The 72089-nt window shown below is 39.3% G+C and overlaps 1 protein-coding gene, 2 long non-coding RNA genes and 6 other non-coding genes across 14 annotated transcripts in view; 6 read left to right on the top strand and 3 right to left on the bottom strand.

The window, feature by feature from the left end:
- Positions 1-31454: 31454 nt before the first annotated feature.
- trnal-uag (transfer RNA leucine (anticodon UAG)) lies at positions 31455-31536 on the top strand. The gene has a single exon. It is a non-coding gene; the product is annotated as a tRNA-Leu (tRNA).
- A 506-nt stretch (positions 31537-32042) lies between these two features.
- Positions 32043-32124, top strand: trnas-gcu (transfer RNA serine (anticodon GCU)). Its single transcript has one exon. It is a non-coding gene; the product is annotated as a tRNA-Ser (tRNA).
- A 2175-nt stretch (positions 32125-34299) lies between these two features.
- Positions 34300-34381, top strand: trnal-uag (transfer RNA leucine (anticodon UAG)). The gene has a single exon. It is a non-coding gene; the product is annotated as a tRNA-Leu (tRNA).
- Positions 34382-34887: 506 nt separating this feature from the next.
- On the top strand, positions 34888-34969 carry trnas-gcu (transfer RNA serine (anticodon GCU)). Its single transcript has one exon. It is a non-coding gene; the product is annotated as a tRNA-Ser (tRNA).
- A 2175-nt stretch (positions 34970-37144) lies between these two features.
- On the top strand, positions 37145-37226 carry trnal-uag (transfer RNA leucine (anticodon UAG)). Its single transcript has one exon. It is a non-coding gene; the product is annotated as a tRNA-Leu (tRNA).
- Positions 37227-37732: 506 nt separating this feature from the next.
- Positions 37733-37814, top strand: trnas-gcu (transfer RNA serine (anticodon GCU)). Its single transcript has one exon. It is a non-coding gene; the product is annotated as a tRNA-Ser (tRNA).
- Positions 37815-40999: 3185 nt separating this feature from the next.
- On the bottom strand, positions 41000-45821 carry LOC128630474 (uncharacterized). 2 transcript variants are annotated; one of them, XR_008394859.1, is made up of 4 exons: positions 44805-45821; positions 44359-44492; positions 42714-42839; positions 41000-41263 (listed from the first exon to the last, which is right to left on the bottom strand). It is a non-coding gene; the product is annotated as an uncharacterized LOC128630474 (long non-coding RNA). The 2 variants fall into 2 exon arrangements; XR_008394858.1 differs by lacking the exon at positions 41000-41263 and having other exon boundaries at positions 42205-42839.
- An 11209-nt stretch (positions 45822-57030) lies between these two features.
- Positions 57031-69680, bottom strand: LOC128630473 (serine/arginine repetitive matrix protein 1-like). Of its 3 annotated transcripts, XM_053678977.1 has the most exons (12): positions 69627-69680; positions 68899-69107; positions 68654-68742; positions 68468-68520; positions 66089-66245; positions 63037-63334; positions 62794-62896; positions 61778-61858; positions 60884-61673; positions 60698-60791; positions 59681-59725; positions 57031-58621 (listed from the first exon to the last, which is right to left on the bottom strand). In XM_053678977.1, the coding sequence occupies exons 11-12, from the start codon at positions 59709-59711 to the stop codon at positions 57807-57809; spliced, it is 846 nt and encodes a 281-aa protein (XP_053534952.1). In that variant the 5' UTR covers positions 59712-59725; positions 60698-60791; positions 60884-61673; positions 61778-61858; positions 62794-62896; positions 63037-63334; positions 66089-66245; positions 68468-68520; positions 68654-68742; positions 68899-69107; positions 69627-69680; the 3' UTR covers positions 57031-57806. The 3 variants fall into 3 exon arrangements, with proteins under 3 accessions (XP_053534952.1, XP_053534953.1, XP_053534954.1); XM_053678978.1 differs by lacking the exons at positions 68468-68520; positions 68654-68742; positions 68899-69107; positions 69627-69680 and adding an exon at positions 66521-67365; XM_053678979.1 differs by lacking the exons at positions 59681-59725; positions 60698-60791; positions 60884-61673; ... (6 more) ...; positions 68899-69107; positions 69627-69680 and adding an exon at positions 59275-59648.
- Positions 69681-69751: 71 nt separating this feature from the next.
- LOC128630472 (uncharacterized) overlaps positions 69752-72089 on the bottom strand; it is a 2965-nt gene continuing 627 nt past the window's right edge. For all 3 annotated transcript variants that reach the window (XR_008394857.1, XR_008394855.1, XR_008394856.1), the window contains 2 exons: positions 71407-71460; positions 69752-71315 (listed from right to left, as the gene is read on the bottom strand). This is a non-coding gene — a long non-coding RNA (uncharacterized LOC128630472). The remainder of the gene's footprint in view (positions 71316-71406; positions 71461-72089) is intronic.

Here is a 72089-nt window from a genome sequence, read left to right as displayed (position 1 = left end):
AGTGGTTTTTCTAACAAACTCATATAATCAGTTGCCCGACCTACTCCAATTTGATTTTTTTCATATAGTTAGACATAGTATAGTACTAAGAGATGTTTCTGACCCAAAATATTACGAAATATGATTGTTTACATTAAAATGCAAAAGTTGTTGAAAAAGTATGATAAGGTGAAAAAAGTGACATTTTATGTCTAGAAAGTCAGTTTTCATCAAAAGTACAATAACAAAAGTAGTTCGCATTCATCCTGTGTCTCCTTACACACTTGTGCTCTTTATCCGCTCAAAACGCTATAGAGCGAACGAGAAGGCGCTAGGAGCAAAGGAAAGTGGTTTTTCTAACAAACTCATATAATCAGTTGCCCGACCTACTCCAATTTGATTTTTTTCACATAGTTAGACATAGTATAGTACTAAGAGATGTTTCTGACCCAAAATATTACGAAATATGACTGTTTACATTAAAATGCAAAAGTTGTTGAAAAAGTATGATAAGTGTGAAAAAAGTGACATTTTATGTCTAGAAAGTCAGTTTTCATCAAAAGTACAATAACAAAAGTAGTTCGCATTCATCCTGTGTCTCCTTACACACTTGTGCTCTTTATCCGCTCAAAACGCTATAGAGCGAACGAGAAGGCGCTAGGAGCAAAGGAAAGTGGTTTTTCTAACAAACTCATATAATCAGTTGCCCGACCTACTCCAATTTGATTTTTTTCACATAGTTAGACATAATATAGTACTAAGAGATGTTTCTGACCCAAAATATTACGAAATATGATTGTTTACATTAAAATGCAAAAGTTGATTGAAAAAGTATGATAAGGTGAAAAAAGTGACATTTTATGTCTAGAAAGTCAGTTTTCATCAAAAGTACAATAACAAAAGTAGTTCGCATTCATCCTGTGTCTCCTTACACACTTGTGCTCTTTATCCGCTCAAAACGCTATAGAGCGAACGAGAAGGCGCTAGGAGCAAAGGAAAGTGGTTTTTCTAACAAACTCATATAATCAGTTGCCCGACCTACTCCAATTTGATTTTTTTCACATAGTTAGACATAATATAGTACTAAGAGATGTTTCTGACCCAAAATATTACGAAATATGATTGTTTACATTAAAATGCAAAAGTTGATTGAAAAAGTATGATAAGGTGAAAAAAGTGACATTTTATGTCTAGAAAGTCAGTTTTCATCAAAAGTACAATAACAAAAGTAGTTCGCATTCATCCTGTGTCTCCTTACACACTTATGCTCTTTATCCGCTCAAAACGCTATAGAGCGAACGAGAAGGCGCTAGGAGCAAAGGAAAGTGGTTTTTCTAACAAACTCATATAATCAGGTGCCCGACCTACTCCAATTTGATTTTTTTCACATAGTTAGACATAATATAGTACTAAGAGATGTTTCTGACCCAAAATATTACGAAATATGATTGTTTACATTACAAAGGCAAAAAGTTGATTGAAAAAGTATGATAAGGTGAAAAAAGTGACATTTTATGTCTAGAAAGTCACTTTTCATCAAAAGTACAATAACAAAAGTAGTTCGCATTCATCCTGTGTCTCCTTACACACTTGTGCTCTTTATCCGCTCAAAACGCTATAGAGCGAACGAGAAGGCGCTAGGAGCAAAGGAAAGTGGTTTTTCTAACAAACTCATATAATCAGGTGCCCGACCTACTCCAATTTGATTTTTTTCACATAGTTAGACATAATATAGTACTAAGAGATGTTTCTGACCCAAAATATTACGAAATATGATTGTTTACATTAAAATGCAAAAGTTGATGAAAAAGTATGATAAGGTGAAAAAAGTGACATTTTATGTCTAGAAAGTCACTTTTCATCAAAAGTACAATAACAAAAGTAGTTCGCATTCATCCTGTGTCTCCTTACACACTTGTGCTCTTTATCCGCTCAAAACGCTATAGAGCGAACGAGAAGGCGCTAGGAGCAAAGGAAAGTGGTTTTTCTAACAAACTCATATAATCAGTTGCCCGACCTACTCCAATTTGATTTTTTTCACATAGTTAGACATAATATAGTACTAAGAGATTTTTCTGACCCAAAATATTACGAAATATGATTGTTTACATTAAAATGCAAAAGTTGATGAAAAAGTATGATAAGGTGAAAAAAGTGACATTTTATGTCTAGAAAGTCAGTTTTCATCAAAAGTACAATAACAAAAGTAGTTCGCATTCATCCTGTGTCTCCTTACACACTTGTGCTCTTTATCCGCTCAAAACGCTATAGAGCGAACGAGAAGGCGCTAGGAGCAAAGGAAAGTGGTTTTTCTAACAAACTCATATAATCAGTTGCCCGACCTACTCCAATTTGATTTTTTTCACATAGTTAGACATAATATAGTACTAAGAAATGTTTCTGACCCAAAATATTACGAAATATGATTGTTTACATTAAAATGCAAAAGTTGATGAAAAAGTATGAAAAAGTGACATTTTATGTCTAGAAAGTCAGTTTTCATCAAAAGTACAATAACAAAAGTAGTTCGCATTCATCCTGTGTCTCCTTACACACTTGTGCTCTTTATCCGCTCAAAACGCTATAGAGCGAACGAGAAGGCGCTAGGAGCAAAGGAAAGTGGTTTTTCTAACAAACTCATATAATCAGTTGCCCGACCTACTCCAATTTGATTTTTTTCACATAGTTAGACATAGTATAGTACTAAGAGATGTTTCTGACCCAAAATATTACGAAATATGTTTGTTTACATTAAAATGCAAAAGTTGTTGAAAAAGTATGATAAGGTGAAAAAAGTGACATTTTATGTCTAGAAAGTCAGTTTTCATCAAAAGTACAATAACTAAAGTAGTTCGCATTCATCCTGTGTCTCCTTACACACTTGTGCTCTTTATCCGCTCAAAACGCTATAGAGCGAACGAGAAGGCGCTAGGAGCAAAGGAAAGTGGTTTTTCTAACAAACTCATATAATCAGTTGCCCGACCTACTCCAATTTGATTTTTTTCACATAGTTAGACATAGTATAGTACTAAGAGATGTTTCTGACCCAAAATATTACGAAATATGATTGTTTACATTAAAATGCAAAAGTTGTTGAAAAAGTATGATAAGGTGAAAAAAGTGACATTTTATGTCTAGAAAGTCAGTTTTCATCAAAAGTACAATAACAAAAGTAGTTCGCATTCATCCTGTGTCTCCTTACACACTTGTGCTCGTTATCCGCTCAAAACGCTATAGAGCGAACGAGAAGGCGCTAGGAGCAAAGGAAAGTGGTTTTTCTAACAAACTCATATAATCAGTTGCCCGACCTACTCCAATTTGATTTTTTTCACATAGTTAGACATAATATAGTACTAAGAGATGTTTCTGACCCAAAATATTACGAAATATGATTGTTTACATTAAAATGCAAAAGTTGTTGAAAAAGTATGATAAGGTGAAAAAAGTGACATATTATGTCTAGAAAGTCAGTTTTCATCAAAAGTACAATAACAAAAGTAGTTCGCATTCATCCTGTGTCTCCTTACACACTTGTGCTCTTTATCCGCTCAAAACGCTATAGAGCGAACGAGAAGGCGCTAGGAGCAAAGGAAAGTGGTTTTTCTAACAAACTCATATAATCAGTTGCCCGACCCACTCCAATTTGATTTTTTTCACATAGTTAGACATAGTATAGTACTAAGAGATGTTTCTGACCCAAAATATTACGAAATATGATTGTTTACATTAAAATGCAAAAGTTGTTGAAAAAGTATGATAAGGTGAAAAAAGTGACATTTTATGTCTAGAAAGTCAGTTTTCATCAAAAGTACAATAACAAAAGTAGTTCGCATTCATCCTGTGTCTCCTTACACACTTGTGCTCTTTATCCGCTCAAAACGCTATAGAGCGAACGAGAAGGCGCTAGGAGCAAAGGAAAGTGGTTTTTCGAACAAACTCATATAATCAGTTGCCCGACCTACTCCAATTTGATTTTTTTCACATAGTTAGACATAGTATAGTACTAAGAGATGTTTCTGACCCAAAATATTACGAAATATGATTGTTTACATTAAAATGCAAAAGTTGTTGAAAAAGTATGATAAGGTGAAAAAAGTGACATTTTATGTCTAGAAAGTCAGTTTTCATCAAAAGTACAATAACAAAAGTAGTTCGCATTCATCCTGTGTCTCCTTACACACTTGTGCTCTTTATCCGCTCAAAACGCTATAGAGCGAACGAGAAGGCGCTAGGAGCAAAGGAAAGTGGTTTTTCTAACAAACTCATATAATCAGTTGCCCGACCCACTCCAATTTGATTTTTTTCACATAGTTAGACATAGTATTGTACTAAGAGCTGTTTCTGACCCAAAATATTACGAAATATGATTGTTTACATTAAAATGCAAAAGTTGTTGAAAAAGTATGATAAGGTGAAAAAAGTGACATTTTATGTCTAGAAAGTCAGTTTTCATCAAAAGTAGAATAACAAAAGTAGTTCGCATTCATCCTGTGTCTCCTTACACACTTGTGCTCTTTATCCGCTCAAAACGCTATAGAGCGAACGAGAAGGCGCTAGGAGCAAAGGAAAGTGGTTTTTCTAACAAACTCATATAATCAGTTGCCCGACCTACTCCAATTTGATTTTTTTCACATAGTTAGACATAGTATAGTACTAAGAGATGTTTCTGACCCAAAATATTACGAAATATGATTGTTTACATTAAAATGCAAAAGTTGTTGAAAAAGTATGATAAGGTGAAAAAAGTGACATTTTATGTCTAGAAAGTCAGTTTTCATCAAAAGTACAATAACAAAAGTAGTTCGCATTCATCCTGTGTCTCCTTACACACTTGTGCTCTTTATCCGCTCAAAACGCTATAGAGCGAACGAGAAGGCGCTAGGAGCAAAGGAAAGTGGTTTTTCTAACAAACTCATATAATCAGTTGCCCGACCTACTCCAATTTGATTTTTTTCACATAGTTAGACATAGTATAGTACTAAGAGATGTTTCTGACCCAAAATATTACGAAATATGATTGTTTACATTAAAATGCAAAAGTTGTTGAAAAAGTATGATAAGGTGAAAAAAGTGACATTTTATGTCTAGAAAGTCAGTTTTCATCAAAAGTACAATAACAAAAGTAGTTCGCATTCATCCTGTGTCTCCTTACACACTTGTGCTCGTTATCCGCTCAAAACGCTATAGAGCGAACGAGAAGGCGCTAGGAGCAAAGGAAAGTGGTTTTTCTAACAAACTCATATAATCAGTTGCCCGACCTACTCCAATTTGATTTTTTTCACATAGTTAGACATAATATAGTACTAAGAGATGTTTCTGACCCAAAATATTACGAAATATGATTGTTTACATTAAAATGCAAAAGTTGTTGAAAAAGTATGATAAGGTGAAAAAAGTGACATTTTATGTCTAGAAAGTCAGTTTTCATCAAAAGTACAATAACAAAAGTAGTTCGCATTCATCCTGTGTCTCCTTACACACTTGTGCTCTTTATCCGCTCAAAACGCTATAGAGCGAACGAGAAGGCGCTAGGAGCAAAGGAAAGTGGTTTTTCTAACAAACTCATATAATCAGTTGCCCGACCTACTCCAATTTGATTTTTTTCACATAGTTAGACATAGTATAGTACTAAGAGATGTTTCTGACCCAAAATATTACGAAATATGATTGTTTACATTAAAATGCAAAAGTAGTTGAAAAAGTATGATAAGGTGAAAAAAGTGACATTTTATGTCTAGAAAGTCAGTTTTCATCAAAAGTACAATAACAAAAGTAGTTCGCATTCATCCTGTGTCTCCTTACACACTTGTGCTCTTTATCCGCTCAAAACGCTATAGAGCGAACGAGAAGGCGCTAGGAGCAAAGGAAAGTGGTTTTTCTAACAAACTCATATAATCAGTTGCCCGACCTACTCCAATTTGATTTTTTTCACATAGTTAGACATTACATAGTACTAAGAGATGTTTCTGACCCAAAATATTACGAAATATGATTGTTTAATCAAAATGCAAAAGTTGTTGAAAAAGTATGATAAGGTGAAAAAAGTGACATTTTATGTCTAGAAAGTCAGTTTTCATCAAAAGTACAATAACTAAAGTAGTTCGCATTCATCCTGTGTCTCCTTACACACTTGTGCTCTTTATCCGCTCAAAACGCTATAGAGCGAACGAGAAGGCGCTAGGAGCAAAGGAAAGTGGTTTTTCTAACAAACTCATATAATCAGTTGCCCGACCTACTCCAATTTGATTTTTTTCACATAGTTAGACATAGTGTAGTACTAAGAGATGTTTCTGACCCAAAATATTACGAAATATGATTGTTTACATTAAAATGCAAAAGTTGTTGAAAAAGTATGATAAGGTGAAAAAAGTGACATTTTATGTCTAGAAAGTCAGTTTTCATCAAAAGTACAATAACAAAAGTAGTTCGCATTCATCCTGTGTCTCCTTACACACTTGTGCTCTTTATCCGCTCAAAACGCTATAGAGCGAACGAGAAGGCGCTAGGAGCAAAGGAAAGTGGTTTTTCGAACAAACTCATATAATCAGTTGCCCGACCTACTCCAATTTGATTTTTTTCACATAGTTAGACATTATATAGTACTAAGAGATGTTTCTGACCCAAAATATTACGAAATATGATTGTTTACATCAAAATGCAAAAGTTGTTGAAAAAGTATGATAAGGTGAAAAAAGTGACATTTTATGTCTAGAAAGTCAGTTTTCATCAAAAGTACAATAACAAAAGTAGTTCGCATTCATCCTGTGTCTCCTTACACACTTGTGCTCTTTATCCGCTCAAAACGCTAAAGAGCGAACGAGAAGGCGCTAGGAGCAAAGGAAAGTGCTTTTTCTAACAAACTCATATAATCAGTTGCCCGACCTACTCCAATTTGATTTTTTTCACATAGTTAGACATTATATAGTACTAAGAGATGTTTCTGACCCAAAATATTACGAAATATGATTGTTTACATCAAAATGCAAAAGTTGTTGAAAAAGTATGATAAGGTGAAAAAAGTGACATTTTATGTCTAGAAAGTCAGTTTTCATCAAAAGTACAATAACAAAAGTAGTTCGCATTCATCCTGTGTCTCCTTACACACTTGTGCTCTTTATCCGCTCAAAACGCTATAGAGCGAACGAGAAGGCGCTAGGAGCAAAGGAAAGTGGTTTTTCTAACAAACTCATATAATCAGTTGCCCGACCTACTCCAATTTGATTTTTTTCACATAGTTAGACATAGTATAGTACTAAGAGATGTTTCTGACCCAAAATATTACGAAATATGATTGTTTACATTAAAATGCAAAAGTTGTTGAAAAAGTATGATAAGGTGAAAAAAGTGACATTTTATGTCTAGAAAGTCAGTTTTCATCAAAAGTACAATAACAAAAGTAGTTCGCATTCATCCTGTGTCTCCTTACACACTTGTGCTCTTTATCCGCTCAAAACGCTATAGAGCGAACGAGAAGGCGCTAGGAGCAAAGGAAAGTGGTTTTTCTAACAAACTCATATAATCAGTTGCCCGACCTACTCCAATTTGATTTTTTTCACATAGTTAGACATAGTATAGTACTAAGAGATGTTTCTGACCCAAAATATTACGAAATATGATTGTTTACATCAAAATGCAAAAGTTGTTGAAAAAGTATGATAAGGTGAAAAAAGTGACATTTTATGTCTAGAAAGTCAGTTTTCATCAAAAGTACAATAACAAAAGTAGTTCGCATTCATCCTGTGTCTCCTTACACACTTGTGCTCTTTATCCGCTCAAAACGCTATAGAGCGAACGAGAAGGCGCTAGGAGCAAAGGAAAGTGGTTTTTCGAACAAACTCATATAATCAGTTGCCCGACCTACTCCAATTTGATTTTTTTCACATAGTTAGACATTATATAGTACTAAGAGATGTTTCTGACCCAAAATATTACGAAATATGATTGTTTACATCAAAATGCAAAAGTTGTTGAAAAAGTATGATAAGGTGAAAAAAGTGACATTTTATGTCTAGAAAGTCAGTTTTCATCAAAAGTACAATAACAAAAGTAGTTCGCATTCATCCTGTGTCTCCTTACACACTTGTGCTCTTTATCCGCTCAAAACGCTATAGAGCGAACGAGAAGGCGCTAGGAGCAAAGGAAAGTGGTTTTTCTAACAAACTCATATAATCAGTTGCCCGACCTACTCCAATTTGATTTTTTTCACATAGTTAGACATAGTATAGTACTAAGAGATGTTTCTGACCCAAAATATTACGAAATATGATTGTTTACATCAAAATGCAAAAGTTGTTGAAAAAGTATGATAAGGTGAAAAAAGTGACATTTTATGTCTAGAAAGTCAGTTTTCATCAAAAGTACAATAACTAAAGTAGTTCGCATTCATCCTGTGTCTCCTTACACACTTGTGCTCTTTATCCGCTCAAAACGCTATAGAGCGAACGAGAAGGCGCTAGGAGCAAAGGAAAGTGGTTTTTCTAACAAACTCATATAATCAGTTGCCCGACCTACTCCAATTTGATTTTTTTCACATAGTTAGACATAATATAGTACTAAGAGATGTTTCTGACCCAAAATATTACGAAATATGATTGTTTACATTAAAATGCAAAAGTTGTTGAAAAAGTATGATAAGGTGAAAAAAGTGACATTTTATGTCTAGAAAGTCAGTTTTCATCAAAAGTACAATAACAAAAGTAGTTCGCATTCATCCTGTGTCTCCTTACACACTTGTGCTCGTTATCCGCTCAAAACGCTATAGAGCGAACGAGAAGGCGCTAGGAGCAAAGGAAAGTGGTTTTTCTAACAAACTCATATAATCAGTTGCCCGACCTACTCCAATTTGATTTTTTTCACATAGTTAGACATAGTATAGTACTAAGAGATGTTTCTGACCCAAAATATTACGAAATATGATTGTTTACATTAAAATGCAAAAGTTGTTGAAAAAGTATGATAAGGTGAAAAAAGTGACATTTTATGTCTAGAAAGTCAGTTTTCATCAAAAGTACAATAACAAAAGTAGTTCGCATTCATCCTGTGTCTCCTTACACACTTGTGCTCTTTATCCGCTCAAAACGCTATAGAGCGAACGAGAAGGCGCTAGGAGCAAAGGAAAGTGGTTTTTCTAACAAACTCATATAATCAGTTGCCCGACCCACTCCAATTTGATTTTTTTCACATAGTTAGACATAGTATAGTACTAAGAGATGTTTCTGACCCAAAATATTACGAAATATGATTACATTAAAATGCAAAAGTTGTTGAAAAAGTATGATAAGGTGAAAAACGTGACATTTTATGTCTAGAAAGTCAGTTTTCATCAAAAGTACAATAACAAAAGTAGTTCGCATTCATCCTGTGTCTCCTTACACACTTGTGCTCTTTATCCGCTCAAAACGCTATAGAGCGAACGAGAAGGCGCTAGGAGCAAAGGAAAGTGGTTTTTCTAACAAACTCATATAATCAGTTGCCCGACCTACTCCAATTTGATTTTTTTCATATAGTTAGACATAGTATAGTACTAAGAGATGTTTCTGACCCAAAATATTACGAAATATGATTGTTTACATTAAAATGCAAAAGTTGTTGAAAAAGTATGATAAGGTGAAAAAAGTGACATTTTTTGTCTAGAAAGTCAGTTTTCATCAAAAGTACAATAACAAAAGTAGTTCGCATTCATCCTGTGTCTCCTTACACACTTGTGCTCTTTATCCGCTCAAAACGCTATAGAGCGAACGAGAAGGCGCTAGGAGCAAAGGAAAGTGGTTTTTCTAACAAACTCATATAATCAGTTGCCCGACCTACTCCAATTTGATTTTTTTCACATAGTTAGACATAGTATAGTACTATGAGATGTTTCTGACCCAAAATATTACGAAATATGACTGTTTACATTAAAATGCAAAAGTTGTTGAAAAAGTATGATAGTGTGAAAAAAGTGACATTTTATGTCTAGAAAGTCAGTTTTCATCAAAAGTACAATAACAAAAGTAGTTCGCATTCATCCTGTGTCTCCTTGCACACTTGTGCTCTTTATCCGCTCAAAACGCTATAGAGCGAACGAGAAGGCGCTAGGAGCAAAGGAAAGTGGTTTTTCTAACAAACTCATATAATCAGTTGCCCGACCTACTCCAATTTGATTTTTTTCACATAGTTAGACATAATATAGTACTAAGAGATGTTTCTGACCCAAAATATTACGAAATATGATTGTTTACATTAAAATGCAAAAGTTGATGAAAAAGTATGATAAGGTGAAAAAAGTGACATTTTATGTCTAGAAAGTCAGTTTTCATCAAAAGTACAATAACAAAAGTAGTTCGCATTCATCCTGTGTCTCCTTGCACACTTGTGCTCTTTATCCGCTCAAAACGCTATAGAGCGAACGAGAAGGCGCTAGGAGCAAAGGAAAGTGGTTTTTCTAACAAACTCATATAATCAGTTGCCCGACCTACTCCAATTTGATTTTTTTCACATAGTTAGACATAATATAGTACTAAGAGATGTTTCTGACCCAAAATATTACGAAATATGATTGTTTACATTAAAATGCAAAAGTTGATGAAAAAGTATGATAAGGTGAAAAAAGTGACATTTTATGTCTAGAAAGTCAGTTTTCATCAAAAGTACAATAACAAAAGTAGTTCGCATTCATCCTGTGTCTCCTTGCACACTTATGCTCTTTATCCGCTCAAAACGCTATAGAGCGAATGAGAAGGCGCTAGGAGCAAAGGAAAGTGGTTTTTCTAACAAACTCATATAATCAGGTGCCCGACCTACTCCAATTTGATTTTTTTCACATAGTTAGACATAATATAGTACTAAGAGATGTTTCTGACCCAAAATATTAAAAATATGATTGTTTACATTACAAAGGAAAAAAGTTGATGAAAAAGTATGATAAGGTGAAAAAAGTGACATTTTATGTCTAGAAAGTCACTTTTCATCAAAAGTACAATAACAAAAGTAGTTCGCATTCATCCTGTGTCTCCTTACACACTTGTGCTCTTTATCCGCTCAAAACGCTATAGAGCGAACGAGAAGGCGCTAGGAGCAAAGGAAAGTGGTTTTTCTAACAAACTCATATAATCAGGTGCCCGACCTACTCCAATTTGATTTTTTTCACATAGTTAGACATAATATAGTACTAAGAGATGTTTCTGACCCAAAATATTACGAAATATGATTGTTTACATTAAAATGCAAAAGTTGATGAAAAAGTATGATAAGGTGAAAAAAGTGACATTTTATGTCTAGAAAGTCACTTTTCATCAAAAGTACAATAACAAAAGTAGTTCGCATTCATCCTGTGTCTCCTTACACACTTGTGCTCTTTATCCGCTCAAAACGCTATAGAGCGAACGAGAAGGCGCTAGGAGCAAAGGAAAGTGGTTTTTCTAACAAACTCATATAATCAGTTGCCCGACCTACTCCAATTTGATTTTTTTCACATAGTTAGACATAATATAGTACTAAGAGATTTTTCTGACCCAAAATATTACGAAATATGATTGTTTACATTAAAATGCAAAAGTTGATGAAAAAGTATGATAAGGTGAAAAAAGTGACATTTTATGTCTAGAAAGTCAGTTTTCATCAAAAGTACAATAACAAAAGTAGTTCGCATTCATCCTGTGTCTCCTTACACACTTGTGCTCTTTATCCGCTCAAAACGCTATAGAGCGAACGAGAAGGCGCTAGGAGCAAAGGAAAGTGGTTTTTCTAACAAACTCATATAATCAGTTGCCCGACCTACTCCAATTTGATTTTTTTCACATAGTTAGACATAATATAGTACTAAGAAATGTTTCTGACCCAAAATATTACGAAATATGATTGTTTACATTAAAATGCAAAAGTTGATGAAAAAGTATGAAAAAGTGACATTTTATGTCTAGAAAGTCAGTTTTCATCAAAAGTACAATAACAAAAGTAGTTCGCATTCATCCTGTGTCTCCTTACACACTTGTGCTCTTTATCCGCTCAAAACGCTATAGAGCGAACGAGAAGGCGCTAGGAGCAAAGGAAAGTGGTTTTTCTAACAAACTCATATAATCAGTTGCCCGACCTACTCCAATTTGATTTTTTTCACATAGTTAGACATAGTATAGTACTAAGAGATGTTTCTGACCCAAAATATTACGAAATATGATTGTTTACATTAAAATGCAAAAGTTGTTGAAAAAGTATGATAAGGTGAAAAAAGTGACATTTTATGTCTAGAAAGTCAGTTTTCATCAAAAGTACAATAACAAAAGTAGTTCGCATTCATCCTGTGTCTCCTTACACACTTGTGCTCTTTATCCGCTCAAAACGCTATAGAGCGAACGAGAAGGCGCTAGGAGCAAAGGAAAGTGGTTTTTCTAACAAACTCATATAATCAGTTGCCCGACCTACTCCAATTTGATTTTTTTCACATAGTTAGACATTATATAGTACTAAGAGATTTTTCTGACCCAAAATATTACGAAATATGATTGTTTACATTAAAATGCAAAAGTTGATGAAAAAGTATGATAAGGTGAAAAAAGTGACATTTTATGTCTAGAAAGTCAGTTTTCATCAAAAGTACAATAACAAAAGTAGTTCGCATTCATCCTGTGTCTCCTTACACACTTGTGCTCTTTATCCGCTCAAAACGCTATAGAGCGAACGAGAAGGCGCTAGGAGCAAAGGAAAGTGGTTTTTCTAACAAACTCATATAATCAGTTGCCCGACCTACTCCAATTTGATTTTTTTCACATAGTTAGACATAATATAGTACTAAGAAATGTTTCTGACCCAAAATATTACGAAATATGATTGTTTACATTAAAATGCAAAAGTTGATGAAAAAGTATGAAAAAGTGACATTTTATGTCTAGAAAGTCAGTTTTCATCAAAAGTACAATAACAAAAGTAGTTCGCATTCATCCTGTGTCTCCTTACACACTTGTGCTCTTTATCCGCTCAAAACGCTATAGAGCGAACGAGAAGGCGCTAGGAGCAAAGGAAAGTGGTTTTTCTAACAAACTCATATAATCAGTTGCCCGACCTACTCCAATTTGATTTTTTTCACATAGTTAGACATAATATAGTTCTAAGAGATGTTTCTGACCCAAAATATTACGAAATATGATTGTTTACATTAAAATGCAAAAGTTGTTGAAAAAGTATGATAAGGTGTAAAAAGTGACATTTTATGTCTAGAAAGTCAGTTTTCATCAAAAGTACAATAACAAAAGTAGTTCGCATTCATCCAGTGTCTCCTTACACACTTGTGCTCTTTATCCGCTCAAAACGCTATAGAGCGAACGAGAAGGCGCTAGGAGACTAGCTGGGACTACGGCTGCTCTGCTGGGACTACGGCTGCTCTTAACACCATACAGACTTCATATAAATCCATAATGAACTTTTTCACAATATCTGTTGTTACCCAGATGAGGATGGGTTCCCTTCTGAGTCGGGTTCCTCTCAAGGTTTCTTCCTCTTAAAACATCTTAGGGAGTTTTTCCTTGCCACCGTCGCCACTCAGTGGCTTGCTCAGTTGGGATAAATTCACACCTTTAATATCTGTATACCGTGTTGATATTTCTGTAAAGCTGCTTTGAGACAATGTCTATTGTAAAAAGCGCTATACAAATAAAATTGAATAAAATTGAATAGGAGCAAAGGAAAGTGGTTTTTCTAACAAACTCATATAATCAGTTGCCCGACCTACTCCAATTTGATTTTTTTCACATAGTTAGACATAATATAGTACTATGAAATGTTTCTGACCCAACATATTACGAAATATGATTGTTTACATTAAAATGCAAAAGTTGATGAAAAAGTATGATACGGTCAAAAAAGTGACATTTTATGTCTAGAAAGTCAGTTTTCATCAAAAGTACAATTACAAAAGTAGTTCGCATTCATCCTGTGTCTCCTTACACACTTGTGCTCTTTATCCGCTCAAAACGCTATAGAGCGAACGAGAAGGCGCTAGGAGCAAAGGAAAGTGGTTTTTCTAACAAACTCATATAATCAGTTGCCCGACCTACTCCAATTTGATTTTTTTCACATAGTTAGACATAATATAGTACTAAGAGATGTTTCTGACCCAAAATATTACGAAATATGATTGTTTACATTAAAGTGCAAAAGTATGATAAGGTGAAAAAAGTGACATTTTATGTCTAGAAAGTCAGTTTTCATCAAAAATACAATTACAAAACTAGTTCGCATTCATCCTGTGTCTCCTTACACACTTGTGCTCTTTATCCGCTGAAAACGCTGTAGAGCGAACGAGAAGGCGCTAGGAGCAAAGGAAAGTGGTTTTTCTAACAAACTCATATAATCAGTTGCCCGACCTACTCCAATTTGATTTTTTTCACATAGTTAGACATAATATAGTACTAAGAGATGTTTCTGACCCAAAATATTACGAAATATGATTGTTTACATTAAAATGCAAAAGTTGTTGAAAAAGTACGATAAGGTGAAAAAAGTGACATTTTATGTCTAGAAAGTCACTTTTCATCAAAAGTACAATAACAAATCTAGTTCGCATTCATCCTGTGTCCCCTTACACACTTGTGCTCTTTATCCGCTCAAAACGCTATACAGCGAACGAGAAGGCGCTAGGAGCAAAGGAAAGTGGTTTTTCTAACAAACTCATATAATCAGTTGCCCGACCTACTCCAATTTGATTCTTTTCACATATTTAGACATAATATAGTACTATGAAATGTTTCTGACCCAAAATATTATGAAATGTGATTGTTTACATTAAAATGCAAAAGTTGATGAAAAAGTATGATAAGGTGAAAAAAGTGACATTTTATGTCTAGAAAGTCACTTTTCATCAAAAGTACAATAACAAATCTAGTTCACATTCATCCTGTGTCCCCTTACACACTTGTGCTCTTTATCCGCTCAAAACGCTATAGAGCGAACGAGAAGGCGCTAGGAGCAAAGGAAAGTGGTTTTTCTAACAAACTCATATAATCAGTTGCCCGACCTACTCCAATTTGATTCTTGTCGCATATTTACACATTATATAGTACTATGAAATGTTTCTGACCCAAAATATTATGAAATATGATTGTTTACATTAAAATGCAAAAGTTGATGAAAAAGTATGATAAGGTGAAAAAAGTGACATTTTATGTCTAGAAAGTCACTTTTCATCAAAAGTACAATAACAAATCTAGTTCACATTCATCCTGTGTCCCCTTACACACTTGTGCTCTTTATCCGCTCAAAACGCTATACAGCGAACAAGAAGGCGCTAGGAGCAAAGGAAGGTGGTTTTTCTAACAAACTCATATAATCAGTTGCCCGACCTACTCCAATTTGATTCTTTTCACATATTTAGACATAATATAGTACTATGAAATGTTTCTGACCCAAAATATTATGAAATGTGATTGTTTACATTAAAATGCAAAAGTTGATGAAAAAGTATGATAAGGTGAAAAAAGTGACATTTTATGTCTAGAAAGTCAGTTTTCATCAAAAGTACAATAACAAATCTAGTTCACATTCATCCTGTGTCCCCTTACACACTTGTGCTCTTTATCCGCTCAAAACGCTATAGAGCGAACGAGAAGGCGCTAGGAGCAAAGGAAAGTGGTTTTTCTAACAAACTCATATAATCAGTTGCCCGACCTACTCCAATTTGATTCTTGTCGCATATTTACACATTATATAGTACTATGAAATGTTTCTGACCCAAAATATTATGAAATATGATTGTTTACATTAAAATGCAAAAGTTGATGAAAAAGTATGATAAGGTGAAAAAAGTGACATTTTATGTCTAGAAAGTCACTTTTCATCAAAAGTACAATAACAAATCTAGTTCACATTCATCCTGTGTCCCCTTACACACTTGTGCTCTTTATCCGCTCAAAACGCTATACAGCGAACAAGAAGGCGCTAGGAGCAAAGGAAAGTGGTTTTTCTAACAAACTCATATAATCAGTTGCCCGACCTACTCCAATTTGATTCTTTTCACATATTTACACATAATATAGTACTATGAAATGTTTCTGACCCAAAATATTATGAAATATGATTGTTTACATTAAAATGCAAAAGTTGATGAAAAAGTATGATAAGGTGAAAAAAGTGACATTTTATGTCTAGAAAGTCACTTTTCATCAAAAGTACAATAACAAATCTAGTTCACATTCATCCTGTGTCCCCTTACACACTTGTGCTCTTTATCCGCTCAAAACGCTATACAGCGAACTAGAAGGCGCTAGGAGCAAAGGAAAGTGTTTTTTTCTAACAAACTCATATAATCAGTTGCCCGACCTACTCCAATTTGATTCTTTTCACATATTTACACATAATATAGTACTATGAAATGTTTCTGACCCAAAATATTACGAAATATGATTGTTTACATTAAAATGCAAAAGTTGATGAAAAAGTATGATAAGGTGAAAAAAGTGACATTTTATGTCTAGAAAGTCACTTTTCATCAAAAGTACAATAACAAATCTAGTTCACATTCATCCTGTGTCCCCTTACACACTTGTGCTCTTTATCCGCTCAAAACGCTATACAGCGAACGAGAAGGCGCTAGGAGCAAAGGAAAGTGGTTTTTCTAACAAACTCATATAATCAGTTGCCCGACCTACTCCAATTTGATTTTTTTCACATAGTTAGACATAGTATAGTACTAAGAGATGTTTCTGACCCAAAATATTACGAAATATGATTGTTTACATTAAAATGCAAAAGTTGTTGAAAAAGTATGATAAGGTGAAAAAAGTGACATTTTATGTCTAGAAAGTCAGTTTTCATCAAAAGTACAATAACAAAAGTAGTTCGCATTCATCCTGTGTCTCCTTACACACTTGTGCTCTTTATCCGCTCAAAACGCTATAGAGCGAACGAGAAGGCGCTAGGAGCAAAGGAAAGTGGTTTTTCTAACAAACTCATATAATCAGTTGCCCGACCTACTCCAATTTGATTTTTTTCACATAGTTAGACATAATATAGTACTAAGAAATGTTTCTGACCCAAAATATTACGAAATATGATTGTTTACATTAAAATGCAAAAGTTGATGAAAAAGTATGAAAAAGTGACATTTTATGTCTAGAAAGTCAGTTTTCATCAAAAGTACAATAACAAAAGTAGTTCGCATTCATCCTGTGTCTCCTTACACACTTGTGCTCTTTATCCGCTCAAAACGCTATAGAGCGAACGAGAAGGCGCTAGGAGCAAAGGAAAGTGGTTTTTCTAACAAACTCATATAATCAGTTGCCCGACCTACTCCAATTTGATTTTTTTCACATAGTTAGACATAATATAGTTCTAAGAGATGTTTCTGACCCAAAATATTACGAAATATGATTGTTTACATTAAAATGCAAAAGTTGTTGAAAAAGTATGATAAGGTGTAAAAAGTGACATTTTATGTCTAGAAAGTCAGTTTTCATCAAAAGTACAATAACAAAAGTAGTTCGCATTCATCCAGTGTCTCCTTACACACTTGTGCTCTTTATCCGCTCAAAACGCTATAGAGCGAACGAGAAGGCGCTAGGAGACTAGCTGGGACTACGGCTGCTCTGCTGGGACTACGGCTGCTCTTAACACCATACAGACTTCATATAAATCCATAATGAACTTTTTCACAATATCTGTTGTTACCCAGATGAGGATGGGTTCCCTTCTGAGTCGGGTTCCTCTCAAGGTTTCTTCCTCTTAAAACATCTTAGGGAGTTTTTCCTTGCCACCGTCGCCACTCAGTGGCTTGCTCAGTTGGGATAAATTCACACCTTTAATATCTGTATACCGTGTTGATATTTCTGTAAAGCTGCTTTGAGACAATGTCTATTGTAAAAAGCGCTATACAAATAAAATTGAATAAAATTGAATAGGAGCAAAGGAAAGTGGTTTTTCTAACAAACTCATATAATCAGTTGCCCGACCTACTCCAATTTGATTTTTTTCACATAGTTAGACATAATATAGTACTATGAAATGTTTCTGACCCAACATATTACGAAATATGATTGTTTACATTAAAATGCAAAAGTTGATGAAAAAGTATGATACGGTCAAAAAAGTGACATTTTATGTCTAGAAAGTCAGTTTTCATCAAAAGTACAATTACAAAAGTAGTTCGCATTCATCCTGTGTCTCCTTACACACTTGTGCTCTTTATCCGCTCAAAACGCTATAGAGCGAACGAGAAGGCGCTAGGAGCAAAGGAAAGTGGTTTTTCTAACAAACTCATATAATCAGTTGCCCGACCTACTCCAATTTGATTTTTTTCACATAGTTAGACATAATATAGTACTAAGAGATGTTTCTGACCCAAAATATTACGAAATATGATTGTTTACATTAAAGTGCAAAAGTTGATGAAAAAGTATGATAAGGTCAAAAAAGTGACATTTTATGTCTAGAAAGTCAGTTTTCATCAAAAATACAATTACAAAACTAGTTCGCATTCATCCTGTGTCTCCTTACACACTTGTGCTCTTTATCCGCTCAAAACGCTATAGAGCGAACGAGAAGGCGCTAGGAGCAAAGGAAAGTGGTTTTTCTAACAAACTCATATAATCAGTTGCCCGACCTACTCCAATTTGATTTTTTTCACATAGTTAGACATAATATAGTACTAAGAGATGTTTCTGACCCAAAATATTACGAAATATGATTGTTTACATTAAAATGCAAAAGTTGTTGAAAAAGTACGATAAGGTGAAAAAAGTGACATTTTATGTCTAGAAAGTCACTTTTCATCAAAAGTACAATAACAAATCTAGTTCACATTCATCCTGTGTCCCCTTACACACTTGTGCTCTTTATCCGCTCAAAACGCTATACAGCGAACAAGAAGGCGCTAGGAGCAAAGGAAAGTGGTTTTTCTAACAAACTCATATAATCAGTTGCCCGACCTACTCCAATTTGATTCTTTTCACATATTTACACATAATATAGTACTATGAAATGTTTCTGACCCAAAATATTATGAAATATGATTGTTTACATTAAAATGCAAAAGTTGATGAAAAAGTATGATAAGGTGAAAAAAGTGACATTTTATGTCTAGAAAGTCACTTTTCATCAAAAGTACAATAACAAATCTAGTTCACATTCATCCTGTGTCCCCTTACACACTTGTGCTCTTTATCCGCTCAAAACGCTATACAGCGAACTAGAAGGCGCTAGGAGCAAAGGAAAGTGTTTTTTTCTAACAAACTCATATAATCAGTTGCCCGACCTACTCCAATTTGATTCTTTTCACATATTTACACATAATATAGTACTATGAAATGTTTCTGACCCAAAATATTACGAAATATGATTGTTTACATTAAAATGCAAAAGTTGATGAAAAAGTATGATAAGGTGAAAAAAGTGACATTTTATGTCTAGAAAGTCACTTTTCATCAAAAGTACAATAACAAATCTAGTTCACATTCATCCTGTGTCCCCTTACACACTTGTGCTCTTTATCCGCTCAAAACGCTATACAGCGAACGAGAAGGCGCTAGGAGCAAAGGAAAGTGGTTTTTCTAACAAACTCATATAATCAGTTGCCTGACCTACTCCAATTTGATTCTTTTCACATATTTAGACATAATATAGTACTATGAAATGTTTCTGACCCAAAATATTACGAAATATGATTGTTTACATTAAAATGCAAAAGTTGTTGAAAAAGTATGATAAGGTGAAAAAAGTGACATTTTATGTCTAGAAAGTCAGTTTTCATCAAAAGTACAATAACAAAAGTAGTTCGCATTCATCCTGTGTCTCCTTACACACTTGTGCTCTTTATCCGCTCAAAACGCTATAGAGCCAACGAGAAGGCGCTAGGAGCAAAGGAAAGTGGTTTTTCTAACAAACTCATATAATCAGTTGCCCGACCTACTCCAATTTGATTTTTTTCACATAGTTAGACATAGTATAGTACTAAGAGATGTTTCTGACCCAAAATATTACGAAATATGATTGTTTACATTAAAATGCAAAAGTTGTTGAAAAAGTATGATAAGGTGAAAAAAGTGACATTTTATGTCTAGAAAGTCAGTTTTCATCAAAAGTACAATAACAAAAGTAGTTCGCATTCATCCTGTGTCTCCTTACACACTTGTGCTCTTTATCCGCTCAAAACGCTATAGAGCGAACGAGAAGGCGCTAGGAGCAAAGGAAAGTGGTTTTTCTAACAAACTCATATAATCAGTTGCCCGACCTACTCCAATTTGATTTTTTTCACATAGTTAGACATAATATAGTTCTAAGAGATGTTTCTGACCCAAAATATTACGAAATATGATTGTTTACATTAAAATGCAAAAGTTGTTGAAAAAGTATGATAAGGTGTAAAAAGTGACATTTTATGTCTAGAAAGTCAGTTTTCATCAAAAGTACAATAACAAAAGTAGTTCGCATTCATCCAGTGTCTCCTTACACACTTGTGCTCTTTATCCGCTCAAAACGCTATAGAGCGAACGAGAAGGCGCTAGGAGACTAGCTGGGACTACGGCTGCTCTGCTGGGACTACGGCTGCTCTTAACACCATACAGACTTCATATAAATCCATAATGAACTTTTTCACAATATCTGTTGTTACCCAGATGAGGATGGGTTCCCTTCTGAGTCGGGTTCCTCTCAAGGTTTCTTCCTCTTAAAACATCTTAGGGAGTTTTTCCTTGCCACCGTCGCCACTCAGTGGCTTGCTCAGTTGGGATAAATTCACACCTTTAATATCTGTATACCGTGTTGATATTTCTGTAAAGCTGCTTTGAGACAATGTCTATTGTAAAAAGCGCTATACAAATAAAATTGAATAAAATTGAATAGGAGCAAAGGAAAGTGGTTTTTCTAACAAACTCATATAATCAGTTGCCCGACCTACTCCAATTTGATTTTTTTCACATAGTTAGACATAATATAGTACTATGAAATGTTTCTGACCCAAAATATTACGAAATATGATTGTTTACATTAAAATGCAAAAGTTGATGAAAAAGTATGATAAGGTGAAAAAAGTGACATTTTATGTCTAGAAAGTCAGTTTTCATCAAAAGTACAATAACAAAAGTAGTTCGCATTCATCCTGTGTCTCCTTGCACACTTATGCTCTTTATCCGCTCAAAACGCTATAGAGCGAACGAGAAGGCGCTAGGAGCAAAGGAAAGTGGTTTTTCTAACAAACTCATATAATCAGGTGCCCGACCTACTCCAATTTGATTTTTTTCACATAGTTAGACATAATATAGTACTAAGAGATGTTTCTGACCCAAAATATTACGAAATATGATTGTTTACATTAAAATGCAAAAGTTGATGAAAAAGTATGATAAGGTGAAAAAAGTGACATTTTATGTCTAGAAAGTCAGTTTTCATCAAAAGTACAATAACAAAAGTAGTTCGCATTCATCCTGTGTCTCCTTACACACTTGTGCTCTTTATCCGCTCAAAACACTATAGAGCGAACGAGAAGGCGCTAGGAGCAAAGGAAAGTGGTTTTTCTAACAAACTCATATAATCAGTTGCCCGACCTACTCCAATTTGATTTTTTTCACATAGTTAGACATAGTATAGTACTAAGAAATGTTTCTGACCCAAAATATTACGAAATATGATTGTTTACATTAAAATGCAAAAGTTGATGAAAAAGTATGAAAAAGTGACATTTTATGTCTAGAAAGTCAGTTTTCATCAAAAGTACAATAACAAAAGTAGTTCGCATTCATCCTGTGTCTCCTTACACACTTGTGCTCTTTATCCGCTCAAAACGCTATAGAGCGAACGAGAAGGCGCTAGGAGCAAAGGAAAGTGGTTTTTCTAACAAACTCATATAATCAGTTGCCCGACCTACTCCAATTTGATTTTTTTCACATAGTTAGACATAATATAGTTCTAAGAGATGTTTCTGACCCAAAATATTACGAAATATGATTGTTTACATTAAAATGCAAAAGTTGTTGAAAAAGTATGATAAGGTGTAAAAAGTGACATTTTATGTCTAGAAAGTCAGTTTTCATCAAAAGTACAATAACAAAAGTAGTTCGCATTCATCCAGTGTCTCCTTACACACTTGTGCTCTTTATCCGCTCAAAACGCTATAGAGCGAACGAGAAGGCGCTAGGAGACTAGCTGGGACTACGGCTGCTCTGCTGGGACTACGGCTGCTCTTAACACCATACAGACTTCATATAAATCCATAATGAACTTTTTCACAATATCTGTTGTTACCCAGATGAGGATGGGTTCCCTTCTGAGTCGGGTTCCTCTCAAGGTTTCTTCCTCTTAAAACATCTTAGGGAGTTTTTCCTTGCCACCGTCGCCACTCAGTGGCTTGCTCAGTTGGGATAAATTCACACCTTTAATATCTGTATACCGTGTTGATATTTCTGTAAAGCTGCTTTGAGACAATGTCTATTGTAAAAAGCGCTATACAAATAAAATTGAATAAAATTGAATAGGAGCAAAGGAAAGTGGTTTTTCTAACAAACTCATATAATCAGTTGCCCGACCTACTCCAATTTGATTTTTTTCACATAGTTAGACATAATATAGTACTATGAAATGTTTCTGACCCAACATATTACGAAATATGATTGTTTACATTAAAATGCAAAAGTTGATGAAAAAGTATGATACGGTCAAAAAAGTGACATTTTATGTCTAGAAAGTCAGTTTTCATCAAAAGTACAATTACAAAAGTAGTTCGCATTCATCCTGTGTCTCCTTACACACTTGTGCTCTTTATCCGCTCAAAACGCTATAGAGCGAACGAGAAGGCGCTAGGAGCAAAGGAAAGTGGTTTTTCTAACAAACTCATATAATCAGTTGCCCGACCTACTCCAATTTGATTTTTTTCACATAGTTAGACATAATATAGTACTAAGAGATGTTTCTGACCCAAAATATTACGAAATATGATTGTTTACATTAAAGTGCAAAAGTTGATGAAAAAGTATGATAAGGTCAAAAAAGTGACATTTTATGTCTAGAAAGTCAGTTTTCATCAAAAATACAATTACAAAACTAGTTCGCATTCATCCTGTGTCTCCTTACACACTTGTGCTCTTTATCCGCTCAAAACGCTATAGAGCGAACGAGAAGGCGCTAGGAGCAAAGGAAAGTGGTTTTTCTAACAAACTCATATAATCAGTTGCCCGACCTACTCCAATTTGATTTTTTTCACATAGTTAGACATAATATAGTACTAAGAGATGTTTCTGACCCAAAATATTACGAAATATGATTGTTTACATTAAAATGCAAAAGTTGTTGAAAAAGTACGATAAGGTGAAAAAAGTGACATTTTATGTCTAGAAAGTCACTTTTCATCAAAAGTACAATAACAAATCTAGTTCGCATTCATCCTGTGTCCCCTTACACACTTGTGCTCTTTATCCGCTCAAAACGCTATACAGCGAACGAGAAGGCGCTAGGAGCAAAGGAAAGTGGTTTTTCTAACAAACTCATATAATCAGTTGCCTGACCTACTCCAATTTGATTCTTTTCACATATTTAGACATAATATAGTACTATGAAATGTTTCTGACCCAAAATATTATGAAATGTGATTGTTTACATTAAAATGCAAAAGTTGATGAAAAAGTATGATAAGGTGAAAAAAGTGACATTTTATGTCTAGAAAGTCACTTTTCATCAAAAGTACAATAACAAATCTAGTTCACATTCATCCTGTGTCCCCTTACACACTTGTGCTCTTTATCCGCTCAAAACGCTATACAGCGAACAAGAAGGCGCTAGGAGCAAAGGAAGGTGGTTTTTCTAACAAACTCATATAATCAGTTGCCCGACCTACTCCAATTTGATTCTTTTCACATATTTAGACATAATATAGTACTATGAAATGTTTCTGACCCAAAATATTATGAAATGTGATTGTTTACATTAAAATGCAAAAGTTGATGAAAAAGTATGATAAGGTGAAAAAAGTGACATTTTATGTCTAGAAAGTCAGTTTTCATCAAAAGTACAATAACAAATCTAGTTCACATTCATCCTGTGTCCCCTTACACACTTGTGCTCTTTATCCGCTCAAAACGCTATAGAGCGAACGAGAAGGCGCTAGGAGCAAAGGAAAGTGGTTTTTCTAACAAACTCATATAATCAGTTGCCCGACCTACTCCAATTTGATTCTTGTCGCATATTTACACATTATATAGTACTATGAAATGTTTCTGACCCAAAATATTATGAAATATGATTGTTTACATTAAAATGCAAAAGTTGATGAAAAAGTATGATAAGGTGAAAAAAGTGACATTTTATGTCTAGAAAGTCACTTTTCATCAAAAGTACAATAACAAATCTAGTTCACATTCATCCTGTGTCCCCTTACACACTTGTGCTCTTTATCCGCTCAAAACGCTATACAGCGAACAAGAAGGCGCTAGGAGCAAAGGAAAGTGGTTTTTCTAACAAACTCATATAATCAGTTGCCCGACCTACTCCAATTTGATTCTTTTCACATATTTACACATAATATAGTACTATGAAATGTTTCTGACCCAAAATATTATGAAATATGATTGTTTACATTAAAATGCAAAAGTTGATGAAAAAGTATGATAAGGTGAAAAAAGTGACATTTTATGTCTAGAAAGTCACTTTTCATCAAAAGTACAATAACAAATCTAGTTCACATTCATCCTGTGTCCCCTTACACACTTGTGCTCTTTATCCGCTCAAAACGCTATACAGCGAACGAGAAGGCGCTAGGAGCAAAGGAAAGTGGTTTTTCTAACAAACTCATATAATCAGTTGCCTGACCTACTCCAATTTGATTCTTTTCACATATTTAGACATAATATAGTACTATGAAATGTTTCTGACCCAAAATATTATGAAATGTGATTGTTTACATTAAAATGCAAAAGTTGATGAAAAAGTATGATAAGGTGAAAAAAGTGACATTTTATGTCTAGAAAGTCACTTTTCATCAAAAGTACAATAACAAATCTAGTTCACATGCATCCTGTGTCCCCTTACACACTTGTGCTCTTTATCCGCTCAAAACGCTATAGAGCGAACGAGAAGGCGCTAGGAGCAAAGGAAAGTGGTTTTTCTAACAAACTCATATAATCAGTTGCCCGACCTACTCCAATTTGATTTTTTTCACATAGTTAGACATAATATAGTACTAAGAGATGTTTCTGACCCAAAATATTACGAAATATGATTGTTTACATTAAAATGCAAAAGTTGTTGAAAAAGTATGATAAGGTGAAAAAAGTGACATTTTATGTCTAGAAAGTCAGTTTTCATCAAAAGTACAATAACAAAAGTAGTTCGCATTCATCCTGTGTCTCCTTACACACTTGTGCTCTTTATCCGCTCAAAACGCTATAGAGCGAACGAGAAGGCGCTAGGAGCAAAGGAAAGTGGTTTTTCTAACAAACTCATATAATCAGTTGCCCGACCTACTCCAATTTGATTTTTTTCACATAGTTAGACATAATATAGTACTAAGAGATGTTTCTGACCCAAAATATTACGAAATATGATTGTTTACATTAAAATGCAAAAGTTGTTGAAAAAGTATGATAAGGTGAAAAAAGTGACATTTTATGTCTAGAAAGTCAGTTTTCATCAAAAGTACAATAACAAAAGTAGTTCGCATTCATCCTGTGTCTCCTTACACACTTGTGCTCTTTATCCGCTCAAAACGCTATAGAGCGAACGAGAAGGCGCTAGGAGCAAAGGAAAGTGGTTTTTCTAACAAACTCATATAATCAGTTGCCCGACCTACTCCAATTTGATTTTTTTCACATAGTTAGACATAGTATAGTACTAAGAGATGTTTCTGACCCAAAATATTACGAAATATGATTGTTTACATTAAAATGCAAAAGTTGTTGAAAAAGTATGATAAGGTGAAAAAAGTGACATTTTATGTCTAGAAAGTCAGTTTTCATCAAAAGTACAATAACAAAAGTAGTTCGCATTCATCCTGTGTCTCCTTACACACTTGTGCTCTTTATCCGCTCAAAACGCTATAGAGCGAACGAGAAGGCGCTAGGAGCAAAGGAAAGTGGTTTTTCTAACAAACTCATATAATCAGTTGCCCGACCCACTCCAATTTGATTTTTTTCACATAGTTAGACATAGTATAGTACTAAGAGATGTTTCTGACCCAAAATATTACGAAATATGATTACATTAAAATGCAAAAGTTGTTGAAAAAGTATGATAAGGTGAAAAAAGTGACATTTTATGTCTAGAAAGTCAGTTTTCATCAAAAGTACAATAACTAAAGTAGTTCGCATTCATCCTGTGTCTCCTTACACACTTGTGCTCTTTATCCGCTCAAAACGCTATAGAGCGAACGAGAAGGCGCTAGGAGCAAAGGAAAGTGGTTTTTCTAACAAACTCATATAATCAGTTGCCCGACCTACTCCAATTTGATTTTTTTCACATAGTTAGACATAATATAGTACTATGAAATGTTTCTGACCCAACATATTACGAAATATGATTGTTTACATTAAAATGCAAAAGTTGATGAAAAAGTACGATACGGTCAAAAAAGTGACATTTTATGTCTAGAAAGTCAGTTTTCATCAAAAGTACAATTACAAAAGTAGTTCGCATTCATCCTGTGTCTCCTTACACACTTGTGCTCTTTATCCGCTCAAAACGCTATAGAGCGAACGAGAAGGCGCTAGGAGCAAAGGAAAGTGGTTTTTCTAACAAACTCATATAATCAGTTGCCCGACCTACTCCAATTTGATTTTTTTCACATAGTTAGACATAATATAGTACTAAGAGATGTTTCTGACCCAAAATATTACGAAATATGATTGTTTACATTAAAGTGCAAAAGTTGATGAAAAAGTATGATAAGGTCAAAAAAGTGACATTTTATGTCTAGAAAGTCAGTTTTCATCAAAAATACAATTACAAAACTAGTTCGCATTCATCCTGTGTCTCCTTACACACTTGTGCTCTTTATCCGCTCAAAACGCTATAGAGCGAACGAGAAGGCGCTAGGAGCAAAGGAAAGTGGTTTTTCTAACAAACTCATATAATCAGTTGCCCGACCTACTCCAATTTGATTTTTTTCACATAGTTAGACATAATATAGTACTAAGAGATGTTTCTGACCCAAAATATTACGAAATATGATTGTTTACATTAAAGTGCAAAAGTATGATAAGGTGAAAAAAGTGACATTTTATGTCTAGAAAGTCAGTTTTCATCAAAAATACAATTACAAAACTAGTTCGCATTCATCCTGTGTCTCCTTACACACTTGTGCTCTTTATCCGCTGAAAACGCTGTAGAGCGAACGAGAAGGCGCTAGGAGCAAAGGAAAGTGGTTTTTCTAACAAACTCATATAATCAGTTGCCCGACCTACTCCAATTTGATTTTTTTCACATAATTAGACATAATATAGTACTAAGAGATGTTTCTGACCCAAAATATTACGAAATATGATTGTTTACATTAAAATGCAAAAGTTGATGAAAAAGTATGATAAGGTCAAAAAAGTGACATTTTATGTCTAGAAAGTCAGTTTTCATCAAAAGTACAATAACAAAAGTAGTTCGCATTCATTATGTGTCTCCTTACACACTTGTGCTCTTTATCCGCTCAAAACGCTATAGAGCGAACGAGAAGGCGCTAGGAGCAAAGGAAAGTGGTTTTTCTAACAAACTCATATAATCAGTTGCCCGACCTACTCCAATTTGATTTTTTTCACATAGTTAGACATAATATAGTGCTATGAAATGTTTCTGGCCCAAAATATTACGAAATATGATTGTTTACATTAAAATGCAAAAGTTGATGAAAAAGTATGATACGGTGAAAAAAGTGACATTTTATGTCTAGAAAGTCAGTTTTCATCAAAAGTACAATAACAAAAGTAGTTCGCATTCATCCTGTGTCTCCTTACACACTTGTGCTCTTTATCCGCTCAAAACGCTATACAGCGAACGAGAAGGCGCTAGGAGCAAAGGAAAGTGGTTTTTCTAACAAACTCATATAATCAGTTGCCCGACCTACTCCAATTTGATTCTTGTCGCATATTTACACATTATATAGTACTATGAAATGTTTCTGACCCAAAATATTATGAAATATGATTGTTTACATTAAAATGCAAAAGTTGATGAAAAAGTATGATAAGGTGAAAAAAGTGACATTTTATGTCTAGAAAGTCACTTTTCATCAAAAGTACAATAACAAATCTAGTTCACATTCATCCTGTGTCCCCTTACACACTTGTGCTCTTTATCCGCTCAAAACGCTATACAGCGAACTAGAAGGCGCTAGGAGAAAAGGAAAGTGTTTTTTTCTAACAAACTCATATAATCAGTTGCCCGACCTACTCCAATTTGATTCTTTTCACATATTTACACATAATATAGTACTATGAAATGTTTCTGACCCAAAATATTATGAAATATGATTGTTTACATTAAAATGCAAAAGTTGATGAAAAAGTATGATAAGGTCAAAAAAGTGACATTTTATGTCTAGAAAGTCAGTTTTCATCAAAAGTACAATAACAAAAGTAGTTCGCATTCATCCTGTGTCTCCTTACACACTTGTGCTCTTTATCCGCTCAAAACGCTATACAGCGAACGAGAAGGCGCTAGGAGCAAAGGAAAGTGGTTTTTCTAACAAACTCATATAATCAGTTGCCCGACCTACTCCAATTTGATTTTTTTCACATAGTTAGACATAATATAGTGCTATGAAATGTTTCTGGCCCAAAATATTACGAAATATGATTGTTTACATTAAAATGCAAAAGTTGATGAAAAAGTATGATACGGTGAAAAAAGTGACATTTTATGTCTAGAAAGTCAGTTTTCATCAAAAGTACAATAACAAAAGTAGTTCGCATTCATCCTGTGTCTCCTTACACACTTGTGCTCTTTATCCGCTCAAAACGCTATAGAGCGAACGAGAAGGCGCTAGGAGCAAAGGAAAGTGGTTTTTCTAACAAACTCATATAATCAGTTGCCCGACCTACTCCAATTTGATTTTTTTCACATAGTTATACATGATATAGTACTAAGAGATGTTTCTGACCCAAAATATTACGAAATATGATTGTTTACATTAAAATGCAAAAGTTGTTGAAAAAGTACGATAAGGTGAAAAAAGTGACATTTTATGTCTAGAAAGTCACTTTTCATTAAAAGTACAATAACAAATCTAGTTCGCATTCATCCTGTGTCCCCTTACACACTTGTGCTCTTTATCCGCTCAAAACGCTATACAGCGAACGAGAAGGCGCTAGGAGCAAAGGAAAGTGGTTTTTCTAACAAACTCATATAATCAGTTGCCTGACCTACTCCAATTTGATTCTTTTCACATATTTAGACATAATATAGTACTATGAAATGTTTCTGACCCAAAATATTATGAAATGTGATTGTTTACATTAAAATGCAAAAGTTGATGAAAAAGTATGATAAGGTGAAAAAAGTGACATTTTATGTCTAGAAAGTCACTTTTCATCAAAAGTACAATAACAAATCTAGTTCACATTCATCCTGTGTCCCCTTACACACTTGTGCTCTTTATCCGCTCAAAACGCTATAGAGCGAACGAGAAGGCGCTAGGAGCAAAGGAAAGTGGTTTTTCTAACAAACTCATATAATCAGTTGCCCGACCTACTCCAATTTGATTCTTGTCGCATATTTACACATTATATAGTACTATGAAATGTTTCTGACCCAAAATATTATGAAATATGATTGTTTACATTAAAATGCAAAAGTTGATGAAAAAGTATGATAAGGTGAAAAAAGTGACATTTTATGTCTAGAAAGTGACTTTTCATCAAAAGTACAATAACAAATCTAGTTCACGTTCATCCTGTGTCCCCTTACACACTTGTGCTCTTTATCCGCTCAAAACGCTATACAGCGAACGAGAAGGCGCTAGGAGCAAAGGAAAGTGGTTTTTCTAACAAACTCATATAAACAGTTGGCCGACCTACTCCAATTTGATTCTTTTCACATATTTACACATAATATAGTACTATGTACTGTTTCTGACCCAAAATATTACGAAATATGATTGTTTACATTAAAATGCAAAAGTTGATGAAAACGTATGATAAGGTGAAAAAAGTGACATTTTATGTCTAGAAAGTCACTTTTCATCAAAAGTACAATAACAAATCTAGTTCACATTCATCCTGTGTCCCCTTACACACTTGTGCTCTTTATCCACTCAAAACGCTATACAGCGAACGAGAAGGCATTCTGTAAAGGAAGCGTGCATGGTGCAGACACTGTTGGCGTCTGCATGAGCAGTTAGCCTGAAGGGGAAATTGGGGTCAGGTGTTTTCAATCAACGGGATGACCATCAGGTGTGAGTGAGCACCCTGTCTTATTTGAAGAACGGGGATCTATCCAAGTCTGGTCTTCACAACACATGTTTGTGGAAGTGTATCATGGTATGAAAAAAGGAAGTTTGTGAGGATCTCACACAAAGAGTTGTTGATGCTCATCAGGCTGGAAAAGTTCAAAAAAAAAAAAAAATGGTGGTGGTAGCGTTGCAGTTTGGGCCTGTTTCGCTGCATCTGGGCCAGGACGGCTTGCCATCATTGATGGAACAATGCATTCTGAATAATACCAGCAAACTCTAAAAGAAAATGTCAGGACATCTGTCCGTAAACTGGATCTCAAGAGGAAAGTGGGCCGCGCAGCGAGACAACAACCCTAAGCACACAAGTCGTTCTACCAAAGGATGGTTAAAGAAGAATAAAGTCAATGTTTTGGAATGGCCAAGTCAAGGTCCTGACCTTGATCCAATAGAAATGCTGCGGAAGGACCTGAAGCAAGCAGCTCATGTGAGGAAACCCACCCACCCACCCACATACATCCTAGAGATGAAACTGTACTGTAATGAGGGATGGGCTAAAATTCCTCCAAGCTGACGTGCAGGACTGATCAACAGTTACCGGAAACGTTTGTTTTGCAGTTGCTGCTGCACACCGAGGTCACACCAGATACTGAAAGCAAAGGTTCACATACTTTTGCCACTCACAGGTATGCCATATTGGATCATTTTCATCAATAAATAACTGACCAAGGTGTAATATTTTTGTCTGGTTTCTTTAATTAGGTTCTCTTTATCTACTTTTGATACTTGTGTGAAAATCTTACGATGCTTTAGGTCCCGGTAATGAAGATGTACAGAAAGCTCTAAAGGGTTCACAAACTTTCAAGCACCACCGTAAGTGGGATGTAAGGTCATGGCAGGAGAGCTCTTCCGCAAACACTACCGATGTGACCGTGGACCATGGGGTCTTAAGCCTAGACGAATCGCGTCCAAAAGACCACGCCTTAGCTCTGTCTTCAGCTGGAAATGGTTAGATGTCTCCGCCAGAGCCGGTTAAGCGTAAGGCACTTGAGTCTCACAACAGCCCATTTGTCGCGCCCATGCCAGATTTCTTGTTGTCCGGCGGAATGACCCGGTCACCTTCTTACCACGAACGGGTTTACCACCACGCCGGCCTGGGGGTAGCGTGGCCGAGTGGTCCAAGGCGCTGGATTTAGGCTCCAGTCTCTTCGGGGGCGTGGGTTCAAGTCCCACCGCTGCCAGGGTAGCTAGCTTATGGTGGGTGATGTCTCGTCTCCAAAGGCTTTACGCAGGTTTTTCTCCCACGCTTCCATGCTATACACCACGTAGCATGCTGCCTCACGTACGTCGCAATTCATGCCCCCCTTTTCCACGGTCGTTGTGTATATCCAGGTAGGGATGAAAGTTACATTTCCATCCATCCATCTTCTATACCGCGTAATCCTACTCAGGGTCACGGGTAAAAGTGACATTTTCCAAAGAAATTTAACTCGCTGAGACGGGCAGTCCATAGGTAGTCGGTACCTAGCCGCCCAAGGATCGGATTGCATTGCGACGGCTCGACTATGGAATTGTCCCGTTCTGTGAGACCTTTGGGCCGTCTCGCCGCATCGTCACCCTTCAGTTTATATGACGGCACAGCTCATACCTCAAGACTTGAATCAAATCTATTTGAGAAGCAGTCATCTAGTCGGCGAACATGAAACCCTCATTTGCATAGTTTTCGTTAAAGGGGGGGCGGGCCTCGGACGAGGTGGCCGAGAGGTTAAGGCGATGGACTGCTAATCCGTTGTGCTCTGCACGCGTGGGTTCGAATCCCATCCTCATCGCAAACTTCTCACTTTCCTCTTTCCAGCAATGTCTGGCTTTGTTGCAGTCTGTCTCACACCTACGAGGCCTACAAACGGGAAGCTTTGTACACGTCCCTGAGCTAGCACTGGAGAGGGTGGAGAAATGTGAAAAGCTAGCACTGTGGCTACGTGTTTCGCGACCGTGAGCTGTACTTCAACGCTTTTTGGCCACAGCTGCTGTAAGGCTCTTGCGTCTCTGGAGGTCCGTCAACGCAGAACGCATTCCGCAGTCCAGACGACAGGGGCAAAGAACCTGCACCGAAACCTCTCTTTTGCTCCACACACCGGGATGTAATTTCATACGCGTGAGCTATGTCAGCAAGAGGTTAAGGTGATGAACTGCCAATCCGCTGTGCACAGCCCATGTGGGTTTGGACCCCATTTTTCTTGTAAAGACCTTGCTTAAGCGCATTCTGTAAAGGAAGCGTGCATGGTGCAGACACTGTTGGCGTCTGCATGAGCAGTTAGCCTGAAGGGGAAATTGGGGTCAGGTGTTTTCAATCAACGGGATGACCATCAGGTGTGAGTGAGCACCCTGTCTTATTTGAAGAACGGGGATCTATCAAAGTCTGGTCTTCACAACACATGTTTGTGGAAGTGTATCATGGTATGAAAAAAGGAAGTTTGTGAGGATCTCACACAAAGAGTTGTTGATGCTCATCAGGCTGGAAAAGTTCAAAAAAAAAAAAAAATCTCTAAAGTGCCTGGACTCCACCAATCCACAGTCAGACAGATTGTGTACAAATGAAGGAAATTCACGAGCATGGTTACCCTCCCCAGGCGTGGCCAGCCAACAAAGATCACTCCAAGAGCAAGACATTTAACTGTCCACGAGGTCACAACGGATCCCAGGGTAACTTCTAAGCCACTAAAGGCCTCTCTCGCATAGGCAAATGTTAATGTTCCTGAGTCCACCATAATGAGTACACTGAACAACAGTGGTGTGCATGGCAGGATGGCAAGGAGAAAGCCACTGCTTTCCATAAAGAACATTGCTTCCTGCACGCAGTTTGCTAAAGATCACATGGACAAGACACAAGGCTACTCGAAAAGACGTTTTGTGGACAGGTGAGACCAAACTAGAACTTTTTGCTTTAAATGAGAAGGGTTATGTTTGGGGGAAGGAAAACACCGCATTCCAGCATAAGACCCGTATCCCATTTCTGAAAAATGGTGGTGGTAGCGTTGCAGTTTGGGCCTGTTTCGCTGCATCTGGGCCAGGACGGCTTGCCATCATTGATGGAACAATGCATTCTGAATAATACCAGCAAACTCTAAAAGAAAATGTCAGGACATCTGTCCGTAAACTGGATCTCAAGAGGAAAGTGGGCCGCGCAGCAAGACAACAACCCTAAGCACACAAGTCGTTCTACCAAAGGATGGTTAAAGAAGAATAAAGTCAATGTTTTGGAATGGCCAAGTCAAGGTCCTGACCTTGATCCAATAGAAATGCTGCGGAAGGACCTGAAGCAAGCAGCTCATGTGAGGAAACCCACCCACCCACCCACATACATCCTAGAGATGAAACTGTACTGTAATGAGGGATGGGCTAAAATTCCTCCAAGCTGACGTGCAGGACTGATCAACAGTTACCGGAAACGTTTGTTTTGCAGTTGCTGCTGCACACCGAGGTCACACCAGATACTGAAAGCAAAGGTTCACATACTTTTGCCACTCACAGGTATGCAATATTGGATCATTTTCATCAATAAATAACTGACCAAGGTGTAATATTTTTGTCTGGTTTCTTTAATTAGGTTCTCTTTATCTACTTTTGATACTTGTGTGAAAATCTTACGATGCTTTAGGTCCCGGTAATGAAGATGTACAGAAAGCTCTAAAGGGTTCACAAACTTTCAAGCACCACCGTAAGTGGGATGTAAGGTCATGGCAGGAGAGCTCTTCCGCAAACACTACCGATGTGACCGTGGACCATGGGGTCTTAAGCCTAGACGAATCGCGTCCAAAAGACCACGCCTTAGCTCTGTCTTCAGCTGGAAATGGTTAGATGTCTCCGCCAGAGCCGGTTAAGCGTAAGGCACTTGAGTCTCACAACAGCCCATTTGTCGCGCCCATGCCAGATTTCTTGTTGTCCGGCGGAATGACCCGGTCACCTTCTTACCACGAACGGGTTTACCACCACGCCGGCCTGGGGGTAGCGTGGCCGAGTGGTCCAAGGCGCTGGATTTAGGCTCCAGTCTCTTCGGGGGCGTGGGTTCAAGTCCCACCGCTGCCAGGGTAGCTAGCTTATGGTGGGTGATGTCTCGTCTCCAAAGGCTTTACGCAGGTTTTTCTCCCACGCTTCCATGCTATACACCACGTAGCATGCTGCCTCACGTACGTCGCAATTCATGCCCCCCTTTTCCACGGTCGTTGTGTATATCCAGGTAGGGATGAAAGTTACATTTCCATCCATCCATCTTCTATACCGCGTAATCCTACTCAGGGTCACGGGTAAAAGTGACATTTTCCAAAGAAATTTAACTCGCTGAGACGGGCAGTCCATAGGTAGTCGGTACCTAGCCGCCCAAGGATCGGATTGCATTGCGACGGCTCGACTATGGAATTGTCCCGTTCTGTGAGACCTTTGGGCCGTCTCGCCGCATCGTCACCCTTCAGTTTATATGACGGCACAGCTCATACCTCAAGACTTGAATCAAATCTATTTGAGAAGCAGTCATCTAGTCGGCGAACATGAAACCCTCATTTGCATAGTTTTCGTTAAAGGGGGGGCGGGCCTCGGACGAGGTGGCCGAGAGGTTAAGGCGATGGACTGCTAATCCGTTGTGCTCTGCACGCGTGGGTTCGAATCCCATCCTCGTCGCAAACTTCTCACTTTCCTCTTTCCAGCAATGTCTGGCTTTGTTGCAGTCTGTCTCACACCTACGAGGCCTACAAACGGGAAGCTTTGTACACGTCCCTGAGCTAGCACTGGAGAGGGTGGAGAAATGTGAAAAGCTAGCACTGTGGCTACGTGTTTCGCGACCGTGAGCTGTACTTCAACGCTTTTTGGCCACAGCTGCTGTAAGGCTCTTGCGTCTCTGGAGGTCCGTCAACGCAGAACGCATTCCGCAGTCCAGACGACAGGGGCAAAGAACCTGCACCGAAACCTCTCTTTTGCTCCACACACCGGGATGTAATTTCATACGCGTGAGCTATGTCAGCAAGAGGTTAAGGTGATGAACTGCCAATCCGCTGTGCACAGCCCATGTGGGTTTGGACCCCATTTTTCTTGTAAAGACCTTGCTTAAGCGCATTCTGTAAAGGAAGCGTGCATGGTGCAGACACTGTTGGCGTCTGCATGAGCAGTTAGCCTGAAGGGGAAATTGGGGTCAGGTGTTTTCAATCAACGGGATGACCATCAGGTGTGAGTGAGCACCCTGTCTTATTTGAAGAACGGGGATCTATCAAAGTCTGGTCTTCACAACACATGTTTGTGGAAGTGTATCATGGTATGAAAAAAGGAAGTTTGTGAGGATCTCACACAAAGAGTTGTTGATGCTCATCAGGCTGGAAAAGTTCAAAAAAAAAAAAAAATCTCTAAAGTGCCTGGACTCCACCAATCCACAGTCAGACAGATTGTGTACAAATGAAGGAAATTCACGAGCATGGTTACCCTCCCCAGGCGTGGCCAGCCAACAAAGATCACTCCAAGAGCAAGACATTTAACTGTCCACGAGGTCACAACGGATCCCAGGGTAACTTCTAAGCCACTAAAGGCCTCTCTCGCATAGGCAAATGTTAATGTTCCTGAGTCCACCATAATGAGTACACTGAACAACAGTGGTGTGCATGGCAGGATGGCAAGGAGAAAGCCACTGCTTTCCATAAAGAACATTGCTTCCTGCACGCAGTTTGCTAAAGATCACATGGACAAGACACAAGGCTACTCGAAAAGACGTTTTGTGGACAGGTGAGACCAAACTAGAACTTTTTGCTTTAAATGAGAAGGGTTATGTTTGGGGGAAGGAAAACACCGCATTCCAGCATAAGACCCGTATCCCATTTCTGAAAAATGGTGGTGGTAGCGTTGCAGTTTGGGCCTGTTTCGCTGCATCTGGGCCAGGACGGCTTGCCATCATTGATGGAACAATGCATTCTGAATAATACCAGCAAACTCTAAAAGAAAATGTCAGGACATCTGTCCGTAAACTGGATCTCAAGAGGAAAGTGGGCCGCGCAGCAAGACAACAACCCTAAGCACACAAGTCGTTCTACCAAAGGATGGTTAAAGAAGAATAAAGTCAATGTTTTGGAATGGCCAAGTCAAGGTCCTGACCTTGATCCAATAGAAATGCTGCGGAAGGACCTGAAGCAAGCAGCTCATGTGAGGAAACCCACCCACCCACCCACATACATCCTAGAGATGAAACTGTACTGTAATGAGGGATGGGCTAAAATTCCTCCAAGCTGACGTGCAGGACTGATCAACAGTTACCGGAAACGTTTGTTTTGCAGTTGCTGCTGCACACCGAGGTCACACCAGATACTGAAAGCAAAGGTTCACATACTTTTGCCACTCACAGGTATGCAATATTGGATCATTTTCATCAATAAATAACTGACCAAGGTGTAATATTTTTGTCTGGTTTCTTTAATTAGGTTCTCTTTATCTACTTTTGATACTTGTGTGAAAATCTTACGATGCTTTAGGTCCCGGTAATGAAGATGTACAGAAAGCTCTAAAGGGTTCACAAACTTTCAAGCACCACCGTAAGTGGGATGTAAGGTCATGGCAGGAGAGCTCTTCCGCAAACACTACCGATGTGACCGTGGACCATGGGGTCTTAAGCCTAGACGAATCGCGTCCAAAAGACCACGCCTTAGCTCTGTCTTCAGCTGGAAATGGTTAGATGTCTCCGCCAGAGCCGGTTAAGCGTAAGGCACTTGAGTCTCACAACAGCCCATTTGTCGCGCCCATGCCAGATTTCTTGTTGTCCGGCGGAATGACCCGGTCACCTTCTTACCACGAACGGGTTTACCACCACGCCGGCCTGGGGGTAGCGTGGCCGAGTGGTCCAAGGCGCTGGATTTAGGCTCCAGTCTCTTCGGGGGCGTGGGTTCAAGTCCCACCGCTGCCAGGGTAGCTAGCTTATGGTGGGTGATGTCTCGTCTCCAAAGGCTTTACGCAGGTTTTTCTCCCACGCTTCCATGCTATACACCACGTAGCATGCTGCCTCACGTACGTCGCAATTCATGCCCCCCTTTTCCACGGTCGTTGTGTATATCCAGGTAGGGATGAAAGTTACATTTCCATCCATCCATCTTCTATACCGCGTAATCCTACTCAGGGTCACGGGTAAAAGTGACATTTTCCAAAGAAATTTAACTCGCTGAGACGGGCAGTCCATAGGTAGTCGGTACCTAGCCGCCCAAGGATCGGATTGCATTGCGACGGCTCGACTATGGAATTGTCCCGTTCTGTGAGACCTTTGGGCCGTCTCGCCGCATCGTCACCCTTCAGTTTATATGACGGCACAGCTCATACCTCAAGACTTGAATCAAATCTATTTGAGAAGCAGTCATCTAGTCGGCGAACATGAAACCCTCATTTGCATAGTTTTCGTTAAAGGGGGGGCGGGCCTCGGACGAGGTGGCCGAGAGGTTAAGGCGATGGACTGCTAATCCGTTGTGCTCTGCACGCGTGGGTTCGAATCCCATCCTCGTCGCAAACTTCTCACTCTCCTCTTTCCTCCTCCTCCTAATATTTGTACACATGCAAGACCATATAAGGCTGCTTCAGTAAAAAAGGGGGGGCCAATTAAAATGAAATATGCAATTACCCATTATATTCTTGGTTTTAACTAGAGATGCACCGATGTATCAGCCGATACCGAAATGCTATTTTTCATCTATCCATAATTTAAAAATATCTGATAATCCGACAGCACAAAAACTCTAGAAATTACTCAGAAAGTATTGGAGTTTATGGCGCTTGATGATCAACCATGCTCTGCAGTGAAGGACATGGGATTTCAGCGACTGGAAAAACACCTTGAGCCTCGCGACACTTTACCGAGTCGGCGTTATTTCACATTCGTCTGCTTACCGGAGTTATACAACCGTATGACAGATCATATTCACGAGCTTCTTCATAACCACTCCGCGATGAACTTCACCACAGATGTGTGGTCTTCAGCTGTAAGCCTGACGAGTACGCTTAGTCTCACTGCTCAGTGGCTCCATTGTGATTTTAAACTTAAAGTCTTGCTTCATGCACAAGAACTTCCCGGTTCTCACACTTCATAAGAAGCACCTGCATCGCGTTGTAACTCGCGCTGCTCGCAGGTGAACTCTCGCGATACTCCTGGGCAGAAAGGGAACTCACATTCCTGCTTTTTAAAGGACCAGCGGAACATTTTATCCCTATATGAGAAGGACATCTGTGCACACTGCATGGACAATACACTTAATTAAGGGCTTTAATAACCAGTTTCACAATTGGAAGGTTGTCTTCTTTTTCACCTGGTTATTTATATATAAAAATATAAAGTATTTAGCATGTTTGTATTTAGGTACTTCTGTTTCTAAATAAATAAGCATTATGTCATAAAATCACAAGTCTGTTTTGATTTAATGGTCAGAAGCTGTACTATTTGACGAATAACCTAAAATCACAAACATGATACTTGTAAATAGAATCATTTCATATATGCAGTTTATTAGATCCTTAAAGTAAAAAGACAGCTAAATAGTGAAAAACATAATTGTTGGATTTATATGAATGGATGACAATAACTTGCTAATAGTCCATCAACTTAATTGGCATGTGCTCCAGTCAGTGTTGTTCATGGGGAATTTATTCTACAACTTCTACAGTTGTAGTGAACTTCTACAGTGAAAAAAACCCAATCCTTTAAAAAACAGTTAATGAAGCTGAGGCTCAAAGGCGGGTCGCTGGCATAGAAAGTCTGCTGTTACCACCTGCAAGTACCAGAAGTCACTGACTGCAAAACTGTGTTTACAAGAAGAGTCACTACAGTCATCAAAGTCGATGGTATAGAGATCTGCTGGGCTAGCGGTGTGGATGAAAGGGCTCTTGCTTCATTTTGTGCTTATTTTGTCTTCAATTCAACATATCCATCTCATTTGAAGAACACTCTGATTTTTCTTCAGCAATATGTTTTGAAACTTACTGTGGATGGTGACAAGCCTCTACCTACTCCAGTTACCAGAGTAATCAACCTCTTACAGTAATATCTGCCAAAAATGCCTTGTCTATTCTGTTGTCCTAAATGCTCTCGGAGAACGATTGTCAAATTAATCCAGCACATTGGTCTCATTCATGCACGAGGCAAATTTTTCAATAACTTGTGGTCTTAATGACTGTCAGAGGACCTTTTCAAAGTATGAGTCCTTTAGATGTCATATTTACCAAAAGCATAAAGACACTGTATTACAACGGACTATGGCTGATGATCCTCAGCATTTGCGATGGTGCAATGACGATGGTGATTTTGAAGTTTGCAATCCCCTCGGGTCTAAACGTAACAAGCAAAAACTGTGTGCAATCTACTATACAATTGGAAATATGGGTACAAAGTATTACTCTCAGTTAAAACATTCATTTAGCTTTACTTCCTTTTATTATCATTATTATTCATACTGTGTGAAATGTCAGGATGAGTGGACTGTCCTCTCACCAGGTGAGGAGGTTGATTACCAGGCACTAGATATATACAATGTTGTTGACAAATTACTTATTAGCACTAGATATTATTGCTGAAGACAAAACAGCCCCACTTTATACTGATTTTACTCCTCACCCTTTAATCTATCTTTCTTCTTCTTCTCCTTATTGTTATTATTATTACTAGAGTAGTAGCCTAGTAGTATTCATCTTAGCATAGGATTAGGAAGTGATTTCTAAAAACTGTCAATCACACCTTCATGCTAACGCTGTACATGATGTCAATGGTTCACTACTCCTCTCTCTCTCCGTAGATACTTACAGGGACCCTCGACTTTAAGTCTTTTTATTGCAAAAGCAACTGAGTTTCTTTTTTTTCCCCCGGTAACAATAATATAGCCTTATTCTGTTTACTCAGAAAGACTATAACTTTATTTACAGTTCCTCTCCTTAACTTCAGTCACTTCCTCACTGAAACCTATAATCAGAATAACTCCAAAGCCTAAGGTCTAAGCCTAAGTCTCCACTCTAAATCATGTGTCTAGAACACAGGCTCTGAACTCTTATCTAACACATTTAGTGTTTTATCTGCTTTAAAGCACCCACCTCAGCTCGTGCAGGCCGCTTAATTAGCTGATGATTTGAATCAGGTGAGTTTGGTGCAGGTTCTAATTGAACATCCTCGGGAGTGTAAAGAAGCCTCTCTCTAATATCTTTCTTACCGGTTCAACTCCAACTTCATCACCACCCCAAGAAAGCACTGCATGTTAATAGTGTTCTGGGTCAGTATCTAAACTGACAGTCTATTCACACACACTAGCACTACTGCACTTCACATCCAGTATTTCCTTCTCTAATGTAGTAGGTTCATTGGTAACAGGTTTGTCTGATTAGTATTCTGTTAACAATGTCGGTGTGTTGGTTTGGCGTTGTAGTTTGTGTTTGCCATGTTTGTAGTCTGAGGTGCATTCTGGGAAACGGACTCGCTGGTTTGCTGTGACATGACAATGACACTTGAGAGTTTACTGTTCAAGACTCAGAATTACTATACATTACTATAATTACCATCAAGCTGCACATGACATTTTATGAAAGTAGTACTATGTTTTTTCTCATTTACGGGTACCTCATACAGTCAAAAGGTTATTGAATTTTAATTATTTTCTTAAAAATAAAATAAAAAAATGTAAAAACTGAGTTGTGATTAGTTGTGAAATTAGACAACACTTGCAGACTTGTCCTCTGAGGTGAAAAAGGTTTATTACAGAAAGATGGTTAATACAGCATAGAAGAAGTATCCCAGAAGACAAAAAAATTTACATGATCATTCTGTTTACAACGTTTACAGCCAGGCTCTTAATGCATGCTGTTACCTTCTTGAGCATCAGTGAATGTTTGCACCTTTTGGAATAGTCGTGTACGAGTCCCTCGGTTGTCCTCAGTGTGAAAAGATGGATCGGAACATCATATAACCTCTACTGGAAAGGGCTAAAATATGCAGGAAAAGCAAAGTATGTGAAGGACCTGGAGGATTTTTCTGAAGAACAGTGGGCAGTTTAACTGCTCAGGACAAACAAGGGACTCATGAACAACTATCATAACACATAAAAAGAGTCCTGGATCATTCAGGTAACGACACACAATATTAAGAATCAAACGTGTGTAAACTTTTGAATGGGGTAATTTTGATTAATTCAGCTATTATCTTGTGGACTATATGTAAACATCTGTTATGCCATACTGCCATACTGTCTGGATGTTCCAGTAGGAATATAAATAAGCTCCAATTAGTCCAGAATGCAGCTGCTAGAGTCCTAACTAGAACTAGAAGATATGACCATATCACCCCGATATTATCAATACTGCATTGGCTCCCAGTAAAATCTCGCATTAATTATAAAATACTTTTATTAACCTATAAAGCACTAAATGGTCTCGCGCCACAATATCTAAGCGACCTTTTGGTTTTATATGATCCGCCACGCCTACTTAGATCAAAAGATGCAGGCTATCTGACCGGTACCTTGAATAGTGAAGGCTACAGCAGGGGGAAGAGCTTTCTCTTATAGAGCCCCACAGTTATGGAACAGTCTTCCTATTAGTGTTCGGGACTCAGACACAGTCTCAGCGTTTAAGTCTAAGCTTAAAACGTATTTGTTTACTCAAGCCTACCCTGACTAGATTCTGTTCTACTACTTCGCAGTCATAATTATATTTTTTCTCCCTCTCTCCTTTCGCCGAGCCCCACACGAATTTATGGAGATACTAGAGATCCAGATCCTTTCTGCCTCTGGATGGAGCTCAAATCTTCTTTAATTCCAGACTGCTGGGACTACGGCTGCTCTTAACGCCATACAGACTTCATATAAATCCATAATGAACTCTTTCACAATATCTGTTGTTACCCAGATGAGGATGGGTTCCTTTCTGAGTCGGGTTCCTCTCAAGGTTTCTTCCTCTTAAAACATCTTAGGGAGTTTTTCCTTGCCACCGTCGCCACTCAGTGGCTTGCTCAGTTGGGATAAATTCGCACCTTTAATATCTGTATACCATGTTGATATTTCTGTAAAGCTGCTTTGAGACAATGTCTATTGTAAAAAGCGCTATACAAATAAAATTGAATTGAATTGAATTATGTGAAATAGCTTATTCATGGCGGTACTAAATTAGAAACTTAGGATTTTTATGATCAATCTTATTTTGTAAAGAGTATTAAGATTTTGTAGATACTGCAAGTGGTATGTAAACTTCCGACCGCAACTGTATACCCACCCAGCTACCAACACACACACACACACACACACACACACACACACACACACACACAAATTCAACCATTTAAAAACAGCAAGGACTTTTATAAACAATCAAAAATAGACTACAATATGTACATTTTAACAAATTAACAAAGAGTCCACAGTTAAAACACTCTAAATACCTTCTTTTTGCAAAAGTTTTCAAAAGTCTTCTCTTGCGCCCGCACTCTCGATCTGATGCCAGCTGGAGCCACCTCTTCATGGTCCCCTCAACCTCCATCTCTGCAGCTTTAGCCGTGAAGAGGTTTCTATGAACATTGGAAGAAAGCAATGCATATCGTAAGCTTATTATGAATCCTAAGCATTAATTACGTTTATACCATGGTCAGTGTGAATATTGGATTCTGAATGGCTGGAAGGTGTGCATTATAACCGTTTATTGCACAGGTAGTTCCAGTCAGTTTGATCACTGTGAGCATTTCTAAATCAATGCGCAGCCTACATGCACACACAAACACACACACACGCACAGACACTTGAGCATACAGAGACATCGTGAACACACATTCGTACACACAGACACTTCTTGCCGGCCCTGTCTGCAACTTTGTCTGCAACAAAAAAAATAACTTTGCTGGTAAAAAGTTACATTATATTTCTCAGCAATGAGGTGTTACCATCACTGTTTGTGAAGTAATTCAACTCTCAGTTTTACTACACTACTGCTGCGCAACACTGACTATGTTTACATGGACAGCAGTAATCTAATTATTGACCTTACTCTGAGTAAGATAATAACGTGAATAAGGTGTTTACCTGCGTAGCGCCACGCCGTCCGACGTCCCTCCAGAATTTCACATATCAACATACAGTTCGTCTTTGTTATGGTATAGTATACAGTTTTGGGTGTTTTTATTTAATTTTTTTATGAACGCTTTAAGCGCAGTTATTTTTTTGTCATGCTGTACGTGCAAATAGACAACTGCTTGAAGCCGTGAACTGCATCCCAAACCGTGCACTTAGCGTCTATATAGTAGCCGAGATAGATGTATTTTCCCCACTACAGGCCTATAGTAGGCAAGTATGCGGATTGGGACGCAGCTGTGCTCTCTTGTTCGCCGTAAAATGTTGAGCACTGCCATGTGTGTACGTGCCCTGTCGCAAAATGTGGTGAAAACTCACACGACGTTAATAATGTGATTCAGGTGTTTACATGTCTGTAATACACGTTGATAATGCGACTAAAACAGGAGTACTACATGTCTTAATTCGATTAGTGCTTACTTCCAGTAATGACTTTAATCATATTAAGGTAATTAAAAATTGCTGTTTACATGGTAGTTTCTTAATCAAAGTATCGTCTTAATCGGGTTAACAGTGGATTATTGTGGTCCATGTAAACTCACTGACTGACTGCTGAGAGGCACATGATGCAGGAAATTCATACATGATTAATCTCTCTGTCTCTAATGGATATCTGTCAATTCATTCAAATAAATGTAATCTCATCACACTACTTTATCTCTGTGTCTGATTTATATCGGGCAAAATTCCAGATCTAACGACCTAACTAATAGAAATTAACTGTCATTTTAAACTTCTAATCAAAGTTTGTGCTTCTAAAATCAATGACAGCTTTAACTTTATTAATTGTGGAAAGACCATGGTATAAGCGGGGTAATCCATGGCTAGGTGACGATTTGAACGAGTGGTTCTTCTCCTCCACATCATGCACTAAAATCGTTTAATGCACATTTAGCTGTGGATTACCCCTTACATATCATCTGAGAGAGACAGCTAATTCTGTATGTAAACAGATATACTTACCAATCATGACCTCTCCAAGTTTGAGAGTGGCCAGTGAAGTCTTTCCATCGACTCCCCTCCAACTGAGGTTCTTTGCCAGGGAGTTAGCAATCACCCTCTTCAGTATGCGCCAGGTGCAGTCGAGCACATCCGCCCTGTCAATAAGCGCCAACCAGTTTACCCAAAACGGATGATTTTTAAAACAATAATATAATATAAAATATAAATAATTAATAAGCATGTATTGCCTTGTCAACTGTGTCAGTGCTTCTCACTACTCCTGCAGTTACCCTGCCCTGTGTGCTTTCCATGTTTTGCTCCTCTACCAAAGATTAGGTCATAACTGTTCCCTCATATCAAAGTGGTGTTGAATGAGTACGAGTGTGTCACCTTGAGAAAACAAACACTCTCAGTAGCTGTGTAATTGTGCAAGCAATTGTTAACAAAAAAAGTAAAAAAATTCTCACCAGTTTTTGCTTGTAATCTGGGCTCTGTTGCATCCTTCGCTCCAGACTACGCAGTTGAGGAAGATCTTGCAGGGCAGTAAATCTTCATAAATATCCAAAGACTGCACTTGGAACACCTGTAGTTGAAGCAATCTCAGTGGTTTGTTGGTCCAGCACCATCTCTAATTTAGTCAACGCCTCCCTCAGCATGGCTATGGTAAAGAAGTTAACAATATTTACAAACGATACACACTACAAAACTGTACAACTCCATCCTCAGTCTTATTCCTAACCTACACAAATTCCAGTAAGATGGCTGAGTGGAAATCACGGTTAATTAATACTTACAAAAGAAAGTCAATCAGAAAGCAGAAGAATACTTGGTACAGCCGATACTGAAAAAAAAACTTATCGTATCATTCTTTTTAAAATTTTAGTATCAACTTGGTACAGATACTTTTGACATCACAACTTACCAATTACAACATCCTTGAATTGCATGGATGCCAAGGATATTTTCCCATTCATTTGTAACAGATAGCTGCACAGTGACAGGGGCGGCTGTGGATCAGGTGGTAGAGCGGGTTGTCCACTAATCGTAGGGTTGGCTGTTTGATTCCCGGCCAGCAGGACTCCACATGCTGAAGTGTCCTTGGGCAAGACACTGAACCCCAAGTTGCTCCCGATGGCAAGTTAGCGCCTTGCATGGCAGCTCTGCTACCATTGGTGTGTGAATGGGTGAATGAGACACACTGTAAAGTGCTATATAAGTGCGCCATTTACCATTTTACCATTTATTGACACAGAAGCGGAGTCCGTTCCATTCCGTGGTGTTTTAATTAACGGAAGTAAAAAAAGAGATGAAGAGAAGGGTGTGGTCTTAGGAAGCAATAAAAAGAACAGGTGACTAGGTGAGAGAAAGCGGGACGTGGAAATGAAAGCCAGGTGAGAATGGCGGAACTGATGGTGTGTGTTTGCCAAGGACCATGCTAATGCTCTTACTGTGGATTATAACCTTGTGGATATTGATTCAGGAGGCTGGCGAACACTTCGGGTATATTCTGCCAAGGTGAATAAACGAGCGAGCGGAGTTTTGAGGGTTCGGAGGCACATCACGGGTTTGAGATCCTTTCTTTAATACTTTTGTGGAGAACCAGTATGTTTAAATCGTTGGATGTTACTGTCTGTAAAGAACTCCGAGTGTTAAGCGGAATCTGACTGCTCTTTCCCATGCTTTCGGGTTCACAAACTCCCGTATGCCTAAATCACCGCCATTGAAGTGCAACTTTTAAAGTGAACAACTTTTTTGTTTTGGTTAAGAATTATTTTGGGGTTAAATGTTTTATTTTCTGCCTTTTGTGTGTGAAAGTTTTCTTTTATGAATAGAGCCTTGTTTCCTTATGGGTGCGTTTATTAATCCCACGTAGGGGAACTTTTTGGTTTTCATTATTTCGGTTTCTATGACTGAAACGATCTGTATTTTCTTATGTTTATTGCATAAATAATAATAAACTTATTTTGTAAGAATTGAGTAGCCTTATTCTGAGTGATGTCCAAATTATAAGTTATAAATGACTGTTAATTTGAACTGTCTGGCGTCCAAACCCCATAAGGTACCACGCTACAGAGTGGCGCCCAAATGGGGACCGAACCATAAGATTTAGAAAGTTTAGTTGATGTACTGAACTTAACAGACTTGGACATTTGCGTTATTGATGGACTTGACCATTGTTAATTATTGTGAAATACAGTGTGTACATATATTTTCAGTTTTTCTGGTCGATGTTTACATGAAATGTATGGTTATTGAGAACATTCAGGAGTCTGTGTAACTACTTGCTGCTCTGTATTGTTTCTCTTCTTCCCTGGCCATGTCTACCCCTACCCCTCGAATCAAGCGGATCATTACTCTTGTCTTCTTGATGAAGGAAAGAGCCAGGCTCCCACATTCAGTGGAAAAGCAGAGACTGCCTGTGATTTTGCAAGCAGCTGTTATCTGCCTTGCACCAAAAGCTCAATGGAAGGGAAACCGCTCCCAGCCTTTTTCAGGCGTAGACCTCTCGCTGATAGGTGAACTTGGCGACCAGTACTTTACGGAAAATTTTCCAGTCACGCACAGAGTCTTATTGAGCAACGAAAGAGCCAGGCTTCCACTTTCTGTAGAAAAACAGAGACTCCCTTTCATTTTGTTAGCAAATGTCAACTGCTTTGCTACAAAGGCACAAAATAAGGAAATCTGCTCTGTCCAAGGTCTCGCTTTCCAGCTGTTCCTAGAGGACCTGATCCTACAGTGATGACAACCGGTCAGTTATTAAAGCAAAGTTCAAAATTGCTAGCTTGTTTCTGCCCAGTCTCGAACCAGGGACCTTTTGCGTGTGAAGCAAACATGATAACCACTACACTACAGAAACCACGACAGAAACACCCTTTAGCTGTTGCCGATGGTCTGCTGATGAGAAGAGCACATAGTTAAACTTTTGTTCAGCAGCTTTGAATTGCCCAGTGTGGCATTGGTGGTATAGAGGTGAGCATAGCTGCCTTCCAATTTGGCCCAGGTTCGATTCCCGGCCAACGTACGGATTGTAACTTGGAGCTTCTGGAGGTGCTTTATGGTAGTTGGCACAAAAGGAAGGAATCACCTGCCTGAAAATAAATGGGTCAACCTAATGTGCCGGCTTCTCAGCAGGCTTCCCATTTGAATTCTTAGTGCTTCTTTGCTGTTTGTAAACACAGAATATCCAATATGACATGAAGTGCATTCACACTTATTTACAGTTAATGAGCTGACTGACACTGCATTGATTCCACAAGGGAGGTATATGCTGGTGTGTACGCACTTAGGTTCACTCTTATGCAATTATTTAAATGTTCATCTGTCAGTCTTGTTCTGAATTAAGATTCGATCACGTTAATATCAGAACACGCTGCTTCACAAAGGTCTGTAGATCCAAATAAAGCAGATGCTTTGAGGGCAGCTTGGTGAATGTTCTTGTAGTTTTCTGGGTCTACAAGTCTCCAGAAATGTTGTGAATGTTGCTGAGATTTCAGCTGGATATGATTTTGGAGATTAATAACCTCCAACTCCATCTCTACAGCATTGACATTGAACAGTTCAGCCATCTGCTTTGAAATGTGATCCATGTCTATCTCCATGAAAGACTTGGCAACAAATGCCACACATATCTCAAGATTTTCAAAATCACTGAACCTTTCCTCAGATTCCTGCCCAAGCCTGGACAGGAGGTCACAATACTCGAGTACATCCAAAACTTTGGTTGCATTTGCATGGCTTTCTTTCTATCTTTACCAATGAGGGGAAGTGTTGCAATCTTTTGTTTTTCAATTGCTGAAGGTAAAATGACAGTTTTGCTTTAAATACCTTCACAGCACTGATCATATCACATATGGTTTTGTCTTTACCTTGTAACTGAAGATTGAGCTGATTCAGTTTCTCTGTCACATCAGCCAAGAATGCAAGATCAAGCAGCCATCAGACAACAGGTTAGTGCCCCCCCCTGGTTCCATTAAAGCCTTAATTTCACTCACCAAGGAAATAAAACGGTGAAGTACCTTACTCCTACTCAACCATCTGACTTCTGTATGAAGGAGATCGCCATACTCTGCAGAAATTTTGAATACAAATTCTTACATTCAGCCATAATCCAGTCCAGACATTCCGTCATCTGCTCCATGCAGCACTGCTTCATAGACGCTGTAGGAGAAAATAAAGACTTCAGATCATCATCACCATCATCGTCCTCATAATCGTCGTCATTGTCATCATTGTCACCCTCATTGCCGTCATCATAGTCACCGTCATCATCGTCGTCACCATCATCATAATCATAATTGTCATCGTTCTGATCATCGTAATCATAATCACCATCATCGTCGTCACCATCATCGTAATCATCATCATCATCGCCGTCATATCATCGTCATTGTCATCATCATCACCATCGTTATCATCATCGTCGCCGTCATCATTATCTTCATCGTCATCATCATAATAATCACGTCATCAACATTGTCATCATCATGGTCATAGTCATCATCTATTGTCATCATTCAATTCAATTCAATTCAATTTTATTTGTATAGCGCTTTTTACAATAGACATTGTCTCAAAGCAGCTTTACAGAAATATCAACACGGTATACAGATATTAAAGGTGTGAATTTATCCCAACTGAGCAAGCCACTGAGTGGCGACGGTGGCAAGGAAAAACTCCCTAAGATGTTTTAAGAGAAAGAAACCTTGAGAGGAACCCGACTCAGAAGGGAACCCATCCTCATCTGGGTAACAACAGATAGTGTGAAAAAGTTCATTATGGATTCATATGAAGTCTGTATGGCGTTAGGAGCAGCCGTAGTCCCAGCAGTCTGGAATTAAAGAAGATTTGAGCTCCATCCAGAGGCAGAAAGGATCTGGATCTCTAGTATCTCCATAAATTCGTGTGGGGCTCGGCGAAAGGAGAGAGGGAGAAAGTAGAACAGAATCTAGTCAGGGTAGGCTTGAGTAAACAAATACGTTTTAAGCTTAGACTTAAACACTGAGACTGTGTCTGAGTCCCGAACACTAATAGCAAGACTGTTCCTTAACTGTGGGGCCCTATAAGTGAAAGATCTTCCCCCTGCTGTAGCCTTCACTATTCGAGGTACCGTCAGATAGCCTGCATCTTTTGATCTAAGTAGGTGTGGCGGATCATATAAAACCAAAAGGTCGCTTAGATATTGTGGCGCAAGACCATTTAGTGCTTTATAGGTTAATAAGAGTATTTTATAATTAATGCGAGATTTTACTGGGAGCCAATGCAGTATTGATAATATCGGTGTGATATGGTCGTATCTTCTAGTTCTAGTTAGGACTCTAGCAGCTGCATTCTGGACTAATTGGAGCTTATTTATATTCCTACTGGAACATCCAGACAGTATGGCATTACAATAATCTAATCTAGAGGTGACGAATGCATGAACTAGTATTTCCGCATCATGTAGTGACAATATGTTTCTTATTTTAGAAATATTTCTGAGATGAAAGAAGGCTATCCTAGTAATATTATCTACATGAGCATCAAATGATAGGCTGGAGTCAATAATCACTCCAAGGTCTTTAACTGCTGCACATGATGAAACAGAAAGACCATCCAGAGTAACCATGTGATCAGAAAGAATACTTCTAGCTACACGTGGGCCTAATAAAAGTATTTCTGTTTTATCAGAATTAAGCAGAAGGAAGTTAATTAACATCCAATGTCTAATGTCCTTTACACAATCCTCAACTTTACTAAGCTTATGTCTGTCCTCTGGCTTCGCTGAAACATACAACTGTGTATCATCAGCATAACAGTGGAAGCTAATTCCATGTTTACGAATAATTTGACCTAGGGGTAGCATATATAAAGTAAAGAGCAGTGGGCCTAAAACAGAACCCTGTGGAACTCCAAAAGTAACCTCAGTACGCATGGAGAATTCACCATTTACATCTACGAACTGTTAACGATCGGTCAGATAAGACCTGAGCCAGGAGAGGACTGTTCCCTTAATACCAACAACATTTTCTAATCTATCAAGGAGAATAGTGTGATCTATAGTATCAAAAGCTGCACTAAGGTCGAGTAACACAAGCAGCGAGACACAACCCTGATCATAAGTCAGTAGAAGGTCATTTACTACTTTAACTAACGCTGTCTCTGTGCTATGATGAGGTCTAAATCCTGACTGATACATTTCATGAATGTTATTCCTATCTAAGTACGAGCATAACTGCTTTGCTACAACCTTTTCTAAAATCTTAGAGATGAAGGGGAGATTTGATATTGGTCTATAGTTGGACAATTGAGACGGGTCAAGATCAGGTTTTTTAATCAAGGGTTTAATAACTGCTAATTTAAGTGATTTAGGTACATAGCCAGTGCTAAGGGAAGAATTGATTATATTTAGAAGTGGCTCAATTACTACTGGACCAATCTGTTTAAACAAACATGTAGGTACGGGATCTAGTATGCAAGTTGATGAATTGGCTGAAGAGATTAATGTAGCTAGTTCGGTCTCTCTAAGCGGAGCAAAACACTCTAAACATTGATCTGATATTGCTACATTGTCATGTAATGGGTTTGTTACAGTACTGTCCGGTTTTAATTTAATGGCCTGTATTTCACGTCTAATATTTTCAACCTTATCATTGAAAAATTTCATGAAATCTTCACTGCTATGTAATGATTGAGTGTTTCTCTCTGTAGTGGTTTTATTCCTAGTTAATTTTGCTACTGTGTTGAAAAGGAATCTAGAATTGTTTTTGTTGTCTCCTATTAAGGTGGAGAAATAGATTTTTCTAGCATCGCCAAGAGATTTCCTATATTTCAGTAGGCTCTCCTTCCATGCTGTTTGAAATATCACCAGTTTGGTTTGATGCCGTTTACGTTCTAATTGTCGAGTTGTCTGTTTTAAGGTTCGCGTTTGATCGTTATACCAGGGTGCTAATTTTTTTTCTCTAATTATTTTCCTTTTGAGTGGAGCCACTCTATCTAGCGTGTAGCGGAGTGTTGACTCCAAGCTTTCAGTCGCCTGATCGAGTTCTGTGTGATCTGACGGTGATCCTAATCTAATTGATGTTTCTGCGAGGTTATTTATGAAGCTCTGTGCAGTAGCTGATGTGTAGGTACGTTTTACGCGGTAGCGAGACGAGGTGGAAATATTATGATCAATACGTATTATGAACGAGATAAGATAATGGTCTGAGACAACTTCAGACTGCGGAAAAATGATAATATTTTCTATACTTAGTCCGTATGTTAGTATGAGGTCAAGAGTGTGACCACCATTATGAGTAGGCCCGATTACGTTCTGATTAATCCCTACTGAATCTAAGATGGACACAACCGCTATTCTTAGAGGGTCTTCCAGGTTATCAAAATGAATATTAAAGTCTCCGACGATTAATGCTTTGTCTACAGACACAACCAGGTTTGAGACAAAGTCTGCAAATTCACTAAGAAATTCAGTATATGGCCCTGGGGGTCTGTAAATAATAATTAGAGGAATTGACTTATTTTTTGTGGCTACATAACTTATACTGGTATAAAGAATTTCAAAAGAATTAAATTTATGCTTAGGTTTTTGTGTGACGACTAGATTTTGACTATGGATGAGTCCAACACCTCCTCCTCTACCAGTTGAGTCTATCATCATCATCGTCACCATCAGCGTCATCATGATCATCATCGTCAACATCATCGTCGTCATCAACATCGTCAAATTGTCACCATGATCATCACACTCCAATGCCCTACAAAACCCTAAAAAAAACTCAGAAAACCTCTGAAACCCTCCGAAATGCTAAAAAACTCAAAACCCCAAAACCCGCCAAAACAGTCCAAAAATCCCTTAAACCCTCCAAACCTGAAAAAACTCTCCAAAAAAAAAACCCCCCTCAAAACCCCAAAAGTTGCAGCTTTATTACAGATGTGTTGAAAATGTTTAATTTCTCAAGGGTTTACATTGGAGTGTCAAGCCTGTTACCCTTGTGTAACCAGTGTTACCTCAGTGTCAAGCCTGTTACCCTTGTGTAACCAGTGTTACCTCAGTGTCAAGCCTGTTACCCTTGTGTAAACAGTGTTACCTCAGTGTCAACCCTATTACCCTTGTGTAACCAGTGTTACCCTCACGTCAACTATAAAGTTTGTATCTCCATGTGGTATTCGTGTACTGTGAAGTATCTGGTGTTAAATTTTGGGAAAATGAAGAAAACTAAAGTACAAGTTACACTCTAAACACAAGCTCCATTAAATCATCTTCAGAGAAATGCTGTTACTAAAGACTTCGTATAGAAATTGATACTCTAGATAAATATCCCCGCTCATGCCAAGGGACCAAGTGGACACACACATTCATGATAAAAAGAGACTTTATTTACAGTTTACATTTTCATATCACTATAATTTGATTAAAATTACACCTCTTATTTAACAGTTCAGATCAGTAGTTCATAGAGTACAGAAGATACCAATAAGGCCACATTGTGAAGCACACACACACACATAAAAGGACACATTTTGATATTTTGTAAAATAGTTAGTAAAATTAGAATAATTTTAAGATTTTTTTTTTTTTTTTTTTAAATAGCAAGCTTTTTGTGCCAATTGACAGGCGTGTCTGAGTCAGTGAGGGCGGAGCTTAAGTATAATCTGAACTGTACAACATCACCACTAGCTTCTGTTTTTATTTATTTAGTATTTGTGGGCATAAAAGCCTGCCTATAATTAAACAGTATAATAGTTTAGTAATATCAGCTGTGCTAGCCCGTCACCTACACACAGCACTAGTTAACATAGCGAACATTAACATTACCTACCCAGCAGTCGCTATACAGCATTAAATAGATGATCAAGCTGAACAAGTGGAAAGAAAAGCTAACGGATGTCACATGATTAAGTTGAAAAAAAATTCACATAAGCTCCACCCATACTGAACCAGGAACACCTGTCACATGGCAAATTCAGTATATACGGACTGTGTGTGCGAGAAAGAGAGAGGTAATGCAACATGTCCAGCAGAGGGAGCTGGTGAACTATGTGTTTCTCCAGTACACACCCCAGAGATAAAAGAGAAGAGAGATTTTCCTCCCATTAACCACAGCATGAGGTCATTCATTAACTCACACACAGAAATGAAATAAAATGCATTTTTAAATCCAAACCTGTGACTGTAAATGTATGTATAGTGTATGTGAACATGTACGCATATGTGTGTGTTTACAGTCACAGTGTGTTTTGCTGGTCTCCTAGCTGCGAGTTTCACTCTCAAAGGCTTATCGTAGTACAGTGGCACTTCAAACACACTGCCTCCAAACCTGCAAGCCAATCACAGCACAGGGTACAGCCATTGAATAGAGCCTCCATATGGAAGTGTACCTCTGCACTGAGGAGCATGCCCTCCTAAACAGTTAGGGCAGCTACGAGAAAACAGGTTCCCAGTCCATCACTGAATGCAGAAATACATAACCAGAGCCATCTCTCCCTACAGCTCTTGCCTGGCGTCCCACTGAAGATAAGCAGGGTTGAGCCTGGCCAGTACTGGGAGACCTCCTGGGGAAAACTAAGCTTGCTGATGGAAGTGGTAATAGTGAGACCAGCAGGGGGGGCTCACCCTGTGGTCTGTGTGGGGTCTAATGCCCCAATACAGTGACGGGGACACTACTGTATAAACAGCACCGTCTTTTGGATGAGACATTAAACTGAGGTCCTGACTCTCTGTGGTCATTAAAAATATAAAACATAAATAAAAATAAAATAAAATAAAAAAAAAAGTAGGGGTATAACCCCAGTGTCCTGCCCAAATTCCCTCATTGGCCTTCTCAATCACCCCTAATAATCCCCATCTCTGAATTGGCTACATCACTGTCTCCTCTCCAGTAATAGCTTGTTTGTGGTGGGAGTTCTGGAGCACTATGACTACTGTCCCATCATCCAGGTGGAGGATACACACTAGTGGTCTCCTCCCAGTGTAAAGCACTTTGAGTGTCTAGAAAAGTGCTATAGAAATATGACTGTAACCAAGTAACTTGAAGATGCCCCACATGCCAGAGAAAATCACCATGAAACCTGCCCTGGATCTCCACAGGTCAACTCAGTGACAAGACCAAGACCAAAAACTGTCAGCCACTGTGAAGAACACCACTGCTGAGCTATTCCCATTAGATGGAGAAAAGTATTAGAACAGCAAGGGCAATTATTTTTGGTTTGCTATATACGGGAAACATTTGGGCTTGAGATCAAATGATGAATAGTTGATTAACAAATTTAGATGTAAATATTAGGAAATTAAATTATGGTCAAACAACTTAAAATATGGCACCTTGTGTTTAAACCTACCCATTTTTCAAATGATCGAAAATATTGGAACATGTTTGGAATGTCCTTAAAATGACCGACATATCTCAAACCCAAATGTCTTCAGTGTATAGTAAAAACAAATCCTGGGCTTCAGAGGGAACTGTATTGACAGACCAGCGCATGTCCTGACACCATGTTTCCATCGAACCCAGGACAAGAATATCAGCGTTCTCACAGACCTTATGGCCTCTCGTCAGTTGAGCCACAATCTTGAATCTTTTTGTGGTCATGCTAGTATGTTTAGTCCAAATACAGGTGTGTGCTTCCAAAATAATACCCCCCCGCCCCCACACACACAGTGAACAAACTAGCTTATTAGCAGCAGCTTCTGGAATTCAGCAAGGCAGGCTGAAACACACGAAGGTGAGAAGTGCACACACACACACACACACACACACACACACACTGTGTGTGGTCAGCAGGACCCAGCTGCTCTGTTGCATGCAGAGATTCATATCCAGAAAAGGCAGCATCGCTGTGTGAGAGACTCGGAGTTGGGGTGTATGCTGGAGACTGAGTCACAGTGTGTGTGAAAGTACTCAGTGCTGCTGGGAAACGAATGCAAAGCAGAAGTGACCGTCTACATGTGCTGCTCCTCAACATCCGTCTCTAGAGAGATGAGAAACTCTCATGAATCCATTTACGCACACACCTCACCTCTACTCTGAGGGATTTGAGGATGACACACGTACATCGGGCAAGTCCTGTGATCCATCAGCCATGGCTCAACACATGCCTTATGGAAGAAGTGACTACACAGACAGACAGACAGACAGACAGACACACACACACACACAAACACACACAGGGTAAGACTGATAATGTGCTATGGACACAATTCTGTCTTACAGGGTTTCAGAATGTAAAGTTTCGAGTCCAGAGCTCTGAGGTGTACACTGGCACACGCTCATGAGTACAGTCACAGCTGCAGGATATGGAGGAGGAAGAGAAACCAGAGACGAAAGAGGAAAAATTAGAGGAGTGGGAGGAGCCAGAGGACGAGCCAGAGCCTAGTGAACACATGGTTGAGTGCAAGGAGGAAGAGGAAGGTGATGGTAAAAAGCTTCACTGACGTTCAACTGGCCTCTAGTGAAGTTGTGCATCAGTGTGCAGCCACTGAAGTGCAGAGTCCAAATGATGTCACACATCAAGAGGAATCGTTTGATTCACTGGTGCATTCTGGGAAACAGTGTTTGTCTGAAGGGAGGAAACAGGAAGCACTGGACTTTTTTCTGAAGGCCACTGACATTAACACTGGAGACAGTGAGATACAACTGCTCATCAGCTTACTGTACAGACACCTGAGTCACTGACACACACACACCTGCATCATCATCCAACCATACAGACACAGTCACTGACACACACAGTGTGTGGGTGGGTCTTCCAGCTAAAGTGGTTTAGAATTAGGCCTAGATTTGAGGAATGCTGTATGATGCGTGCTCTATGCCATATGAGGAGTTTTGTACATCAAAGCAAGCACTGATCATGTTTGGGGACACAAGCTCCGCCTGCTTGCCCTTTATGTATGTTATACAACATGGCTAAATTTTTTTGACTTTTTCTTCAATTAAAGCACTGAGATGAACAGCCACATCTGTTTCAGATTCATATTTACACTTACTCTTGCACTATTAACACTAAATCCCATTACCTGTATTTATGAATATTAACATTTGCTATTTTCATTACTTATGCTACTCCAATTAATAATCTTGCTGTTCATATTGTTATTTAATAATATAACTGTCAATCCAGCATCTAAAATTTTCACATTCCAACCAGACATCCCAAATAGCAAGTACGTTTGGGCCACATGTTGGTATTATCCGTCACATATGGCCTAGATATAGCACCGCTGAACAGATATGGGCCAAATTGTGACCATATTTGTCCTCGTCCTGCAGAGTATCCTCATTAGAGAACAGCAAGTCATGACGGGACACGCCAAACACATTCATGCCCTTCAGAGAGGAGATGTGGCACTGCAGCTCAGGGTCGGAGCGGCACGCAGACGAGTGGAGCGACTGCAGCTGCAGCCGAATGGAGGACGAGTACGTGTCCTCCAGTGTGAAAAGCTCCTTCAGCTCCTGCTTAGAGAAGTACCGACATGGGTTCTTATCACCCGTCCTCTGGTGGATCAAAGAGTCCTTAAACACCTATAGTAGGAAAACACACATGTGCACATACATGTGCAAATACACACACAAGCACACACATGACGAAAATATATCGTATAGATGTACCGGTTCAAGTAAGAATTTTAAATACGCGACCAGGAAGAAAAAAAAAAAAAAAAAACGTTTGTACACCCTGGTGTCACAAATCAAGGATGGGTTCGGAAGCAATCGCAGATATATAACATTTATTATATGAACAAACAACAAAACATAGACAGTACGACAACTAGGCAAAATACTGTGGCATGAAACAAAACATGTAACATGGTAGTCTCATACAACAAAAGACAGTGAATCAGTGCAGACAATGGCTATATACACACACACACACACACACACACACACACACACACACACACACACACACACACACACACGAGTGCTCATTAACCAAAACGTGAATCAGGTGCAGGTGGTCATGTGACATGTAGTGCAGTGCAGTGGCTGATGGGAAGTGGAGTCCAGAGCTTCCTGATACGTGACAGAACCCTCCCCCGCTCCGGGAGTAGTGCCCAAAATTATACGTCCTCCATCTGGTGGTCCTGGCCCCCTGGAGAAAATGTCCCCCGCAAAATCAGGAGGCCGGGCGGCTTCTACAATGGCACAGGGAGGCTGAGATATTTCCTCGGCAGAGCATGAAAGCGGCGCAATGTCCCCAGCTGAACTGGAAGGCCGAGAGAAGTCCCCCGTGCAGCCAGGGAGAGGAGCGTGGGTCTCCTCGAAGCAGAAGGGGGGAACGCTAGTTGCCATGGAGCAGGCGGCGACCTCAGCTGAACGGGGAGTCTGAGCGACGACCTCAGCTGAACGGGGAGTCTGAGCGACGACCTCAGCTGAACGGGGAGTCTGAGCGACGACCTCAGCTGAACGGGGGAGTCTGAGCAGCGACCTCAGCTGAACGGGGAGGCTGAGCGACGACCTCAGCTGAACGGGGAGGCTGAGGCTCTGAGGTCACTATGTGAACCTTGGGCATGGGCAGAGCTTGGCTGGCCGTGTCGGCGGACTGGGGCGTGGGCAGAGCTTGGCTGTGCCTGTCGGCGGACTGTGGCGTGAGCGGAGCTTGGCTGTGCCTGTCGGCGGACTGTGGCGTGAGCGGAGCTTGGCTGTGCGTGTCGGCGGACTGTGGCGTGAGCGGAGCTTGGCGGTGCGTGTCGGCGGACTGTGGCGTGAGCGGAGCTTGGCGGTGCGTGTCGGCGGACTGTGGCGTGAGCGGAGCTTGGCGGTGCGTGTCGGCGGACTGTGGCGTGAGCGGAGCTTGGCTGGGCGTGAGCGCATTTGGTCATTTGGGTCAGTAGGCCTGAACGTGAACTCAGGGACGCGAGGCTTGATTTGGACCTCAGGGACGCGAGGCTTGGCTGGGACCTTAGGGACTTGAGACTTGACTGGGACTCGGACATCAAAGCCTGGTGCTAGTGCCTCCCCGCTGACCCTTTGCTGGAGCTCGGCAGGTGAGCCCACCTCGTGGAGCTCAGGTTCGAGCTCTGAGGTCACCCTGTCGGTCCCGGGCTGGGTCTCTGTACTGAACACAAACTCCCCCTTGTACCTGGACTCCTCCTCCTGTTGGCGTAGCATGGCGTAGTCCTGCATGAACATAGGCGGTAAGTTGAAGCCCAGGTAATTCCTGGCGTCCTGCTGCTTTCGTAGCGCAGCTTGGTAATCTTCCGACTGTTGGCGCAACGTGGCAAAGTACTCCACTAACATTGGTGGCATCCTGACGCCCCAGATATCCATCTTGGCGATCTGCTGCTTCTGATTGTTGGTCTTTCGTTCTGTCACGATTCAAGGTTGAGCCAGAAGCAATTGCAGTATATAACATTTATTTAAACAATCAAAGAACAAAACTAAGACAACTAGGCAAAATACTGTGGCATGAAACAAAACACGGGAACACGAAAGTCTAAGACAACAAAAAGACCGTGAAATAACACACACAAATATGCTGTGAAATCTTAAACTTTTTAAATGTTATATTTAAATTTTTTGCACATACTCAACATCTCCCAGATTCATGAAGAGCTTCACCCAGGTTACTTTTCTTAAAGTTCTCAAATGAACAGAGCTCCTTACTGCTTCCCCTGAGGTCCACAGGAACACTGCTCTTTTTAGGGCTTCAACAAATAGTTTTATAAACAAATACTCTTGACTATTTTTAATCAACTACTCCTGGGTAGCTGGAGTACTACTCCACTAAGCTTTTGTGGAGTGCCTTAAGCAGAATGAACTTAAGAATGCATTTAGGCGACTTATTAGAAGTAATGTAAAAAGTGAGTTCTTAAAAAAAATAAAAAAATAAATAAATGAAAATAGATAAATAAAACCTGAGATGTATCTTGATCTCTGGTTTCCCTTATCGATGGCTTGTAACTTGCTTATCCAAGTCGATGGATGCAACTACCACCCCAAAGTGACAGAGAAAGGATACATGGCGTAATGGACTATCAAATATCAACAGATATTAAATGAAAACCTGACTGCCTCTGACAGAAAGCTTCAAATTGGCCGTGGTTGGATCTTCCAGCAGGACAGTGATCCAAAACATACATCAAGATCAACACAAAAACGGTTTACTGTTACTGTATTTGTTACACAAATACAATCACACACACACGTTTGTAGTGCTTGTGTAGTTTGAGTTTGAATGTGTAAGCTCTGGGAGATTCACACACTAGAGGGTTTGAGTGGTTTCCCCCTGCAGTGTCTCCAGTTTTACAAATGCAGTAAAAATGGGAGACAGGAGTTAAGTGGTGCAGAGACACACACACACACACACACATATACACACATACACACACACACACACACACACATACTGACTGGTATGTAAATACCTGTTATATTTCTCCTCCCTGTTTGCATCATTGATATTCAAAGACCTGCAAATAAACCAGACACAAACACACATAAGCTCAATGATACACACCTCTCAGCTCAGGGGTGCATTAACACAGCAGCCTGCACTCTGACCCCCACCTCATTATACTTTAATAATGTCCAGTAGATATATTCTGATGTATATATATATAACAAGTTCAATCACCTGATTTCTTTAGCCTTTGATACTCTATGGCTGCTCCTAAGGCCATACAGACTTCATATAAATCCATAATGAACTTTTTCCACACTATCTGTTGTTACCCAGATGAGGATGGGTTCCCTTCTGAGTCGGGTTCCTCTCAAGGTTTCTTCCTCTTAAAACATCTTAGGGAGTTTTTCCTTGCCACCGTCGCCACTCAGTGGCTTGCTCAGTTGGGATAAATTCACACCTTTAATATCTGTATACCGTGTTGATATTTCTGTAAAGCTGCTTTGAGACAATGTCTATTGTAAAAAGCACTGTACAAATAAAATTTAATTGAACTGCACTTACTCCTAAGGTCAGATCAGGTTAACGTTCTTTGCTTCCCCACGAGGCACAATAAGTTTACAGACTTTGAAAGTAACACTGGCTTGATCTAAGACAGTGAAAAATAGTCAAGTGCACATAGCAAGCTTTGTTTCATGCTTTGTGTCGATGATCAGCTCACTGTATTGGGACATATATATATATATATATATATATGCAGATCGCATATTTAAGCCAAACACATCCAATTTGGATCTACATCTTATTGATCACCACACATCCATGAAGACTTTCCTGTACATCACAAATTAGATTTTTGACTTTTCGGTCACAAAACATCCAGACTGATTGATTAATACTAGCTAATTTATTTGTAATTGCTCTATTTACTGTTAGCTGCTGATCTATTGCCTATATCCACAAACATTTGAAAGCAGCAAAACTTTTTATTTGGGATTAAGTAGAAGGCTGTCTAGAAGTAACATTTTGCCCAACTCCTCACCTCTGCCAGCAGTGAGAGTGCATGATGTGGCCACAGCTGCCGGTATGGGTACCAAAGGACAGGTCAGGGTGCATGAAGAGGGGATCACAGCTCTCTGTAACACACATGTATCCTTCAGAAATAAGCACACTGGCTACTCAAACCTATCCAATTACTTGACTTGCACACTGTAAACCATAACCTTACCTGGATTGTGAGGGGGTCTTTTGCGGTTCTTAGACATGACCGTAGAGCGTTGGACAAAGGCAGCGAGCACCATGGTGGTGCCATCAGGTAGGATCTCCTGCGCTTCGTGACACAGGATACGCATCTCCATCTGCCTCCTCTCTCCTCCTCTGGCACGCCAACGACGAGGTCCCACACACACCAGAGCACCGTCACATGAACTGGGGCTGTACCAAGCAGAGACGGATGGTTACGAGTACACTATAACCTTAATTTTATGTTAAGGTCCCTCTGAATTTGTTAAAATAATCAATGTTGAATAAATGGATTCATCTTTTTTTACTCACCAGGAAATTGCTAAAAATGGCCTAGGATCCTCTCTACTCATTTACCCCAACAGAAAATGCTCGAAATGAATATGCAAGATAAAGAGTTTAAGGATGGGAATTTACTTATGTTATGTGAAGACCACCATTATATGCAAGAACTTTTAGGACAAAGAACAGACAACTGCTCAGCAAAGTCAAGGAAGTGTTGATGCATGCATTTACTGACATAAATGTACTGACTGGATATTGAGAATACAATACAAGTTGACTTATTAAGAACACTGCGTCACTACGAGCATGCTTAGGTACCTATGCTCTGCTGATGTAGAGGCTGAGGCGTCCAGATCCTCTGAATCCTGCGTGAGCAGATCTATGTACTTATTGATAAAATGACTCTGGCTCTCTAATGTTTGAGCCATTGTCTTTTTCCAGCACAGTTCAGCTTTCCTTTTTCTCTATGCTTTGTCTTTGTCCCACACAGTCTGCAACACACACACACACACACACACGTAGATTTAAGCTCTTCAACACTTTAAAGGGTAATGGTTAATATGTCAGTGGAATAGAAAGTTGCTCAAAGTCTGACCTCCTTATGACAGTGCCCTGTTCCTTCACAGGGAGGTGCAGCAGCTGTGCACTCGCGCATCATTTTAATACTAACCACCATCTGTGTAGAAAAAGACACATAATTTAGGAAAATACTTCTACAAGAAAACGATACAGCAGTGCAGTTAGAACTACATGCACACACAATCAAAGTCTTGCAAAACTAAGCAGATGTTCAATAGAACACATTTGTGCACTAAAAAGTATATACACACACACACCATACCATTAAATACTGAAGATGCATTACAATTTTACTAACATTTAATTTGCCTGTTTCTCTTCAAAGTACATACTACAATACATCATTAGCCTTGGCCTACACCATGGCCTTCATATGTACATGTTCTGCCTGGTGCAGGTGTCCTGACAGTTTTCACTATATGGAAAATAAAATGCACACATCACAGTGCATTGAAATTCAGTTTGTGTAGTAAGCAATCCTTACATGTCATTTAAATATTCATGTTGACATACAGCTTTTAAGTAACACGCACAATAATCCACATCAAAACACCCCTAGGGCCACCTACAGATGATCAGCAGCAAAACCGCTTTGGGACAGTGAAGCATTTGTGCTTCACCGTGGTGAGAGGTGCTGCTTTGCCTACCGGCCACGCCACCTTGAGCGGTGTTGCACTGCTTGGATTTCAAACAGGTCTTGATGCAGCACTGCTTTAAACTTCATGGTAAAAACGCTCATCTTTTGTATGTTGCACCTACCTTCAGTGAGCGAATTGCAAAACATGCTAGGCTGCCACCTGGTGGACATATTAGGTGCACGCATAGAGAGAGTAAGGCAAATTGCAAACATAATCAAGATGTAATTTCACTTTAAGGATCCAGCGAATCATGTCTTTGTGCACTTCCAAGTGAGGCGTGCACTGCAAGGTCTCTAACAGAGCCAGGATGCTTGTAGTGTTGCCGGGGGGTTCACCGGGACCTGTGATACAGGCTTGAGACTTTCTATTGTGTGAGATGATGTACAAAACTTACGGGAGATTTTGAGGGTGAAGTTGAAAGTAACTTCATCGTCATCCCCAATGTTCTCTAGCTGTTGCTGCTCCTCCAGCAGAGCCATGCCTATCAAGTGCAGCACCTGTAGCAACACACACATACAGAATTGTGAACACTACTCAGTCATTAAAAAGTGATGCTCATGAACACAGCATAGCAAGTGGAATTTTGTTGAATTTACTACACTATCATGTCATTTTAACAAAACATCCAAACATTTACCCTCTGCAGCATGGACTCAGACCAGTGTCCTCCCTGGGCTCCATAGCCCACTGCAGCACAGCTCCCAGCATGCCAAGCAGCACGTCACACTGCAGAATGTTTCCCAAGCTGGCAAACAGTGGGCAGAATGGAGGCAGGGCTACGACACACACAGACACTCACACTTCAGCAATCTGCATTCAACTGACCAATCATTTTCAGATATGACTACAATCACTGAAGAAATAGCTTACCTGGGTCCTCTCCATTCTGTCTCTTAAGCTTTCGCTGAGCTTCCTCTGCCTGTATCCAAAATAAACTACATAAAAATTTAGAAAAACCATTAGTGCTCATGTGACTAAAGAGAATGACTAAATCTGCCAAAAGCAGCACACCACCTTAAGGACATCCCCAGCACTAACAGCCAAATCAAAATGCAAACGGATAAGTGCATATATTGAGCTTCCAAAGAGCATTTCCTGATTAGACCACTAGGCACTCAAACTGGTATTTTGTCATTTATGTGCTTTTCTTTATCAATCACACAATCTGACAGAGGCTCTGCACTTAAGAGAAGGAACTAAAGAATGAAGTAACACGTGAGTTGCAGACAGTTTTAGTTACTGCGTAGCAGGAGCTCGGGTACATGCTTTAAGTAGTGAATTATTATTTACAAAAACTGTTTTCAGCATTGTAATGCTGTTCTCTCCAGGGAAGGGGTCACAATGTTAACGGATGTCTGCCCCAGAGACAATAACAGCACCGAGACTCTTCCCATAATGTCTAACCTGAAATCTTCCTGTAATGCTGCAGACCGAGGGGTCCTGGTCCATGCCACCATGGAGGACATTTGAAGCTCATTGTAAAACACTGATTTTGAGTTTCTTAAAGCATTTTGGTGTTCATTTGGAAGTATGCTTGGCTCTTTATCTTGTTGAAAGCCAAGTCTGAACCTCCTGGCAAAGGCAAGCTAAAGGTTCTGGGCTAAAATGAAATTGCTCCACCTTCCCCCTCTCTCTCTGCTTCAGCGGTTCAACCCCAGATACCAGGCAGAAATTACTTCATGTATACAGAGATCCCCAAACTATACACCGAAACCAGACCTCATTTCAGAACATCTCGAAGAAAAAACATTTTATGCCTACATATTTATTATATATCTATTTTGTAATTGCTTTTTTTATATTATGTGACTGTTGCCACTATTGTTTTTTATAATACTCAAGTGTTTAAACAAAGGAGTTAAAAGTATTATTTATTTATACACACCATGGTATCGAGTATTTTTGCTGGTATCAGTACCGACTACTAGATTTTTGGTATCGTGACATCCCTAGATTGGACATTCTATGTTTGAGTTATAACAACTTCCTTTTTCATGGTGAAACTTCTAAATTTGTGAGAGCGCCACGCCCATGGCGAGCAGCAAAAATTCAAAAGCTTCGCAATTTAGCATCGTCAATGCCTGTAGATGAGACTGACCGAATGTGATGCCGATCTGATGAAAGCTCCAGGAGGAGTACGTTAAAGTACAAGGCCTGGAAATGGCAAAAAACGGAGGAAAAAATTAAGAGAAAAATCAAAATGCTGACTTCCTGCTGAGTTTAGTTTTGCCACACCTAAGTTAAATGACCAAATAAACATAATTTTGCCATACTTTAACAAGTGTGTGAAATAATAGTTTGAGCATTCCAATGATGTCAAATGTGCATTTAAAACATAGGGGGCGCTATGGAGCCTATGAGGCACAACTATGATAAAATGCAACATCACATCAATTAATGTCGTAAGACAAATGCATCTGCAAAGTTTCATGGATTTTCAGCCATGTTAAGTCTCTCAAAACACCATGGGAAACTTTTAAAATCCAACATTTCATCCAACATGACCAACTTCCTGTTGGGTGGAGTCAGATACAACCATGTGAACCTTGATGAACTTTGAGAGCAATGACTATGGTACATCACGTGCACATCGGAGCAACTTCACCCTGACCATCGCCTGCATTCGGGGGTGCTATGGAGCTCCTCGACCATGCCCTACGTAACTTAAATTTTCACCAGTGCTGGCGCGTTTGCCAAGTTTCGTGAGTTTTCGGGTACGTTTAGGCACTTAAAAACGACACGAATGCATGAAAAAATTAATAATAATTTAAAAAAGGAGCAGATCCAATAGGGCTTCGCAGCAGAGGTGCTTGGGCCCTAAAAAGCAGAATAAAGCACCAACAGAAGACACAGAAGCACAAAAGAGCAAAGGCAAGTAAGGATAATTACAGAAACGGTTACATTACAGAGATCCCCACAATGTGATCCATGACCACAGTAACATGACAAGAAGCTTCACCTCAGACCAGTCACCAATTGTTGTAGGAAGGTGAAAGTGGCTGCCTTAAAATATTTTTACCTCAAAGTGATTTGTAAACACACACACACACACACACACACACACACACACACACACACAGTGGAAATGGTGTAGCAGAAGTCATGCACCTATTTTTTTTTTTGGGGGGGGGGGGCTGATACTTTGTACCTGATGCATCATCTTTTATAATTGTGATTAATGGTCCATTAGAGAAGAAAAAAATCCATTCCATTCTTTGATTACTTATTTGGCATACAGTGAATATTCACACTTTAAGGCCATGTGGAACAATTTCCAAAATGCATTTAAATGGGGTAAATTGTGTACATTGAACCGAGAGTACTAGACATGTTTGCTAAAAGCAACACAAAGGCTTTATTCACACTGCAGGAATTTTATATTGTGTGTTTAGATTTTTTCTTTTAGACAGACTGATCAACTGCAAATTTGTTCTGGTGAATGACAGGCATTCAAAATCTTTCTGCAGATCTCTGTTGAAGATTCTGTACATCAGAGTTTAATCTGAACTTCAACAAAACATTTCACATTTATAGAGTTTTGTCTACGTTCATCAAGTAATCACATTTATAAGTTTATTTATTAATCACGACAGCTCTACTGTGCACGTCTATTACACAACTATCAGTGCTGTTCTGCTGGATATCGGCTCATTTCTGGAGCAGAACAAACTAAAGTTCATTAGACTTACCTCTTGATCAATGCGGGTCATCACATGTGGGATTTCGGGTATTTCACTGCCTCTCGGTGTTGTACAACTGCAGGAGTCGTGGGAGGTGCTGATCAAGCCCTTCAAACAATGCCTTCTTTAAGTCAGGTGACACAAGCCTGCACAACTCAAACACAACCTGTTGAAGAGAAGCAAATTTAAAATAGTTAAGAGACAAATCTCCACCATTCTGAAGGGATAAAGTACGTATTCATGTGTAAGCAAACATTTGTTTTATCTATGGAAAATAAATGAACATTAGAACAGATTTACTTGTCTCTGACTGTAGAAAGCAGGCCATATTAAACTGGGTTAAATATACAAATCCTCACAGTTCACCAGTCCAATAGAACCTGTACAACACATTAGCAATACTTCTGCTCTGTTTAGACCCAGAAAATATAAAATACTTACTTTAGTATGAAATTTCTGTCGAGTGTCTACCATGGGGTCGGGATTTACGGTCTGTGAACACGTGCTGATTACACATGCAGGAAAAGCAACCCACACGCGCAACCCTGACCGAGTGAGAATGACTCAAACGATTCAAGAAGAGGATTCTGAATCGGTTCATTTAAAGAATCATTACCAAAGCTGCTTATCCGATTTCAATGGTTTGATAACAATAGCCCGTCTTACAGAGTGCTGCAGGAATGAGTCGTGAAACCCAGAAACGAGTCAGCATATTAGCACTTCCGTCAATGGGGTTTTGGGTTAAATGCCGGAAATAAGTTCTGTGGTGAACACAAGCTCAAGATGTTTTTACGTTTATCTCGACACACAGCCGAGTGAGAGACTTTTTATTATTTTAAGGGACATTTCCTGAAGAAAATGTGCGTGGTGCTTGCTGTGGCAAAATTTGGATCGGGTGCCAATACTTTTGAGAGCTGCCCGTGAAGGGCGCCAATACTTTTGAGAGCCGACGCTAAGGGCACCAATAGTTTTGAGAGCCGGATGCGTAGGGCGCCAATACATTTGAGAGCCGGCCGCGTAGGGCGGCGATAGATTTGAGTGCCGGCCGTGTAGGGCGCCAATAGATTTGAGAGCCGGACGCACAGGGCGCCAATAGATTTGAGAGGCGGACGCGCAGGGCGCCAATACTTTTGAGGCGGAGATCTAAAAATAGTAGTGACACACAAGCTTGGTTGCAGTCGTGTTGATTAAGGAAAGCTACAAGGTTACAGATGTGAGGTTCTGACCTTTACGGTACAGTGAGGATGAGCAGAACATCTACACAGCATGGAACTGTGAATAGAACTGTGAATGAAACTGTGCAATTTTTACTTACCTTAATCTAATTAAGGTCATAATCGAAGTAAGCACTAATCTAATTAAGACAGGTGGAGTACTCCTGTTTTAGTCGCATTATGGACGTGTATTACAGACATGTAAACACCTTAATCACACTATGAACGTCGTGTGAGAGTTTTCACCACATTTTGCGACAGGACACGATCACACACGGCAGTTTTACGGCGAACAAGAGAATTCGGCTGTGTCCCAAATCGCATACTTTCCTACTATAGGCCTGTAGTGGGGAAAAATACATGTATCTCGGCTACTATATAGACAGTAACTACGTGATTTGGGACGCAGCCCACGGCTTCAAGCAGTTGTGTATTTGCACGTACAGCATGACAAATAATTAACTGCACTTAAAGCGTTCGTAAAAAAAATAAATAAAAACATGCAAAACTGTATACGGTTCCATAACGAAGACGAACTGTATGTTGATACGTGAAATTCTGGAGGGACGGCGGTGACGTAATGACGCGGGCTGTTAATCTAATTATGTTCTATAACAATTAAAACGGGAACATGACAGGAATATTCTAAAAGCAACGCATGTAAACACCTTAATCACATTATGATCTTACTCAGAATAAGGTCAATAATTAGATTACTGCTGTCCATGTAAACGTAGTCACTGTGACCCAAAAGCTGCTTGTTGGATGTTTAATGTAAGATTATAAAGTTCAGCTGGTTTATCTCCTCTCAGGTGTGTGTTAAACAGAACCTGGCTGTGTCCTTGCAGTGTGTGATTTCTATTTCGTCTGTGTCTTTTCAGGAAGAGGTGGAAGACGTCACCAAAAGCTTTGTGATGAGCTGAATTTTTTTTTGTTAAATAGAAAGTTTCCTTAAACAACCAACACCTGCCTGACTGTACGAGTATTTACATGAACCAGCCGCAGAAAATTATGCAGATTAATAAAGTGTGTGATTTCTATTTCGTCTGTGTGTTTTCAGATGAAGGACGTGGAAGACGTCACCAAGTTGTGTGAAGAGCTTGTGATGTTTGTTTGTGTTTCTTGATATTGCTGTACTGAATGAATTAAAAGACTTTTACTCTATAACACTGACTTCTTGACTGACTGTGCCGATGATGCCAAACACGCCACGCTGAACTCCTGAGCCTGAACAAACACACACACACACTCTCCCCTCAGTATATACACTTCTGGTACACACTATTCTGGATTAACTACGTGTTGTTGGAGATGAAGTGTTTAATGTTTACAGCCTAAATTGTTGCCATAGAGACAATACCTGAAAGGGCAGAGCTTGCCGGTCAGCAGGAAGTTCCAGAGAAAGTTACATGGCACCTTGGAAGTGTTTCCAAAGTCCACAAAGAACACCTGTACACACACACACACACACACACGTACACTCAATGTGCAGTTTTCCTGTAACCACTCCATTCTCCATCACGGAGGCACTTTAGTAGGTGTCCGTGTGTCCGTGTGTGTGTGTGTGTGTGTGTGTGCGTGTGCGTGTGTGCGTACAGATGTTACCTCCACATTACTCCCCATGACATGCAGTATTTTGGCTCTGTAGTAGTTCCCAGGTTTGGTGTGAGTTTCAGAGAAAGGGGCGAGACACAGAAGATTTGGATAAAGTGAGACAGGAAGTGGGTAGAGCGCCCGTGTATTAACGGCCACTGTCAGCCACCTCTGTTTCTCCAGACTTGCCTCGTGAGCCTGGAAACCCCAGAAATGCCCCACTTCGATGACCCACACACACACACACACACACAAATCCAGTTAGTGCACACACACACACACACACACACACACACACACACACAGGAGCCACTGCTTTTTTTTATTTGTGCACTGAAAGTGAAAGAGGCGGAACAGACACCTCGGTGATATTGACGATAAAGACAGGGTTAGACGGAAGATTCTCCAGCTCAATGGAGCTGCTCAGAACCCCGACAGGGCTCACTGACTGATTCTGAAAATCCACATTCACCCTGAGAGAGAGACACACACACACACAGTGAGTGAGAGAGACAGAGACACAAAGAGAGAGACCTGTAACAGAACAGCACTAATGTACAGAACATCATCTAAACATCACACTGTCTAGGGGATGTGGTCACATGACTACTCTCACTTAAAATGTAACTATGACTCATCTGATGATGCTCGTTGCAGTGTGTGTGTGTGTGTGTGTGTGTGTATGTGTACCGTGTATATCTGAAGTGTGAGATACACTATCCCCCTGCCCAAGTCTCCACCTCTTCAGCGGGTTAAACGTTGAGATGGAGAGGAAGTCTCTACTGCGTGAGGAGGAGAGACAGAGAGACCTCTGGGAGAATATATATATATATATATATCTACACACACACACACACACACACACAATATGTTCATGTACCTTGCATAACTGCATGAGCCCTTATGGGACGCTACAATTCAGTACATTTTTGGTCATTACCTTACTCTGACGACGTGCACTGAATAGAATCAGCCAGGGTTCCATAGTCCGGACAGTAGCTGCTGGTAGCCAGCCTCAAGCAGGCCTCCAAATGATGATCAGTCATTGTGGAACAGTATTTGGACTTAATGATCTTCATGTGGGAAAAGGCTGACTCACATAAATAAGTAGAGCCAAATAATGCAGTCAAGGAGGTGGCACATTTCCTCATGTTTGGGTAATTTTCCCCTGTGAGTAAGTTCCAAAACTGTCCATGAGCCCTGGACTTCAGCTGAATGTCAGTCTGTAGTTTCAAAATCTCATCCTCCACTTCAGACGAGTTCAGGTGAACAGCGTTGCAATTTTCGATGCGAGTGAATCAACCTCAACAATGTCCCTAAACGGGTAGCACATGAATGTGGCAAATGGCTCCAGTAAAGCAAAGTCTTGAAGCGTCTGTCAAACTCTGACCGACAGCTGTCAATCTGCTCCGTGTAGCGTGCAATGTTAAATTGCGCACAAGCCTTCCGCTGCGTCTCCAGATCTGACGCGAGGTTTTGGAAGTTCCCAAAAACATGGCGCTGCAGCTTTGAGAACAGAAGTTGCATTTTCCGTTTAAAGGCATTAACTGCCTTTAATTTTTGTCTTTTCCTTGCAGCTCCAAATTAAGTTGGTCAGATCGGTTAAAAATGCTCGGTTAAAAAAAGTCCAGCAGCCACTGATCATCACTGAGTTGAGTGTATTCTGAATGTTTAACAGCAAAAAGAAACTCGCTTATCTCCAGACAGAGCTCTCGAAATCTCTGCAGGAATTTACCCCTACTAAGCCATCTGATGTCAGTGTGTAGCAGGAGCTGATTGGTCGCAGTCTGCCTTCTCCAGATGTGCACGGAACAGCCGTCTTTGAAGTGATCTAGCACGTATAGAACAGGCGATCTTTGTTGCCACATCCATGATCTCTTTCATGTCTAGCATTCTTGCACACAAGGCTTGTTGGTGTATTATGCAGTGGTAGCTAAGGAAGTCAGGGAAAGCATCGTCTTCCCTGCACTTGGCAATGAATCCATTTGCGCTGCTCAACCATTGACTGATATCAATTTGCACACTGGGAGCTGGGTTTTGTCAATTAAGTCTTTAAAAGACTGAAAAATGTCCTCTCCCCGCGATTTCGCTCGCTAGCCTTTAGCACTGGCGCGCTTGATCGCACACGCGTGGTGAGAGAAAAGACGAGATCTCAGACTGGCTGCCCTGTACGTCAACTAACATCTTTTTTTTTAATGGCAATCTACCTGCACTTGGGCACCCCTGCTGTATATATTTTGACCTGAAGAAAAAAGCCTCTTTATACACATATGCTGTTAAACTACACCTGTTCTACTCGTGTGGGTGTGTGTTACCTGCACTATGAATTTCTGTGTGCGCGCTGGTGTAGTCAGAGGGAGAAGTTTCGCTGATGTGCATGTTGAATTGTGACACTCGATTCTTCAGATCCTCAAACAACTCGGCCACCTCTAACACACACACACCAGAAATGATAGTTAGGGATCTGTGTCAAGAAGTGTGTGTATAGATGTGTGCGAGTGAGGGAGAGAGAGTCATAACCTCTCGTATCCATTTGATCTGAATGCAGTTCTCTTTGCCCCACTCCAGCTCATCCTAAAACACACACACACACACACACACACACACACACACACACAAACACACCAGTACCACTTTATTTATTTCTATAATCCAACACGTTATAATTCAACATAACTGTCACGATCTCCTGCCTCCCATATGCCGTGTACCGGTTTAATCTATTTCCTTATTTGGTCAGTGCTTCCTGTTCTTATTACGATGTCCTCTCTCTGACTGGTTCCAATTTCTTAAATTGTGCACTCTATCTGTACACTACACACTTGACCATCTAACACCTGGATATTTGAAGAGCATACAAAGACACACACACACACACACACACACACACACACACACACACACACCCTGCGTGAAGGTGCCCCCCACCAACACAAAACATCGGCAGAATAGTTTGTGCTGGTTTGTGCCGTAAAATTTTTTGTTTGTGCTGCTTCAGTTCTGGAGATATTAAAAGGATATTTATAGGTCATTCTGGGTTCACTCAAACCCCCCACATGCTCCAAATTCACCCCAGATGGTCTCAATAATAATAATAATAATAATAATAATAATAATAATAATAATAATTCAAAAGAAGAAGACTACAGCGCCTAAACCCACACTGCGCATGCGCGAAGCCGGATGACTCAGCCATTAAATTA

The sequence above is a fragment of the Ictalurus punctatus genome, unplaced genomic scaffold, assembly GCF_001660625.3.
Source record: "Ictalurus punctatus breed USDA103 unplaced genomic scaffold, Coco_2.0 Super-Scaffold_100056, whole genome shotgun sequence".
In the NCBI taxonomy this organism is placed as follows: domain Eukaryota; kingdom Metazoa; phylum Chordata; class Actinopteri; order Siluriformes; family Ictaluridae; genus Ictalurus; species Ictalurus punctatus.
Note: the sequence above shows the minus strand (reverse complement) of the source record. Positions and strands in the feature narration are given on the sequence as shown.

What these genes read in the sequence shown, in the direction of transcription:
- LOC128630473 (XM_053678977.1), bottom strand. Translation starts at nt 59,711, where the DNA reads ATGATGCAAACAGGGAGGAGAAATATAACAG. An exon ending in AGGGAGGAGAAATATAACAG is followed by an intron (nt 58,622 to 59,680) that starts GTATTTACATAC and finishes GAATCGTGACAG; the next exon opens with AACGAAAGACCAACAATCAG.